We start from the raw sequence: 57,209 nt of genomic DNA, 5'->3' as shown, positions 1-57,209 counted from the left end.
CAGTCATGCCAACAGATTCTACTGGCCTGAGAGCTCCAACACATCATTTAAACCATCACTGTTCATCAGCTGTCACACAGAACCTCTGTCATATAAAGAAAAAGACGACAAACAATCACTGTTTTATGGCACAGTTGCACATTCATCATAACTTCATAACTTCATGTAGGCTTAGGCCTACACTGTCTGTCTCTCTCCATTACAACAACTGCATTAAACAAAGAGAAAGAATAAGACAAGGGTTTGCAAACTAACTGAGCTACAGGTGTATACAGTGCCTTTGGAAGGTATTCAGACCCCGCTTCACTTTTTCCACATTTTGTTGTGTTATAGACTCAATTTAAAATGGATTAAATTTAAAGAATGTGCCATCAGTCCACACACAATACCCCAGAATGACAAAACGAAAACAAGTTTTTAGAAATTTCTGTAAATTTATTAAAATTGAAATACAGAAATAACTCATGTACATAAGTATTCAGACCCTTTGCTATGACACTCTTAAAATTATTTTTATTTAATCCATTTTAAATTGAGTCTATAACACAAGAAAATGTGGAAAAAGTCAAGGGGTCTGAATACTTTCCGAAGGCACTGTACAAACATCCTGTCCCTACAGATCAACAGGTGAACAGGCACACTATCCCTCACTTACACTACAGAATCCTCAAGACTCATTTATAGTTGACGGAAGTACGCAAACATACTGTGGCAGCTACGCAACATGGATTACTGTGTCACTGCATCACATAACAATTTGCAGGCACTTGTGTTTACCAAAAACTAGGCTTTATAGCCCCACACATGCACCACCTGTGCATTCACACCTGTACACCTACAGACAGCACTCTGGTCTACCTGTATGTCTGGGGAGGGTGTGTCCCTCTTCCTCTTGAAGGAGAATAAATTCCAAAGCCGTCGCCATAGGAAAGAGGCTACCAGACACACGCTTCCTACAATCCAAATATCCTTATCCTTCAAGAGGTTCTCCATGACAACGGATGATTCTCAACCGTCTCTAATGCCTGCTCTTCCTCCTGCTCCTGATCCTCGTCTGATGACTGTCTTATTTCAATATCTCTTGTGGCTCGTGGTGATCGAGACTTGGGGGGCGACGGGTTGTTGACATCAGTACGACAGTGAGGACTGATTACTAAACAGCGAGGCCTCTCTGACCGACCGCTCTGTCACTCCACTCCCCTCACCCGGGACGGGACGGGACGGGTCTACTCTGTCACCCCCGCGTCCCCCCCCGACCCCCCACCACCACCACCATCACCCCCCCCCCCCAGAGCTCCTGCCCCAATGCCACCACCCCCCAGCCAAGGGACCTAAAAGGAGAGAACATGCTGTCTCTGAGACGAGAAGGGGACAGGTGTTGGGTTCAGGGTGTTGCCTGCAGATGCCTGCTATGGCTGGTGTGTTAGCAGAGAGCCCGGTATCCTTTAACTTAGTACACGGCACTTCATGCATACATACTCCTGTGTCTACAGGGTGCTAAGTTATATTATAGGGTGCTATATCTGTTGTGGAGCCACTATGTCTTTCCCTTTTTCTATAAATCTCTCCCTAAGAAATGTCACACACACGCACGCACGTACACACGCACGCACATACACACACACACACACACACACACACACACACACACCTATGTATGCAAGGTGCTAAGTATATCTTTTGTATTGCCACACAGCAGTGCGGTCAGAAGCAGGGTCAGCTAATTCCTGTAGGGCTCCAGTAGCTGAAGCAGCTACCGTGAGTGGACTCTGCATACTTAAGCACCAAGGTGTGTGCAGTATGTGTCTGTGTAACATCTGGTGTTAGCACACACTTGTGCAATATTGGGTGGTTTAAGAGAAGCAATGCTCACACTGTCACCCTCACAGTGGGCATTCGACACCCGCAATGGCAGGTACAAATGTACTGAGGGGATTCTAACAGTAGGGCAGGTCCTGTCAGTGATATCCCTGGCCTATCTGGGCCATGGGGTCTGTGTACCTGACAGCTGTCTGTATGGAGAGACAGTGTTGATTTGCAGTCGTCTGTGGGACGCCATCTCTGCACTGAGATGAACCAGAGGTCCAAACCTGGTCTCCACATCTGACGAGCAGCAGCAGGTTGGAGGGCAGGGGAGAGAGAGCACCACCTCTCATAGGTAAGGAAACCTCTACGGTACATTGGAGAGGAACCTCGGTAAGGAGTGCATACTGTATATGGATCACTCCTGTAAATGTAGTTGGAGGAGGCTGTAGATTAAATTTGCCAAAGTACATGCTTTGTGAGAGAAAGAGGCAAGGAAAGGAGTGGGTCAGGGAAGACACTGTATGTTAGATAGAGGCAGAGGAGGCACACAGAGAGAGAGGGGGAGGGGTGTCTACAGTCTGTGGGGATAACTATTTAAATAGACTGGGATCTTGAATTACACATGCAGCCCTGCATCTCATTGGACACTACTGTGCCCTCATTGGCTGCTGCTTGGGAAGCAGTGTTACAGACAGAAAGTGAAAGCAGAATTTGATTTGCAGCTCAACCAGTAGAACATAAAACACTTGCAGCTTGTAAAGCACTCAAGAATCTCCTTCACATGGCTCAGTAGCCAGCTGGCTGTAGGACGGAGTGGCTTTGGCTTCACATACTAAATACATGTACTGGACCATTACTACAATCCTCTATACATCTGTATTTGTCTACTAAGATTAATTGGACTGATTGGAGTCAGTTATGTGGAAACTGACTGAGGATTTTTTTCTCCAAATAGCCTATATTCATTGGAGAACCACATTGATATTGCTACTATGCTCGTATTCAATAGTAGCACAGGAATATGGCTTGATCATTGTGAATTTCTACTACAAATATCTATTCGTAAAGTACAAATACTTTACTTAGTCATCAGACACCACCTTGTGGTGTGTTCATAACTTGGATTTTGTGTCGCACCACTGTCCAATCCACACACACCCCTAGACCTATGGCTCCCTCTAGTGGCCAACATCTTACACCAATCAGAGTATGTTGTGTCTGCCAACAGGTGTTGAGGCTAGAATAGATCACGCCTGGGCCTGAGCTGCTTATTTAGGTCACCTTATTCCCTTAAACAGACTATTCATGTAAATTCTAGCAAATTCTCAACACTAAATACTACAAGGCTCTTCTTAGAGTATGTTATCTTAGCTTGTATCTCTGATATCTTCTTTTAAAAAATAGTCCTCTAGCTCTATCCAAACTCCAATCCATCCATAGAGCTATTATGCATGGGCTTTCAATGGGAGACGGAAAAACTCACTTAAAAGAAGCAAGACACACTGCTATGGTTGAGGAACTCACAAAACACATCCTTTCTTATTGAAAACAATGGGGAAAAGGCACTGGCACATTGTCACACTTTGGCCCCTTTATTTATGGAATGACCCATATACAGACACACACACACACACACACACACACACAAACACACACACACACACACACACACACACACACACACACACACACACACACACAAAATGCTGTGAATAAAGCTCTGAATCAAGCTCTGTGATTGTACACAAGTCTTAGTGTTTGGCTTCAGCAGGGTGTAGTATAGGGTTAGGGGGTAAAGGGTAGGAAAGGGGGTGTCAGGCATAAGGCCTTACCTCCTGGGGATCCCCCTCCAGCTCCACATGTTTGAGTTCCCAGAAACAGCGCATAGTCTCCACCTTCTCCAGGTGGCGGAAGAACGCCAGCCGACCCAGACGAAGGTTGTTGCTACGGTTACGGATCACCTTCAGCCCCTCCATCTTGTCATCGGTGGGGGAGGTGGGGCGTGGCTGTGGCTCCCCAATCTGGTGGACTCTTCCATTCTTCCTGCCTGAGGTCGACTCACTACACCCCTCAATACACAGAGGCTTTTTGTCTGACCTGTAACCAAAGCACACAACCAGACCACAGAATATGTTTGGTATCAGACCCTTTTTCATTTGGAATGGCATTGCATATCTACAGAGGCCAATAACATTTAAAATCATTCATCCAGCTCCATTGAAGAAATCTATATCTGGAAATATGATAGCGCAGCTTTGAAATAGCTGTGAATATTTCCTTCTTAATTATCCGCCCTGCCAATGGGACAACTCCACCATCTAAATGTGTTGAGTGATGATCCACACGAGGAATCTACAGTGATGCCGAGTGTGGCGACAGCAGGCTTTCATTTTACAGTACCTGTTGAGCCTCTGGGGGAATTACTGAACTGTGACAGGCCAGGGATATTTATATCCTCAGGGTGTAAATGTAGTTCCCATGCTGTATAATTACAGAGGTCAGTGATTGGCCTGAAGTTCCAGGTTAGGCCAGAGCAGAGCCTTCCCCGGCAGGTCTGACTCCTCAGCATCCACAGGGGATTTTTCAGTGTTGGATTTCAAAACAACCTCAGTGTGAAGACCAAAACACCTGCCAGAAAAGCACCTGTTGTGTCTCCCTATTTCTGTCTTCTTCTCTTTTTTTTGCAATATTCAAGGTGACCTCTAGTTTTTGCAATATTCAAGGTAACCTCTAAAGTCACGCTTTTTAACACACACATATCTTATATGGAGGAGATACAAGACAAGATGAAGCCCAAGATTGGCTTCATATGTCACCTCATCTTGGAATGGTGGGGTTACCAGAAAGGCTCAGGGCATGCCAAAGGAGGAAATAGCTTGAATTGAGGAGTCAGAATGTGGGAGATACACATTAAACAGGACTGCCACTGATTTGATGGTCAACCCATCATTGAGAAGTGGCTTCCAGCTGGGGGATGAGATCTGTGGTTCAACAAAACAAGGAGACACAGCTGGAGAGGGAACTATGAGCATAGCATAGCACTCTATCCAAAATCATATTTAGGAAGTCACAACCAGCCTCTGGAAACTTGACTATGGACATTTAACCCTGTAAAAATCTTCAGACAACTGTTGACTGACCTGTCCACCACCCTGTCTGTGTTTAAGTTGGGTGTTTTTAATAGGATCTTTAAAGTAGCATTTGCATGCCTTTTTTTACTGTGAAAGCTGGACTGAGTGTGAACTCCAGAGCAGACCTCAGAGACCCCGGTCTTCCTCAGGGGGGCTTAGGTGACCCCAGGCCACCTGCTTTAAAGGGAGTTATTTTGGGGAATCAGAGAGGCAGAGAGGAGGGGGCAGAGTTTTTTTTTTTTTGGGGGGGGGGGGGTAGCTATCACCAGAAATGGAAAAGTCTATTGGTTATAGACTGTAATACTGAGACATTCATTTTGGCAGACAGAGGGCTAAGGGAAACAAAGTTCTAAAGAAAGAATTCCAGTTTTCTTTATCATTGGTGGTGTCAGCATTTGGTAGCAAGCAACAAGCTATAAAACTAACAATACAGGGTGTATGTGTGTGTGTGTGTGTGTGTGTGTGTGTGTGTGTGTGTGTGTGTGTGTGTGTGTGTGTGTGTGTGTGTGTGTGCGTGCTATGCTGTGGTTTGTGTATGTGTGTTTTCTTTTCCTGCTCTCAGTAATCTCTCCCACAAGACAGGAGGAGTCATATCTGTCTTCCCAAGACTAATCCTCTCTATGTAACTGATAGGAAGAGCTGCATGTGTCTCATACCTCGTAAAGTAACCATAAAGAGGGAGAGAGAAACACAGTGTGTGTGTGTGTGTGTGTGTGTGTGTGTGTGTGTGTGTGTGTGTGTGTGTGTGTGTGTGTGAAAGAGAGAAAGAGAGAAAGAGAGAAAGAGTGGGGGACACAGGGTATTGCTTATCCCCCTTAAATGCTGTGTATGCTACTGGAGTCCAGCGATGAGAGCAAGCATTGCCGTCAAAACACGCCGTGCAAGCCTAGCCCAAGGCATCATGTCTCCCATCTATTTATACTGGAAGTGTACAGGGGGTTTGAGGAATGTATAATGATACTCTTTGATACGGTTGATTATGAGAATAATCCTAGTGAAGGAATGCTAAACACAATCAGAATTATTTAAACATGGCAATAACATACAGTACAGTATATTGCCTTTATTTTTGTCAAGCAACTTTTCATTATTGTGTACCACCTGGTTTAACCACAAGAGTAGGCCTACGGGCTATCTGGTCTGAAAATAGCCAGGTTTTTAATATTGAGTCTAAATGCTCTCTTTGGGGACCATGGATGACTGAGGGAGTTGAAGACAAGGAAGAGGGAGACAGGTGTGCAGGACAGAATGGAGAATGTTTTTCCCTGTTCTTCAACATTATAGATAGGGGATAGAAATTCAAATTGGCGCAGTCACAAAGGGGGTTAAGATTCACCTTTTTGATATAGGCTAGTCTGTTGACATGCCAATTCTAAAACATTTGTTAAACCTCTTCTCATGTGTCTCCATTGTGTGACTATTGAAAACAGAACTCCTAGTCTCCTGTCTCTCTATCTGTACTCTGTACCTATCCTGTGAGGACACAGTCTCTGAGGTATTACTGTTGTTGAAAAGTACCATCTGCCTCTGCTGGCCTTGCAAACCCAGTCTTATACCCAGGAATATAGGAGCCACAGAGTGATGACTATGATGATCCCCATTTAATTAATTGAGTGCATAACATAATCTAACTAGAAAAAGAAGCTCCAGAAGAAACTTTGTGGGCTTGCACAGTCTAATTTTGGTTGTGGATAGACGATAGATAGATAGATTTGCTGGGTAGTTGAAAGAAAGTGAGATACGTACAGTAGTAGGATAAAAGATGGTCAGAGGGTAGCATGCAGGCAGATAGATGAGACAAAATTTGATGGATAGATAGAGATAGATAGTTGAAGCAAGCCCGCAAATTATTATGAGGAAGAACTAACAAAGACTAAGACTAACACTTCTTTAGTTGGACGTGCTGAAGCAAGCCCACTAATACGTATGACGGATAGCTATAGTTGACATGCTAGTTACAATGTTATATATATGTTATATATATATATATATATATATACACACACATATATATATTGGCATACTATCAAGTAAGTCTATTTGTAAAAGGCAGAGCTAGCGAGCTAGATACATTTTGCTAGCCAGCAAAATATATAGTCGCCTGCACTATATAAGCCATCTTCCAAATGGCAGTTTTTATACGTTAAAAAGCATTTGTAGGACAGTTTTATTTTGACAACATTTGCGGAATTCATCTTATAAAATTAATTAATTGTTAATCTAACATTAATTGCTAAGCAATGCAATGGCCAAGGTTCACACAGTCTCAATTACGTAATGTTAAGCAATATGGAGAGACACTGGGTCTGTGTGTGTGTGTGTGTGTGTGTGTGTGTGTGTGTGTGTGTGTGTGTGTGTGTGTGTGTGTGTGTGTGTGTGTGTGTGTGTGTGTGTGTGTGTGTGTGTGTGTGTGTGTGTGTGTGTGTGTGTGTGTGTGTGTGTGTATGTGCGTGTGGGTATAATCCCTAGGGCTCAGTCCCCCTTTGCGTTCAGTGTTTTCATAAGCATTATAGGGGAGTAGGGTAAAGCGGACAACATCAGAACCATATTTACAGCACCTATAAAACTGTCAGTCATAGAAAGGGGGTCTGGGTCCTTCCAAACCAGGAGATATGGCCTTGTCTGGATGGCCATGATCTTCACCACCCAAGAGTTCAGTCTAGGGACTGTGTTTTTTTTAGTTATGTGGCAACATCCTGTCATGCTTATTAAGCCATGGGAATGACAGGGGCTCCTATAGAGGGTGGATGCATGGTGGAGGGGTAGGGGCATTGGCTTTGACTGGCAGCCCAGAGACCAAAGTGTAGATCTCCAAATACTCCCCTGACTAATTGACGCACATTTCAAACACAAACTGGTTGGACAGAAAGATGGTAATGGAGATTCTGTGTGTCTCGCTTTCATTACAAAAGGGATGTGACGTACTCAAGGGACAGCATCCACTTAGCAAATGAATGGCAATTAAATTGAACACGTTATGGTATCCCCCAAGATCTACCACCACAAGATAAAGCAATTAGCAGGTTTATTTTCCCCATCTGCTTCAACAGTCCCCCCTCGAAGGGCTGAGTTTGTCACTCTGATCACTGTATCGTCGCAATTACTCTCTGGGCTGTTTAATGCTAAAGGGCCATACCAAGTGTTTGATTACAGCATCAAACATGTTACAAAACCCAACCCCAACTGTATGTCTCTGACAACCCACACACACACACAGACACACACACACACACACACTTCTAGGAAGACACACAGGTCTGGTACACTCTTGCAATACACACAATTATCAATCAATCTGTTCCTCTTTTATTCACATAAATACAATCATTCACAAACATACACACACATGAATGCACACACGCACACACACACTCATTCACACACACACACACACACACACACACACACACACACACACACAGGCGACTGCCTAGCAGCAACCTTGCAAAAGTGTGTAACTGAACTCCCTCCCATCCAATGTACTTTTCCTTTCCCCAAAGAACAAAGCGGAACCCTTAATTTAGTTCACAGCACATGGAATCACATTCCACATTGTCTAAAATAATCTAGATGGAAACACTCTTGCATGTATTTGCAAATATCTACAGTATGTTTACACTGTACACTGTGCTCTTGTTGATTCACTCATTTTCACATTCATTGGCAGACAAGTCATTTCATTGTTGCAGTAGAAGGGTTATTGTGCAATTTCAAGTGGACCTACATCAACAGTTAATTTTGATGTGTAATGTTGTTTTTGATAACAGACACAAGCAGTAGAAAGTCATTGGGTAATTATGCTTTCCTGTTGTTTTCCATGTCTTTCATTTTCACACTGACAAAATGGAGGAACAAACAAAACAGACAATGATACAAACAGTGATTATCTTAGTTTATGACAGCCTGACTGTAAATGTTAATGTTAGAGTATTTTGTTAGCTGACACCTTGCATGGAATGCAACCAACACCATAAGGAAAGAGGTGCTAACATTCAAAGCATGGTTATTGTGCAAGAGATTGCAGTGTACTGTTTCTATGTAGAATAACAACGAACTCCACTGTTAAGTACTGGTCATATTTTATTAAATGGCACAAATTCCATGATTCAGACAACAGCATTGTTTAACCTTAATCAAAACATGTTCATATTTGTTTCATTCCTACCACCTTTCACAGATGCAAATTTCAAAACAGTATATCTTGGCACTGAACCCATTTTAAAAGACAATGCAGCTAAAAGAGAAGTGGTCATAGTGAACTCACCCTTGGTATTTGGGCACGTTGGCAATGCCTAAAATCTTCTTCTCCTTCCCTCCCATATCTCTCATTGATGCAGTCCCTCTTTCACTCTTTCACTCCTTCCCTCCGTTTATTACTCCCTCTCTCCAGCAGCGGGTGCGGGACGTTAGGTAGCTGAAGGTAGGAGGCTGATGTCCCTGCTCAGGTTGGCGCTGGGGGGTGAAACAAGAGAGGCAGGTCTATCCAGTCTGAGACAGCTCAGTGGACTGGTCTGGTGCTGGTGGCACTCTGCAGTGGGGGCCAAAGCACTGGAGGGGTAAGAGTCAATAGCATGGGGGGCAGGAGGGGGGGCACAAAAGGGAGGAGGAGGAGGGGACCAGAGGGGCATATGTGTACTGTTAGGGGAGGGAGGGTCTGCTATCAAAGCAGGGATAGATCGGAGGAAGTGTTCCAGGGAATGTGGCTTGTTATAACGGAACGTGTGGAATGCCAGGGTGCCATGTGTCTCTCAGTGGGGAGGGTGGATGGGAGACAGGGAGGGAAGGGAGAGAGATTTGGGAGTTTTGGGTGCTCAAATGAAGGGATTTGGACTGGGACAGACAGCAGGGGTTTGAGTTTGGTAGGGGCTTGTGGGTGAAGGACAAGAGGGGCTGCCTGCAATAAAGGGTTGTCTGTTAGGAATGCCAAGGACCCATCCACCTGCACACAGTATATTTAGGGATTTTATGAGCCAGTTGGAACACTCCTAAGGGTCACTGACTGTGTTTCTTGTTGGACTAAATACAGCACAACCCTAATTAGTGCTTGTGACACAGAATCATGTGTATCATATACTGGGATTTTGACTTTTACATGCTAGATTTAAATCTTCACTTGGAAATTAATGTTTAATTTGTCAGCCATTTATGAAATAATTTCTACCTAGGGGGGGTCCTAATTTTTAAACAAATGTAATAGAACGAATACTTGTTTTCTATTCTTCAAACTGACCTGTCTCTATTGGATGCGCTGACCAGCTGTCAGATGTCTTCACAGACATATTCAATTTATCCCTGTCCCAATCTGTGATCCCCACCTGCGACCACCATCATCCCAGTCCTCAAGGGAACAAGGTATCCTACCTCAGTAACTACCGCCATGTTGTACTCACCTCAATCATCATGAAGTGCTTCGAAAAGCTGGTTAAGTCACAAATCAACTCATCATTACCTGCCACTCTGGACCCTCTTCAGTTTGCACATCATCCCAATAGATCCACAGCTGAAGCCATTGCCTACACCCTGCATACTGCCCTATCCCACCTGGACAAGAGGGACACCTACGTGAGAATGCTGTTAACTGACTACAGCTCAGCATTCTACACCATTGTCCTCTCCAAACTCGTCACTAAGCTCAGATTTGATTTGATTTGATTTGATTTGGATCTTGAGCTAGAAAACAAGGTCACATAAAATGACTTTATTCAGGCTTTGACTATTTCAGCAGGGCTAGATGGGATTGGTGCAATGGCAGACATTATATCACTGCCGTGATAGGCCGTGGGTTATCCAAAGGTTCCATGATGATAAGAACCAGCGGACAATGCAACATGGGTGATGTGACTTAACAACACTGTATTGTAATAAGCCATCGGGTGAGCTGAAGAAGAACAAACACACAGTTCTGAAGTGTTGACAGATGACAGACTGTTTATATGACACAGTTTACTAGGGGGGTAGGACTTAATCTTACCTGGAATCTCAATCAGGACGACAGATTCTTCTCTGATCCCTCAGAAGGTCACAGCTGTGTGGGCACTCTGGGCAGCGCATGCCAGCTGATCATCATCAGGAAACTTGTGCATGGATGGGTGAGGGCAGGTCCTTCAAATGCCGAAATTGAGGACACCATTACTATCTTGACCTGACTGCATTCACATGCAATTGTAGCAATTGAGATAAGGAGAAGAGGCATGTACTGTATATTATGTGTCAATTTAGATATCTGCAGCCCACTTTAGAGTTAAACCCCTTAGGATAATTACACCTATGATTGACTTCTATGTTTCGTTGACTGACATGAAACTTACTACCGTCTGTGATTAGGTCGAGTGTTGAGTGTTGCCCACACCGCTACTTCATGCTAATAGTAAAAGAGAACACATGTTAGATACTCAGCAGCACTGAGCGCATGCAATACAGTCTGAATTGTGTATTTCCCTTTGTGATTCTATGGTATAAGAGTACCATTGACATCGGACTAAACGCTTTGACGCATGGATGCAGAAGTCTGACCGACACCCTGGAGACAGAAATACACCGGTGGTCAACCACAGATGTACCGAGCAGCTCCAGCGACGATATCAAACATGTGGCACCTGATTCAGTTACATCTTTAGAGGACACCAGCTTCTACAGGCAATTAAGAGGAGATCATGATCCAAACATTCAACTAAGAGTAGTATCCAATGAACCATCATAAACGACTTGCTCACAGTAACACGCAAACACACACACACACACACACACACACACACAGTTGCTCAAATAAAACAGTTCAAAAGGTGAATAGGTGGCCTGAGGTCAAGACAAATATAATCAAAGGGTAATGTTTCATACAAGTAAGCTGTCATAGAGCTAGGCTTTATGTTGATTCTCTTATGGTTATTTTGGAACAAACTGCTCTTTGTGTATTTGTTTGTCCTCTTTGATAGCAATGTTTTGTTGGTTGTTAAAAGTGACAGGCATTTTTTCCACTACCACCTGATTTAGGTGACTATTCTCTTGCTGTGTCTCGTATGTCACAGCACTGTGTCAAAGTAGCTGTAGCATGGTCGCCAGGCTTTAGGGGATACAGGCATCCGTAGGCCTTTATTTGTTTAGTAATTTGTGATGGGGAGAAACAGAGCGTATAAGCCCAGGTCCCTCTGAATGTATAACCGTTAGCTCTCTGTGTGGCACAGACAGGGCATCATGGTGTCCTCAATGTGGCAGTTAGAGGTCACTGCAAATCAGTCAAACCATGTACAATCTCCTCTGCTGCCCAGGGTAAGCTGATCTCCTGAAATGCTTTTATCGCAGAGTCATAAATAAGTCAGGATAACCTGTTATAATATTATAAAAGATTAAAGAGTCTTTGATAAAGGATCTGGGACAGCACCCGGGCCTGACAAGTTTTTACCAGTCTCTCCCCAGTACCATGTACCTATCAGAAGCAGACTGACAATATCCCCCATCATAGATATGACCAAAGCTGTCATAAAGCAAAAAATGAAGCCACAGAGAGGAAACTGAGGAAAGAAACTGGATTTAATATATATATATATATGTCTACAGCAATGAGTGGAGGTTTAGTGTAAAGTTGATCTCTCAGACAAGCAGTTATTCAACCTCCATGTGGCCAGCCTTAAATTCATCAAGTGCAAAATAACAACACAGCCCTCTCTCCCCTCCTTACCCATCTCTCCAAGCACAATGTGGCATCCTTTTTGCACTGGAGGGTCTGATATCCTGATCAAATAAACCGGTTGCCTTCCCTTTCCACACACCAATACACAACAGTCACCCCATCTCAAACACACGTGATGATGGGCTATGATGCCAGGATGTGTTGATGATGCCGCTCTGCTTTAGACAGAGGGAGGTGTTAATGGAGCTGTCCATGCGAAATCTAAGAGCAATACACCTTGGCGGAGGGTGGGGAGCATGTACAGTATCTGACTATTCACCTTTGGAAGGCCTCATGAAAGGACAAGCCAACCTAACTCTCCTGGACCTTGGCTCTCTAACAAATATGTTGGTCACTCCGATGACCGGCACTCCCCTGTCCCCACTGATTACAGCCTTGCTCATCCCCCTCCCTGTACAACAACCATAGCAGGGGAGGGCGCAGCAGGGCAGGGCTCACACACTGTAAAACCATAGCAGGGCAGGGCGCACACACTGCAGCATGACAATATGACTACTTCAGGCAGAGAGAAGGATCTGCTCATATTGGTCTGGCATTTGTGGCTGAGGAAAGAGACATGTCCATCAAAGTGTACATTCACCCTCTGTCTCCCACTAGTGGAACATAGAGGCACTCCATGAATTGAATACATTAACTTTTAAATTAACTGATAATCAGGTTTATAATGGCAGAGGTAGCGTGGCGATTTAAACACTAAATTGACATTGTGATTATTGAAATGAAATGGAGCCTAACTAGAATATCATCATACCGCTCTCTGTTAGTCATCGCCAGTCCAATTCATGTGAGTCACCATGTGAGTCACCATACACAATGAGTTATTCTGTTTAGATAGCCAGTGACACTATTTACCAAGCGTGTCCTAGATAGATGGCTTAGATGTTTAGTTTAGAAATAACACAGGCAGGTTTTAACATCTTCATTCCTGTTTCAATGTTCAAACCACAACTGACATGTTTACGGTTTATGATTTATGCATTTGGCCTCTTCTCCTTCCTCTAGTATAGTCTACTGGGTTTCGGTGGCGACTAAAGGATAGGGTTGTGGCCAAATTCCTGAAGAGGGCTCACAGTCAAACACGGTTGGATCAATTTTCCACCAGGAGTAAAGTGAGTACTGAACGACAAACAGGGGATTACTGAGAGATTCTCACTGTCCCTGTCTATGGTACAGTGAGGTCCGTCGTGACCTCAACCAACTGAGAGAGAGAGAGGGGGGGGGGGGGGGGGGGGTAGGAAGGGGTGAGAGGAAAGGGAGATAATTTAGAGGGGGCACAGATACTGTAGGTGGATGGGTTGGTAAGTGCAATGTCAGCGATGGCATCTGAAAATAAATCAATGACTCAATTTGGTGATAAGTAGTCTATGTCTACTTATATATATATATATATATAGTATCTGTCTCAGGAGCAGAAGTACAGTATGGGAAGTCATGAGTCAGCCATGTTTGTCCTGCCTTGGTTACCACGGTTTTAGTGATTTTAAGGGGAATGGGTGGAGACATCATTGAGAAACACCACATCATTAACACATACCAGTCCTGTGTGGGTGTTACAGAAGACAAGAATGTAGGAATGAGGGAACCATAGTTTCTGTGCTCAATCATGTTGCTGGGTTCTTTTAAGCCTTAAGATTCAAAGTACATTGTGTCTGGTAATGGTGTCCACTATGAACAATCAGGCATGTATTAATCAACCTGAGCTACCGTATATGATTTTCCTGGGTCAGACTTAGAAAGAAACACCTGCTTGCTTGTATAGTCCACATATCTGTCATTCCAAAGAGACCAAAGTCCAGGTGGTCTTAGAATGAGGTAGGTGAGGCACACCCTGTCAAGGGCTAGACCTTCCATTGACTCGTTTGTTAGGCAAACTGGCTTGTGAATGTAGTCATGCAAGACAAGAGCTAGACCGTCCTCACCCCACCCTCTTGTACAATATTGCAGAAGTAGAGTACTGCGTTCCCTATTAAAACCAAATGATTTGAGGTGTCTATCTTGACGTATTATGAGCTTTTGTTCTCTCTTGAGAAAGACATTATCTGGTTGCTCTCTTTACTTCTGTTAGTTTTTGTTTCAACGCAAACGACTGCGCGAGGTGCAGGATCGCTCACATCAGGAAACACATCGGGTGAGTAGTAATGTGAAGCCTATCTTTTAACGTACCAATATGTGTTTGGACTTCAGGCATACATTTTTATTTATGTTTTGCCGACTTGCTTAATGCGATTTTTTACGGCGATTACTGCCTTTGCAAGCTACTCTACCCCGCCATTCGCTAGAATACCTATAACCCTCTAGAAGCACTTCATGATGATCGTAGCTCCCAGTTTGTGAAGTCATAACTCCGACATGAATGCATCGAGTGCTTTTTAAAGTGGGAACTTCAACCAATGAGATTTTGTTTACAATCAAGACTTAACGTTAACAAACATACATCAGACACACGTCTGATTGTTAACAATGAAATATGTTAATTATACAGAAAATGAATATGCCATTTACTGTCAAAATCAGGGTCTGTTTTCTGAGAAGGTGAAAGGTTATAGTGGATACGTCACAACACGGAAACTCGGATATCATCATACTGGAGTATCCCACTTGGAGGGTCGTTCTAGTGGCATGATTTGGATTTTTTAATTTAGGATTTATTTATTTTTAGGACTTTTGCAACACGCTCTCTTCTCTAGTGTGTTGCATCTCCGATTTTGTCTACCTTTAAGCTACTTGTGGAACAGTGTTAAGTGAATATGATGTAGGTTCATCAATTTGCATTTAGTAATGCACAGGTGTGCTGATTTTGTTTTATCATCATCAGCTAAAGATGCCTCACAATTCCACCATGTTGTCACACTATAATCAGTGCAGCTCGGATGACAGGAAACCATGAATGTCAATGTCACAGTACATCAGCAGCCTTAGTTAATCTGTTTGTTCTCCAGGAAGACCAGTCAGAAGCCATGGCCACCCTCAGCAGCTCAAACACAGCATTTGCGTTGGACCTTTTCCGAACCCTGATTCAAACCAACCCCTCTGGGAATGTATTTTTCTCCCCCCTGAGCATCAGCTCAGCTTTGGCCATGGTCTATCTTGGAGCCAAAGGAGACACTGCTGCCCAGATGTCAAAGGTAGGCACACACACAGACACACACACACACACACACACACACACACACACACACACACACACACACACACACACACACCTTTACTGGCATATATGTACTATTTTCTCTCCCAAGACCTGATAACATTGCTGTAATGTGACAGGGTATGTGTACATGACTCTTACTGCAGCTCGGTTTGTACTTCAGACTGTATGGGAGCAGTATCTGCCTAAGGGAACACACACCCCATATTGTTACCATGGAGAGGGTCATAAACTTGCCGGTTAGCTTACTGAGGCAGTATCAATAGTTTAAATACACAGAATGACATGAACATCTGAAGGTTACATGGACCCTTTACAATTCATTGACTCAATTCAAGCTTAGCCCCCTTTAATTGACATCTTCATCATCATCATCATTAGCATCGCTTCAATATTTGTAGCAGCATCATAATCAACTGAATCTTCCCCCAGGCCCTGTCGTTCAGCTTGAGCAAAGACGTTCACACAGATTTCCAGACACTCAATGCTGATATCAACACACCGTCTGCTTCTTACCTCCTGAAACTCGCCAATCGTCTGTATGGAGAAAAGACCTTCAACTTCCTTCCTGTGAGTTTGCCTAAACTTCATGTTTAATGTACAGTAAAACACTGAGACGTACTGTACTGAGTACTCCATTCACTGTGCAGACAGCATTGCACGACCCTCCAAATAAGTAGTTTGTAATCGTAATCTCTTGCCTTAGTATATCCGTGATACCATTGAGGCTGATAGAGACTGACTTATGGTGTTATGCTTTTTTTTAGGAGTTCTTAGAATCCAGCCAGAAGTTCTACCATGCAGACCTGCAGGCTGTGGACTTCGTTGGAGCTGCAGAGGAGTCCAGGGGGAAGATCAACAGCTGGGTGGAGCAGCAGACAGAGAGTAAGATCATCAATCATTGAGATCATTCTTAAAGGACAATCTGTATCTTTATCCTGTCATGTCTCACAAATGCATTGTTTACGTACACCTCAAAAAACAGATCTATATATAAATAAAAATCTGTATATACATATACTGTAGAAGCTGATGATACTCATTTGAGAGCTGCCCTCAGTTTAGTTTGTTCTCTGTGTGTGTCTACTGTGTTTCTTTATAGATAAAATCAAAGACCTGCTGAAGAAGGGGAAAGTCAGTAGCATGACAAGACTGGCTCTGGTCAATGCCATCTACTTCAAAGGAAACTGGCTCCACCGATTCACTGAGAAAAACACCAAAGAGATGCCCTTTAAACTTAACCAGGTAGATAAAAGATGGAGAAATATGTCTAGATTGAATAATATCAATGCACTTTGAAATCCAATAGACAGACCTGCATGTTATATACTGAGATTTCAAAAATAAGTTGTGTTCAGATCTATTCACTCTCCCTTTCGGTGGATTTCTGTGTTTCAGAATGTCAGTAAACCAGTTCAGATGATGTACCAGATGGAGAAGTTTCCCTTCAACTACATCCCTGACTATAACCTTCAGATTGTTGAGCTTCCTTATGTTGGGCAGGAGCTGAGCATGTTTGTCCTGCTGCCTGAGGAGTCCAACGACGGTTCTGACCCACTACTGAAGGTATAGTTACACCTAGTACTGACATTACTGAGGGTACACAACAGTCAAACAATACTGAACCAGTAATAACATACAAAACCTCCTGGGTTAATTGCAACCAACATTCTGAATGGGAATTGTTAAATAAGACACAGGTGTGAAAGAGATGCAATTGCAATCCTAATTCCCTCTGATTCTAGAGCAATAAGGCTTGTCAATTAGTATACATCTGGGGCTCATCTCTTTATTAGATAATCAAGTTGCCACCAAACATTTGCAAGAAACATGCCCCCTCCAGTGGACACTCTAACAGACCTAAACTTAATTCTGCTTTTTGACCAGACTATGGGTGCCTTTCTTTGAATACAAATTACAATTTAAAAATACATTGAATTACGAAATGCACGTTTCTACCTGAAAACATGTTACAAAAATGTGTAGCCATTTGATCAACCCCCTTCTGTTTGAGGTTGAACAACAATGGACCTATGTTAGGCTTATATTCATTCATCTTATTTGAAATTATTTCTTAAGTTAGAAATTATTACAAAATGGATACTACTAGAGGCGATAGTATGAACTTCATCAAAGACTGTATGCTTCCCTCTTTGAATTCATTAAACTTTAGTTGGATGACCTCAATTGTGATTTCTGATTGGTTGACAATTCAGATGGGCAGGGGTAGAGAGCCTCAGACACGGGTTTCCCGCCATCTGCTATGAAAGTAAACCTTCAGGTGTTCCTCAGTTAAATTTGGGCAGCTTTTTGGTTGCAAGTGAATACAATTTCGCACACAGCTGAAGATAATCTCTAGCTATTCTCCCCGCGATCCCCTGCCTCCCTGGGTTAACTAACTAACTAATGTAAGCACTCAGCTAATCGGCAGGTCAGATTGTTTGGTTGCAATTGGCCCCCTATATTTAAATGCATTACTGAGTTTGTGATGAAGGTATACACCCTTCTATAGTAAATCCACTGACCCAGTGATCTCAGTTGTGGCCCAAGAGGTGGGTAGGTTTTGGGAACCCTAACCCTAACCGTGTAATAACCAATGTACTTGGTTTATTTGCCAGTAGTTAGTGTAATCTTTCTGAAAATGAACACAGAATAGGGAATGTTCACTATCAGATTATTTGATGTAGGGAATCTTGTTTATGCTTCCCCTTCGCTATACTGATTGGGTTTTAACTCTCTGTGTACCAAAGCTGGAGAGAGAGCTGACCCTGGAGAATCTGCTTGAGTGGACCAACAGAGACAACATGGACATTGGCTCAGAGGTCATACTTCACCTGCCCAAGTTTAAACTGGAGGAGGAGTGCGAGCTGAACACGCCCCTGGCTCAGCTGGGTATGACAGACGTGTTTGATGATGCCAAGGCCGACCTGTCTGGGATGAACGGGAGTGGCGGGCTCTCCCTGTCCACTGTGGCCCATAAGGCCTTTGTGGAGGTGAATGAGGAGGGGACAGAGGCTGCCGCCGCCACCGCTGCAGTGGCAAACTTCTGTATGTTGCGAGAGGAATACTTCACCGCAGACCACCCCTTCCTCTTCTTCATCAGACACAACAAGACCAAGTCCATCCTCTTCCTCGGCAGGTTCTCCTCTCCTCAGTAGAGTAACCAGCACAACGAGAATAAAACACAGGTTGTCAAATAAAAGAGAATGTCTGAGTGTCTTTGTCTACTGACAAGATTATTGTATGATCTAGTGCCCCCTTACACATTGTCTCTTGTTCTGACCTGAACTCCCAAAAGCACAACACAATATTACACGCACGCACATGCACACACACATACACCATAAGAATAATTGTGTATGTTTGAATCAAAGCACTGTTGATTGTAGTGAGTAAGGGAGCAATAAGCATTGGCTTAACGATTGCTATCTAGGCTTCTAAAATATCTCCTGTGACTCAAAAGAATAAAATGTAGCAAAGCATGTTATATCATTCTAACATTATTTTACAAAACCCTGGAAAATACTATCTCTCAGGAAGCTGCAAATATTGTATTTCTATAGATTCTGTGGATGCTTCTCTGTGGCAATCCTGGCTTGTCTTCTGACCCACATAATTGTATAGAGATGTGTCACACAATGATCATTCTATCCATTGAATCACTAGTGAATGTATTGATTATGAATTCATTTGACATATTTCTAATCAATTTGCATGTGTGGCCCTGACTTTGTTATTTTTCATCACTGATTGCACCTTTATGTTCAGAAAAATGAAGGACAGAGTACTTTCTATAGTACTTTCAATGCGATTTATTTTACCATTTAACTTCGCAATTTTCCTAGTACAATTTTCCATAAATCATCTTGTCTTCTGTCAAGCACAAATCAGCATTCAACTTTATCAAAGCACTCAAAACAAAATGGTATTTATTAAATTAAAAACAAAGGGTAATTAAGGGCCCTGTGCCAAGACATAATATTTGACTGGGGCAGGAACTGAACAGGCATTCAAGTCATTCTCTAAAGACTCTTTCCTTTTGTCAGCGCTCTGCAAGGGAGGCTGTGCTGGATAGCAACAGGATCCTCACAAAGCTGAAGGTATACCTGGAGAGGAGCAATGAGGTGAGGGAGTTGAAATAAATCTGCATATAATGTTACTCTGACTCTTTCCAGTACTGCAGACCAAAATTATACCTGTGAAGACAGGTTTCAGCAAACCAAATCAAAACTATCTCTTCTCTGAACAATTTCTGAAGAAATGTCCTTGATAGGGGTGTGTGTTACATATTAACCTCTTGGATTGCCCCTAAACTTGTGGGCTGCCTCAACCAACGTTTATACGTGTCCATTTTCATAATGTATGGCGCTACTACTTTTAATATTCCAACTATTTATGGATGTGCCGACTTTACCCAACTACAGCGCTTTTTCACACAGTGCACTTAAAGGATGCAAAGAGAGATATCATATTCAATTATTCCAATTCTAAATAAGCTGCTGTCCTGGATTTGATCGGATGATCGCTTTACGTATGTGAATAAAAATTGATCTGAAACGGTTTGCTTTGTTTAAATTTTTTTCTTCAACAAATTGAATCATTCATTCTGTAATTAGTCAATTAATTATACTTGTATGTGTGTGTGTGTGTGTGTGTGTGTGTGTGTGTGTGTGAGAGAGAGAGAGAGGGGGGGGGGAGAGAGAGAGAGAGAGAGAGAGAGAACGATAGAGCGAGCAGTTTGTTATTCCCACCAGAAGATGGCGCTCAAAGAAAAGTCTTCCATCAGTGTATATGACTCCTCCCACATTCCAATGTTTGTGAAGGGAAGCGTTTGTGTTGGGGAGGACAGGGCAGGGCAGGGCAGGCAAATCTATGTTTCGTGAGCTCCAATAACCAACATCTTCCAATAATTAACAGTAATCTAAGGCACAAGGAAGAGGTGAGGTTGTTGCGGCAGAGAAGTGTATTTAATAATGGTAGAAATCTCTGCGATGAAAATAGAGCTGCTCATTATTTATATCTGCAATACAGTGTTATTGTAATCTAGCCGAAATAACTAAAATAACTCTCTGTCTAATTATTTCGACTTAATGACTTGTATGTATGTGTGATTCTCTCCAGCAGCAATGGCTCAGGCTCCTTTCATGATGGATGATGACCAGTTTCGCTGTTCAATCTGCCTGGATGTCTTTAGGGACCCGGTCACCATCCCCTGTGGCCACAGCTACTGCATGGGCTGCCTGAAGGACTACTGGGACCAACGACAGGGGCAGGAGGCCTGCAGCTGTCCCCAATGCAGACTCACCTTCAGCCCCAGACCCACCCTGGGCAAGAACACGGTACTGGCCGACATGCTGGAGAAACTGGGCAAAGTGAGGCTGAGCGACGGCCCCTCAGCCCCCCCAGGACCCTCAGAGGACTATGGATTTCACCATGCCACATTTGATGTGTCCGCAGTCGTGCCTGAAAGGAATGATGGAGAGGTGAAGGGAATTCTGTAATACATTCTGTTGATGACTCGCTCAGTGTCAGGGCAACATGATGCTTGAACTTTAACCCTGTGTCTTCCATGTGGGGCTCTGTTGCTGTTGATGCTGCTCCTACAGAGGCTGCTGAGGGACACACAGAGACAGCTCCACCAGCGGATCCAGGAGAGGGAGACAGAGCTGTATGGGCTGAAGCAGGCTGTCAAATCCTTCACGGTGAGCAGGGACCATGGGAATGGAATGGTTATGAGTCCTTTTTAGAGAGAGGGAAAGACATGAGTGTGTTTAGGAAGTGTTCTGTGGGAGTTCATTTTGCTACATTAATATTGCAGGGCTATGTGTCTCCACACTAGCAATAGAAAGGCAAACTATGTCCCTCTCTTTCCTCAGCGTGTGACGAAGGCAGCAGTGAAAGACAGTAACAAGATCTTCTCCGAGCTGTTGGACTTTGTGGAGCAGCGTCGCTCTGAGATGAAGGAGCTGATCAGAGCTCAGGAGAAGGCGGAGATGAGTCGAGTGGAGGGCCAGCTGCAACGTCTGGTGCAGGAGATCACTGAGCTGAAGAAAAGAGACTCGATGCTGGAGATGCTCTCTCACAACCAGGACTATGTCCAGCTCACCCAGGTGAGGCCCAGTCGATGATGAAACACAACCAATCCTCTTAACTCCTCTATGATAGGTGGCCAGTCAGATAATCCCAACCAATCTGACCAGATTGATATTTATTATACAAATTCACTTTGGATTAAACTTCGCTTTTAAGTGCATTGAATCAATATCAACCTCATATTCATGTCTCTATGCAACATATACTGTATAGAAGTAGGGGTGATGCAAGTACTGTTCTGACTGACTCTCTCTCCCCCTCCCCCACGGTAGATCTGCCAGTCCTATTGTGGTCCGGCGCGGCCTGGTGTGGCAAATATTGTCACGGTGAACACACACCTCTCTTTTGGGGCAGTGAGGAAAGCCATCTCTGACCTGAAAGAGCGCCTTGAGGATCTGTACCGAGGAGAGTTCCCAAGCATCACCCACGAAGGTCAGTGGGGAGAGTTATACTTTTCTATTGCATGCCTCGTCCCCACATCTTTTCCCATTGCAATCAAATCGTATCCTGGTGAATTGGAATGTCATGTCTGGCACCACATTTCCTTGTGGTTGCAGTGAAGTGAATCCTGTCCTGTGTGTCATTCATTCACTCTTTTCACAGTAAAGAATGTGAGTTTTCTTCAAGTTGCCACGCCCAGCCCTGGTAAGTGTGTGTTCACACTTTTCCTGGATCATCTCTTTGGTACATTCTGTACATACATCATATAGTACAATTATACCCTTACCTGCCTGGTACGATAATGTGGCTTATGCTCTGCTCAGGCAGGGTCAGCAGAAGCAGCTATTGTTTCTTGTGATGTTGTTGAATAAGAGCATTTCTCATGTCTCCCTCCTTGACAGTGAAAGAAGCCCATGCTGCACATGCTGCCGTGCCAGGTGACAGAGATGAGCTCCTACAATGTGAGTGCTGCCCAATCACACACAAAGCCATTGTCACTTACAGTACTTTTCCACTAACCCATCCTGGCTTACACACACACTCTCTCTCACTCACTTTCTAACTCTCTCTGTCACCCACACATGGCTTGACAACATGACAAACAGAAAAGAAGAAAATATCCTGCCACTCTTGGAAGACAATGGAAGTGGATTGTATAGGTTATTTATTGTTCAAACCATCACATTTCAGCGTATAGCCTTTATCAGGGTTTGAGTCTGACAAACACAAATGCTCTCCCTCTAACCCTATACAGTTTTCTGTCCCCTCTCTCTGGACCCGTTCACGGTGCACCGGGAGCTATCTCTGTCTGAGAGGAACCGCACGGTCAGTCGCAGAGGGGATGTCCAGCCGTACCCTGACCACCCAGACCGCTTTGATACCTGGGGGCAGGCGCTGTGCCGCGAGGTCCTGCAGGGGTGTGTTTACTGGGAGGCTGAGTGGAAGGGGTGGCAGATGGAACTGGGAATCACCTACGAGAGCATTGCAAGGAAGGTACAGCAGATAATTTCTAAATGTTTCCCTTTTTTTGCAAAGTGCCGTATCACAATGTTGGCGATGTCTTGCAATTCAATTTACTAGTGTTCTGTACACCCATAGGGTTCTGCCAATGACTGCGGCCTTGGACGTAACTCCTTCTCCTGGAGCCTTCGTTGCTCCCCCTCCTCATATGAATTCAACCATGACAACCAGATCACCCAAGTAGTTGTTCCCTCAAGTGCACTGTCTCGCAGGATAGGGGTGTTCGTGAACCAGGGGACGGGGCTCTTGTGCTTCTACAGCATCACACCTAAGAGAGTCATCCTCCTACACAAGGTGCAGACCTCCTTCACACAGCCCCTCTACCCTGCAGTGTGGCTGGGCTCCAAATCCAGCATAACCCTGTCCTCCCTAGGGTGAGAGGGCAGAGGAGAGTGTCAGGGAGAAAAGGGAGAGGAAAGAGAAAGGGGGGGGGGGGGGTTAGTGACTGACTCGGTAGGAGTAGAAGCATCTTCAATGTATGAGTTTGAATTGTGCACCCCAAAGAGTGGCCTCTTTGTATTGAACTTGATTTGTCTTTTTGGACTTCTACCCTCAGTAGAGTTGTGTATAGATTGGTGCCCATATATGCTAGATGTTTACAGATACAGTGTAATATGTTGACAGATACAGTGTAATATGTATGTAAATCATCACCTGACTTAATAATATTAAAATACTGCTTTCATTCCACTGGTCAAATGAAACACACGTTTTACACAGATCTTATGTTAATCTAAGGTATGTATTTATTTATTTATTTATTCATTTGTTAAATTGTACATAGCCCATGCATAATCAAACATAATTGTCAGAAGCTGAAAGCTGATGCATGTACCAGATTTAGTTTACCAGCTACACAGAATTAAATATATAAGAACATCTTATTAAGAGTTGATACGTATAGCATAATACTATGCCAATGCAACAAGATCTTAATACAGTTGGCAGAGTCATCAGCAGTGTGGTAACCAGTGAAACTAATTCCCATTGGCATTGGAAACTTCCACGTTACACAGTAGTTGTCCACTCCAAAGTGTTAGGTGCACTGCAATTCCCATACTGCTATTAAACTTTAATTTTTTTTCAATCCCAAATTCAACCAGGGCATATTCATCTGTCTTTTCAATATCTCATATACAGTGATTTGCATTGGCTGCATTTATTTGACCTTAAAACATGTTTTAAAAACCACATTTTATACAAATGTCACTTAAATATCAACAAATATGAATCAATGTTAATGTTTAGACAGTTATTTTTCATAAATCATGACTAAATAGGTAGGTTTCGTTTTCTCCCCTTAAGTTTCATTTCTGCTTTTGGCTCGGCCTGCATTTCATCGCGAGTTTTATTTGTATACGTGAGATCAGTCTCATTCCAACAGAAAATACAGGACAGGACTGGTTGCGTTAAATGTGTGAAGATGTCTCAAAGAGGACAAGTAAGACATTGATCTTTCTTTTATGAATAATTCTCTCTGTTTCTTGTATGACGAGGCTTTTTGGACTGTATGGTTTAACTTCATATGCCACCTTTGATATTGATATCTTTACATCTTTGTTTACTTTATATTATTGTTTACTACATGGATAATAATTCAGTGTTTATCCATTGACGTAAACATTTATTTATAAAATGCTTATGAAGCGGTGTTGCACCTTGTTGACTACAGTCATTCATTTCATATAAAGCATTTTAATTTACGGGAGTTAGTTCTTCACATTCACCGTATCTATGCAAAACGTTGCACTCTGACACCATTTGACAGAAAGACCATTCTCTGTGGGAGATCCGCCGTCTCTCTTCTTATCTGGCTGATATCACAACGAAGCAGTTCTTACCATGTGAGTGAAACACATTTGCGCCACACACTAGATTAATACTCAGATACAGTCTCAGAACTTGATTTTGTAATTTAATTTACAAAAATAATTCAGTGTTATGTTCTCTGGTTGCAGATTACATTGTCCCTGAACTGGATCCTGCCACAGCATTTGGGAAACTCCGATTGACTGAGAAAAACAGGGTGGTGACCAGGGTGGACAAGGAGCAGACAAAGAGTTCGAATGTTTTCAGATTTAAAAACATCGCTCAAGTGATGTGTGCACCGTTAAAGAGCAATGTGAAAGATCGCTATTACTGGGAGGTAGCTTGGAAAGGGGAGGAAGGGGTTAAGATAGCAGTCGCTTACAACCAAATACAGAGGTCTGGTCTATTAAATGAGTGTCGATTCGGACGGAATGCTCTGTCCTGGTGTCTTGAATGTAGTCATGGCGGTTTCTCTTTCTGGCACAAAAACGAGAAGAAAGATATCCATGGTGATAAGTCTTCCAGAATAGGAGTCTTCCTCGACTATGAGGCAGGAACTATTTCCTTCTTCAACAGATTCTATGAGAAGCTGGTCCTCCTCCACAAAGTTGAAATTGATTTAAATGATCTTTGCCCTGGGTTCTGGCTTGGTTTGGGATCCACTGTAGGCATTTGTACAAAGGATTTGGCCACAAAAAAGAGCAGGCACACAGATTATCAAGACGATTATGATTATCAAGACGATTATGATGATCAAGACTGGTATTAATATTACCATATCTAGGTGTGAGGAATGATCATGTTCACCATAGAGACAAAGAAGTCTCCAAGTTGGAGGGGACATTACTACAGTGTCTCCTTCAACCTCCCCCTGTTGCTGTCAGCTTTCAAAATAATTAACAAATAAATACATTATTCTACACCATTGTGATTTCTCATGTATGTTTTTATGAATTAATACTTCATCCAAGCTGGGTTGGGGTCAACAGAATTTCAATGCAGTTAATTTTCAAAATACATAGAATTTACAATTCAATAATTGCAAAAAGGGCATTTATTGTCAGCGATCAATTACGTTGAAAAACTGAAGGTTTTAAGATCAAGTTTCTCCATTTTCTTATAGTAAATTCAAATAATTGATAATAACTGATATTGAATTACAGATACAGAGTTATTACCCAAAGGTGACAATAGCTCTGGATTGTATAGGACCTTCCCCCTGCACTTCTTGGGATAGATTTGACCATTATTTTCCTATTGCTGTTTTCCACATGCACCATACAGGTGTTTACTCAATACAAGAAGACAGACAACAGGAGTTAGTGTGCACCAAAAGCTCTTTATTATTAACTGCGTGATGCAAACAACAGCAAAGCAGGGATGGGGTGGGGGGTGAACTCAGATCTTGTTGAAAGCCGCTACATCAACACTTTGGACCTGCAACAGAAGAGAAGAGATATTCACAGTACTAGGCTAACCTCCAGCACACATCAGATAACCATACTCCATATCGCTGCATAGTTCAGTTTAGCACATACAGTGCCCTCCAAGTATTGGAAAGAGGTAGCATTAGCTGTACACTCCAACAGTTCGGATTTGAAATCAAACAATTACTACGGTTCACCATTTCAAAAGTAAAATATTTTTTAAACATACTATTTCAGGGCTCCAAAAGACATTTGGAAAAAAAAACTAAAAAAACATTTGATATCCAAATGAAGTTACTCATGTTTAGTATTTAGTCAACAATCCTTTGCATGCAATAACTGCCTGACCCATTAACCCCACCAGACGGTGGGTATATTTCTCTGGTGATGCTTTGCCAGGCCTGTACTGCAGCCATTTTCAGTTGTTTGTTTTTAGGTCTTTTTGCCTAAAGTGTTATCATCAGGAAATGAAATGTATGTTAAATTGGATTTAAATGTGAAGATTGACTTGGCTAGTCAAGAACTTTCCGCTTTTTGGGACCTGAAAAATCCCCCAGTTGCTATGGCAGTATGTTTGGGGGTCATTGTCTTACTTGTATGATGAAGCACCATTCAATGAATTGGAGGCATTTGATTGTACTCAAGCAGACAAGATGTTTCTGTACATTTCAGAATACATTCTGCTGCTGCTGTCAGCAGTAACATAATCAATTAAGACAAGTTATCCAGTTCTTGTGGCAGCTATACATGCCCAAACCATATCACCCCCTCCACCACATTTCACAGATGAGGTGGCATGCTGTAAATCTTGGGCAGATCCTTTTTTCTCAAAACTTTCCTCTTGCAATCATTCTGGTACATGACAACAATTGTCTTATCTGTCTTACCGGTTCAGACCTCTGCAGGTTTTTTAGGTACATTTTAGCAAACTGTAACCTGACCATCCTTTTTGAGGATAACTAGGAGGTTTGCACCTTGCAATGAAGCCTCTGCCTCTGAAGCCAGTGCTTTCTCTCTTTTTTAATGATGTTACAAACTGTGGATTTTGGTAAGTCTAAGGTTTTGGCTATGTTTCTGATAGATTTTTCTGATATTTCAGTGCATTGACATCTCTTTGGTCCTCACGTTGACAGACACCAATAGCAGACCCCAAAGGCAAATGTAAAGCCTAGAATAAATATTGACAGCTTTCTTATGCCTGCACAAATGATGTGACGGTACACACCTGACTAACTAGAAACACCTGTCAAGCTCTACTTTAACCTCATAGTAATTGATTTCAAATCCAAACTGTTGGAGTATAGAGCTAAAAGAAGACAAAATGCATCCTCTTTCCAATACTTATGGAGGGCACTGTACATTAACAATTGGCATTTGTCAGGAGTCAACAGTACAAGGAGTGAGTGTGTGAAGACTAGGGTCTTTACACATGTACAGACATACAATATTTGTGACCTTAATTTAATTGAGGACCAATAACAGAGACATATGTATGTGTATCATTTCTGTACTCACGTAGTCCTCAAACTTGGTGATCTCCTCCTCCAGCAGGTCTGTTCCCACTTTGTCGTCCTCCACCACACACTGGATCTGCAGCTTCTTGATGCCGTAGCCCACGGGCACCAGCTTAGAGGAGCCCCACAGCAGACCGTCAGCCTGCACTGTACGCACACACTCCTCCAGCTTAGCCATGTCTGTCTCATCATCCCACTGGGAAAGAGAGAGCCAGGTGGGGGGAGTGATATATGAATTACATTAACATATGTGTCTGACATAACAAGTAATGTCAGACACACACTGGGGGTGACAAATACCATTAAATACAGTATAGTGAAAGAGAGAAATACAGGTGGTGGTGGGGGGGGGGACTTACAGGCTTAACATCTAATAGGATTGACGACTTGGCGATGAGGGTGGGTTTCTTGGCCTTCCTCTCAGCATACTCTTTCACCCTCTGCTCCTTGAGTCGCTCTGCCTCTACATCTTCCTCTTCATCGCTGCCGAACAGGTCAATATCATCATCCTCCTCCTCCTCCTCCTCCTCCGGGGCGCTGGTCTTCTGCTGCTGGATGGCGGTTCCCTGGAGTGAAGAGAGGGAAGTGGATCAGGAACCTGACATTTCATCATTATCCCCAACAATGTGCCACTAAAAAGCTTCAGCAGAATAATGTCTATGAATTTTGGAAAGAAGTTAAGCTTATCAATAACAGTAAGATGCCCTTGCCATCTAGTATTGATGGGGTTACTGGGACTAAAAAAACTGATGAATTGTGGAGAAAACATTATAGGGATATTTTTAACTGTGTTAGGAGTGATGAATTTAATGTTGGTGATGTTTGTAACAATGATGGTGTGGTTATTAGACCTGATGAAGTGTGCTATGCCATTGAGAAATTGGCAGTGAACAAAGCATGTGGCCTTGATCAAATAACAGCAGAACATCTGAAATAAGCTAGCCATAGAGTGTTACTTGCTATGTGTTTTTCTGGATTGTTAATGCATGGTATACTACCTGACTCTATTTTGTCTGTGTTATTAGTGCCAGTTGTCAAAGACAAAACCGGTAAAATATCCAGTATAGAAAATTACAGACCAAGTGCCCTGGCTAGCATATGTTCCAAAGTATTAGAAAAAAATCTCTTGGATAGGCTTCAAGAATACATAATAACCATGACAATCAATTCGGTTTTAAAAATAAACACAGCACAGATGTGTGTATTTATGCACTGAAGTTGTTAATAAGTATAGAAGACAACACTACAATATTTATGTGTTTTCTTGATGCATCCAAAGCATTTGACTGAATTAAATCATGGTAAATTGTTTGTTAAACTACAAGAGTGAGGGGTCCCCCCATATTTGACAAGGATCTCGCATTTTTGGTATTCACATCAAACCATGCAAGCTAGATGGTTAAGAGCATATCTGCACCCTTCCTAGTGACCAATGGGGTCAGACAAGGTGCAATACTGTCACCTGTTCTCTTCAATTTGTATATGGATGATCTTTCTAAAAAGTTAAGAGTGTAAGACTGGATGTACAGTATAGTAGGGAATAGTCTTATTAACCATCTTAGCTGATGATTTGGTCGTCCTGTCTCCTTATAGTGCTGGCTTACAACTGCTTAGAGTCTGCTCAAGTGCAGTATGATATCAAATTTAACTCTAAAGAGAGTCTATCATGATTGCTAAAACCAAGGAGGACCAGAAGCAACATTTTCCCTCATTCTTTATGGCAGACCAAGCACTAAATGTGGTGAACAAAGTAAGATATTTGTGTCATATCATCAGGAATGATTTATGTGATGATGACGATGTGCAGTGCCAGTGTTGCAAACTGTATGCATAAGCCAATATGCTGGAACGCAAATTTCATATGTATACAGATTATGTTAAAACAGCTTTTTTTAAAGCCTACTGTACTCCACGCGATACAGCCCACCTGTGGTGCAGTTATAGTAAAGCAAAAATGAAAAAGCTTCAGGTGGCATTTAATGATGCATTCAAAATCTTGCGGAAGCTCCCAAGATGGACAAGTACAAGTCATGTTTGTGACTAGTAATGTTCCCACCTTTCATGCTGTGTTGAGGAATTTCATATATAAATGTATGTGTTGGCTAATTGATTAAAATGTTTTAATTATAATGGCTAACTGAGCCTACACAAAGTGACACGGTATTCCTCTAGTCTTTTAAACATTGGATCAAATGTATGTGTTTTGATCACTGTGGATTTGTGAAATGCCATGATCTCATACATATTTCTGTACTGTTGTCCTCGTATTGTATTTTTATTATTTTTCTGATATGGACCTGTGTGTCTGAAATAAAGTTAAATTGAATTGAATTAATTGCGATCTCTTTCCAAACCAGCCAAATCCAGTCCTGCATTGTTCATTCAACACAATTAGTATTTAGAAAGTGTAAAGCCTGCATCAATACAAGCTGAAAAATGTGTTGAAATGGGTCACTATCATTGACCAATGAGGAAGAAAAGGAGAAACTCACATTTGTACAGGGAGCGGGGGCTCCTGCTGTCACCGGCGACTTCTCCAGATCTGCTACCCTACATTCCAACCGGGAGAGTGCCGACCGCAAGTCCTCAACCACTGACAAACACAAAGCAAGTAAGAGTCAATTAGCTTAAAGAGCACTTATAACACCTGAGTGAGTAAAAGCACACACACACACGCACGCACACACACCTTGGTGCAGGCTGTTGTTCTCCAACTCCAAGCCCCTGATGCGCGTGACGAGCTCCCCCTGATCTCCAGCCCCACTACCTGTGCTCTAGACACACACACACACACACACACACACACACACACACCAGAGGAGTCAGCATGTCACCAGTGGCCTGGCTTGGGTAAGACCACAAACAGAGATCAGAGATGGTGCAGATCATAGCACATGAACATAATTGACATCAGCCTAAAGCACATAATGGCAACTACAATTCCTGCTCCTGCAAAGCGGTCCCGGTCAGATGGAAAACTATTTAACAGTCTGAGGGTTTAGTGATGATAGGAGGAGAGCATTAGGAAACCCATCTGGAGCGATTGATTACACAGTGAAGTGTCAAACCATAAGAACCCTGAAGGTGACCAGCACACTGCTTCAACACACAAACATCCATCTCACCTGTACCTAGAAAGGGAGTAAACAGAGCAGGGGCAGCCATGGAGACCAGATAGAAGCATACACACCATAAAGGGAGGTTGAGATGGAAGGGGTGAAACTGAAAGGGAGAGAGGTGTCCAGAGGTGGGATGAAGGGTGTGGGAGTGTCTCACGAGGGGAGCATACAATAATCTTCCACATTGCCATAATGCTATATACAGGACTACAACCACACACCCTGAGGAACTCAAGTCCCAACCCAAGTGACAACAGGCTTTGTCCAGACTGGGAGACAGCCAGATGCTGTAGTGTAAAATATAATTCGTTTTCAGAATCAAGCAAATAATTGTGTGTGTATTTGTCAGTTGGCCCTAGGTTAAACAGGTATAATGTATTACCAGGTGAATAAGGTATTAAAGCTTATACCGGTTTATTTCTGTCTATACAGTCTCCACCTGTATATTTTGCCATTACTAAAACCATCAACGATTGTTTAATTAACATCGTCCAAATAAGCTTGCACACAAGCATCACAAGGCATGATCAATAACTTGTCTGAGGGCAAGGGGTGGAGGAGGTCATAAATCTGACCTTTGGGCTGGTAATGATGGCCGGAGAGAGAGAAACTACTGGCAAGTTTGAGTCATGTAGAAAGTCCGCTAAAAGGTATTTCTGGAGTATTTTGGAAGGAAGGTATACGGGTTTGAGAATTCTAATACCGGCGCAAGTATATCTAGTGTTTGGTAGGGGGAGTTACTGTCACTCAGGGTGGGACACTTACGAGCTGGGGTTGGCGATTCAGGGGAGGTTGGCCATTCCCTCTGCTAGGCAACAGCGAACTCTTCAGCTGGGAGGAGCGTTAGGGATGGAACAGGGGATAGGGATACAAGGGAAAAGGTAGGAAGGGAGGGAAAGAGTAACATGAAGTTGGAGGTGCTCAGGTGCAGAGGGAATAGTAGCTAATGGGAAGAGGAAGGACAGAGAAATCAAAAGTGAGAGGAGGGGTTAATTAGTCATGCGAGAACTCATACACAACTACACACACATCATGGAAATAAGTGAAGTCTGAAAAAATTTACAACCGCATTGGAGGACACTGGCAAAAGGGCCAAAGACAAAAAAATAAATAAAAAAAAACATTCTCTCAGAGGGAAATCTCTCTGAAATCTCTCACACGCACACAGCAGGAGTGATTAGGACTAAAATGAAACACAGAAATGCCCAAACAAAGATTTTCTAGAAGAAAACCCTAACCCGAAAAAGAAAAACGACTACTAGTTCGACATTTAGGGGTTTCCTCTAATTGAACCTGAACATGAAAAGCATGTCCAAACTTGAACAGGTATGCACACTCAAACTCCTGTTTGTTCTCTAAGCAACATTGATAACCTCTCTGAAAGAGTTTATCTACATCAGCTACTACAGGTCAAGGTAACCCTTAATTTAAGTCAAACAACCGAACGTTGTTGTGACACGTAGCAAAAGCTGTATGGTAAGATATGGTGAATTCAGCCAAGCTTGCGTGCCTGTGTTCTGAACATGCAGTGTATGTGGAAATAATAACTGTTTTTAAGGTGATGGTTAATAATGCTATAGTTATGGTGAAAGAAGGCTCAGATGTTTTATACTCACTCCTGCAAGAGACTTCTGGATGTTCTCTCTGGCCCGGGCAATGTCTTGCAGGATGCTGTTAGCTCCCATCTCCTACAGGAACACAGTGGGCAAGGTCAGACATGGACACTACTCCAGGGAGGGAGGGAGGGAGGGAGAGGGTGGGAGACAGACAGACAGACACCACTTCTTGGACCAGCTCTTTGAACATGTTATTGACAATCTCTCTACGGTCTGGGAGATGTACCTGTGCTGGGCGTGACGGACCATTCATGCCCTCGTAGAAGTGTCTCTCCGCGTCATCATAGCGAGGTTTATCAAACCAGATCTTCTCCTGGGCCAGGCAATCCACTGCACTCATGGTGCTGCAGAGAGTGAGAGAGGAAGAGAGAGATGGAGAGTGAGGAAGGAGCATAGGGTGAGATTTAATCCCTAAGCACATTGTTTATTTTAGGCAACATGCAGCCCATATGAAAGATTTCATGTGTCATACTGTATTTCACTTTTGATGTTTCTTTAGTCAGATTACTTCACCCACCCACTCCTGACCCACCTCTATGCAAACACACACAAATTAAAAACCTTTGGGATTGTCCTAAAAAAGAAGCACATTTTAAGGACCACCAACATCAAGAAATATAATCAAGCAATGACAAAAGGAAAAACAATATTAAAAAGTTAAAGTAAGTCAAATTAAATGAAACATCAAAAAGACAAATTAGCAAAAAAAGTGGAACAAAAACATATATAAAAACCAATAAACTATACTAAACACTGAATGGAGAAATAGCAAATGAAAGTGCACTGGGGGGAACTCCAGTCTCCTGGGATGGGTCATACTTGTCCCTCAGAGGGCCGGTGCAGGTGACCGATGATGCCTCTGTATCTTTTCCTTGAGCCCCCTCCACTGCTGCAGCTGCTTGTTCTTGACCATAGAAATGGCTCTCTGCAGCCTCATAGCGCCCCTTGGCCAGCCACACCCTCTCGCTGTCTGGGTGCAGGAAGAAACTGACTCCTTCAACTGACAATCTTTCCTCGTCTGTGACATCCGCAGGCTCCTCTTCCTCCTTAATAGGGTGCAGAGCGTGAAAGACTTCAGCCTTCGTCTGCGAGACCACCTCCTCTTCCTCTTCCTCCTCCTCCACCTCCACAAGGCTTTGTGGGTGGTCACTGCTACTTCTAGAGTTTGAAGGGGAGCTGGAGCAGCTGATACGTGAGTTGGTAGTGCCCAAGTTGTTGCCATACAGATTCTGGTAGAAGGCAGCCTCTGCCCGGTCATAGAGGGGCTTCTCCATCCACACATCCCTCAGCAGCTCCATAGGGATACGGGGCAAACCATTAACTGGCTGGCGAGGGGATGGCGGGGTGGTGACCTGTGTGGTCGGGGTGGCAGGGGTTGGGGCAAGGGAAAGGTACCCCTCATCTGGCGTGGCAGGTACGGTGGGGCGATTCGGCAGAACAAGGGAGTTTGGTGCCATCAGCTGCCGGGACTCTTCCACAAAGTGGAGCTCGGCCAGGTGATGCGACCCGTTAGGCCGGGTTGCCCCGTTGACAGAACGTGTTAGCCAGCTCTGATACAGGCTCTCAGCCTGCTCGTACACACTACGGTCAAACCACACAGAGGCACACTCAGACCGCAGGCCAAGCAGGACTGAGCTGGAGTCAAGGGGGTGGCTGTCCCCCTGGCTGAGCTTCCCTTCATCTCGGCCCTTCCTCTCAGCGGTGGCGGGACTGCTCTCAGGGTTAGCAGAGTGTTTCCGACGGCGGCGGCTCTTCCCACCGCGCTTGCCGTCTCCATTCTGGCTGCCGCTCTCTGGAGAGGAGGAGGCCGTGCCCCCATTCCTCTGACCTGGGTCGGCCTTCATCCTACCCTCCACCACAACCTCAGTGGTACAGCCCTCCTGACTGCGACTGGGAGGAAGGAGATCATGCTCTGGCTGATCCATTGAAGAGCACTGTGGGTTCGTCTGAGGCATCATCTTTGAGCCATTGCAGAGAAAGAGAGAGTGACAGGCTGGAGCATTAGTTACAAAGAGTAGTTTAGAGACAGAGGGACTGATCCATTCAACCCAGCTATCGACTTTTTAACCTCTCCCAAAGGCAGAGGAGCATGTTTTTCAATGAGTGAAACAGAGCCAAGGAAGAGAATTCTCAGGAAAATACAGCTAGGTCAATGGATCAATCCCAGGGTGCATTTCCAGGCATGCAGGAAACAAGAAAATCATCAGGCAGATCAACGAAGAATGAATGATACAAATGTGAATGACAGATTAATCGACAATGACAAGCAACTACTAAATGACATTATATCTAAACCATACCTGAGCATGCAAACAAAAAAGGTAATATAATATGATTAGCGAGGTTACTAGAGCCTAGGGCTTGGTAAATGACACTTCAGTTGGAGATTTAAAAAAAAAAAGAAGAGGCTAACAGCACACTGACATGCTCAGAAACAAATGCTGCCGGTGTGCCACTCATATTAATGTTATAGCAATAATAATAATAGCATGACCTGCAACAGCAAGAACTTCTTAAATGCATTGAGAGATGCTGCTGTAGTTTTGATCACAGCCATTCATACATCTGGCATGCATGATAGTAGAGATACAGGAAATACATTTCCGAATACACAATAACCGCTTCTTTTTTCTTTCTTTTTTTAAACAAATTGTCAAGACTGATCCATATTCAGTTAATACAACTCTTAATAGATTACAATTATTTGGCTTTTTTGTATCCATAAAGTTTTGTGATTCAGGAAACCATTTCCTACATCCTGTCTATGACTCACCTTCTTTAGTGAGTGTATAGGAGCAAAAAAAAAACTGGAGGAGTTAACTTGCTCAACACGTTCTTTATCCAGCCAGCCGCGAGCCATTAACAGACAGACACACACATTATAATACTGTGCTCTAGGCCGACCCGAAGAGAGCACATTTATTAACCGCAACAAAACAAATGTTTGGGAATACATTATGGCTACAGTACTGCCTACAGTTAAAAGTGTCTTCAAAACAATTACACGTTTTCTCCTTTCCCTTGGTGCATCAAAATCAATAAACCACGTGAGAAATCATTCGTAATCACAAACAAATTTAAAGAGCCATCGCCATCTGCACTGCACAACATACACTCACCGAACACTTTATTAGGAACACTATACTAATACTGGGTAGGGCCTCCCTTTGCTCTCAAAATAGCCTCAATTCTTCGTGACATTGATTCCACAAGATGTTGGAAACATTCCTTTGAAATTCTGGTCCATGATGACATGATTGCATCACACAATTCCTGCAGATTTTTCAGGTGCACTTTCAAGCTGTGAGTCTCCCGTTCTACCACAACCCAGAGGTGTTCTATTGGATGCAGATCCGGTGGCTGGGATGGCAACTGAAGAACACTAAACTCATTGTCATGTTCATGAAACCAGTTTGCAACAACTTTTGCTTTGCGACATGGTGCATTATCATGCTGGAAGTAGCTATAAGAAGATGGGTAAATTGTGGCCATGAAGGGATGCATATGGTCAGCAACAATACTCAAATAGGCTGTGGCATTCAAACAATGATTGATTAGTATTAACGCCCCAAGTGTGCCAAGAAAACATTCCCCACACAATTACACCACCTCCACCATGAGAAGGTGTACAGGTGTTCTAATAAAGTGCTCGGTGAGTGTATCATCAAACGTATAGTCTACCTAACCATTAGTCGTCTGTACACATTTGATTTGGTATGTTTGCCATTATAACATATGAAAAAGAAAATCTAACTGTATACTACGCTGGCATACTCACTTTCCGATTCTTGAGAGCATAGGGAGAGAGACAGGTGTTAAAGATGAATAGGTTCATAAGAGGTGGGTATGGACGAGATATTATTAGTTAATGAACGTAACAAACACACAGTTGAAGAAACAAACAAACAGGAAACACTGACATGTTTCAAGTAAAGTTTTACCTTTGCACATTGTACATTGCATTATAAATATGGTGCTCGCTACCAATATTATTTCATGTCACCTGCTCCACTACGATGAACATCGAGACTATGCTATGATTAACGTCGGATTGTTATAAATGTGCCTCTTGTCCAGAGCGCGACAATAAATGCATTGAGGGCGTTTCAGATTCATCTTTTGTCTGAATATCTCATGCGCAGTTTGTGTCGAAATTGACATTTAGCCGGCAGGTTAGCATGACTCGCACTATGGCTTTCTGGACAGTTATGCTGACATTTCACATGAATTATCCCTATGCCTAACTATATTAATAGCGACCCCCGGTTATTGGCAATAATAACGGGGTTAAAATCACAGCTGTCAGTTACTTACTATTCTGTATTTCGGAGGTTATTTAGGCCGGTCGTCCGCGCGTGCTTCTCCAGCAATGAGCTAGGAACAGAAAGGGCTGAGCGAATGGGGAAATAGAACGTGTGTGAATCAAAGGGGTGGAGGAGCGTATTCTAATCAGAAGGACGGGATATGTTGCTCAATCGCTTTGAGTTACAGACACAGAAATGTTTTTAGTCTTACTTTATGAATGTACCAAAATGCTCCAGACATTAAGCATTAACTCTTCCTTTACACTTCGGTTTTTAAGGATGGTTGGTACATTCCCATTCAACACTCACTGCGCTTGCTCTTGGCAGAATCAGGAAGCTCTTTGGATTTCTTCTGGCGGCAGAGGCTGCTGTTTGCAACATTTCAGACACATGAAGGCTCTGCTGGCTTGATTACCTCTCAATCATAATAACTCCAAAATTATTTGAACTAAAACGCAAATCAAATAACAATAAAGGCAAACAAAAGATAACACCAAGGAGGATAATTTATGTGTGAGGAATATAGACATAACACTGGCGGGACAGTGATATATATATATATATATATTATAAATATCATAATCGATCTATCGAGATATATTATGCCCTGCGTAAGTAATGGGACAGTGAAGCATTTGTTCTTCTTTTGGTTCTACACTGCAGAACTTTGGATTTTAAACATTTACTTTGAGGTTAAAGTAGAGATTGAGGTGTGTGTGTGTGTGTGTGTATCAATGGTGAACATAAAACAAATAAACAATGGGTGATTGGGGAACACAAAAAACTGTTTTAACAATTAACTTTCTGATTTCACTCAAATTAACTTTCTGATTCCACTGTCCCAGTCACTCCCATTTTTTTTGTTTGCAGTGGTTAAAGTTAGCTGAAGTCAACTCTGAACCATGGATTAGTTTCTCCTGGCCCATAGACTACTTTCCAGATGAGGAACCATCGGATTATAATTTGAAAATGAATTAACAGTGTAAAATGTTATTTTGAGATGTGGCCCATATTTATTAGGAAAAAAACAAACAGAAAACACCTAAAGCAATACAACTAACAAGGAACTTATACAATGTTCAGTTTAAATCCTTGTTTTCTGTTTATTTTTGGCTTGCAGATGATTTCTGATTATTATCTATCTACACTTTCTGATTACCATCATGTACACATGTTTTTTTCTCACATATACACATTTCCTTCCATATACAGTACTGTACACATTTGTTTTAGGGAGGGATAGATTTCTACATTGATCAGGTAACAGCTTTATCCATCACATGGAACCATAGATCCCCAAAAGGAACACATCTTACATCATCAACGCACATTACTGATGCAACTTCCTGAACTCCATTGCTCTTCCTTCATTTTGTGTTCATAAGCATCAGTGTAGAGCAGATTTACACATTTTCAAAATCACAATTCTGTGTCCCATTGCCACTTCCTGTGGTGTTAACTATCTTTGTGACTTTGTGTCATTCAAGAATTTGTCTAATGAATCAGGTTTGTAAGACTGAATCAGTTATGACTGAAGCATCTTTACTTCTTGTCCGCTGTTGCTGCAGACTTCCTGCCAAGATCCCTGGCCCTCTCTGTGGCAACCTCCACAGCACTCATGGTAGCGGCCCTCAAGCCACCCTGCTCCAGCACATGAAGCCCAAAGATGGTGGTCCCTCCTGGGGTACACACCTCTGAACGCAGCTGGGCAGGGTGTTTCCCAGAGTCCCGCAACAACCGGCCAGCACCCTGAGATAGAAAAAGCAACAGAGACCATTACGCATGAACTGAGATACAACAAAATAATAGTCAAATACATTTAAAACGAATTGTTCTGGCAACTAACATGTTCAGTTATCTTGTTCAGTGACTTAACATTTTTCATTATAGCAAAACAAGACTACAGTGTCCCAAGCTGTCCAGGTTCTTGAATACAAAATCATAACTTTCTTTGTGAAATATTTGTGAAAATGACAAACACAGGAGCATTTATTCAAGCACTATCCCAAACACCCACCCATGCACATTAACTGACCAGTATAGTCTGAGAAGCGATGCTATGGGCCAGAGCACTGGGCATGCCCATCTTCACTGCTCCCTCAGCCAGCGCCTCTGCAAACAGATACACCTGCAGAGTCAATCACATCACAGACACACAAAAACCACCAGTCAGACACGAGAAACCACTGTGGAAGAACCACAGAACAATACACAAGGTCAGTATTTAAGATATGGAGGACCCCTGCAGTGTCCTTTCCTCCATCCCTTCCCTCTAACCTCCTTTCACTCCCTTCTCATACTCACAAAGGCCACTCCGCTGCCGCTGAGCCCTGTGTGGACATCTATCCAGGCCTCAGGTCCCTCCTCCACCAGACCGCAGTGCTGCAGCAGCGAGCGGAGCAGAGCCCCATTCTCTGGCCCAGCCCGAGACCCACGTGTGAACAACAGCGCACCCTCCTGGAGTAGGCAGGGCAGGTTAGGCATCAGCCTCAGCACCACTGAGTCAGCAGGCAAGAGCTTGAATAGGTAGGAGGAGGAGGAGGAGGAGAGACAGAATACATTCTCAATCAGACTCATACTTCAAAATTGAGATGATCTTTCAGAAGGAGACCAGCTGACCAGGCTACTAAGCAATTGGCAGATCAAACAGAACAAAGACCATGACCTAACATACCCCCTCTAGCGTTGCTACGGTGATGCCTGCTGCCACGGACACAATGATGTGTTTCTGGGTGACATGTTCAGAGATTTCACTGAGAACGGTTGAGACAAGGTGTGGTTTGACCGCCACAAAGACAAGATCAGAACCGCTGACCAGCTCTGCGTTGGAGTGAGTGACTGCTACCTCCAAATCCTGACAAACAATGGAAACCAAGGTTAGCTCAAAACACTGCATACACAATGAGGACAAGGAAATTGGGAATGAGGGAGTAGAAAGGATAGGCTGAATGAGGAGAGAAAGGGCGGTGTACCTGAAAGCGGCCAAAGTTCCGAGCAGACGGGGCGCTCACTTTAACATTTGTAGGAAGGACATCTCCTACAATGGAACACCAGGAAAGTTAAGAGTAAATCATAACCCCTCACTCCTCAGGCTCAGTTGGTAGAGCATAGCGCTAACAATGCTTAGGTTGTAGGTTCGATTCCCGTTGGTACCATATATACTGAAAATGTATGTATGCACTCACTGCAATGGCGCTTTGGATAAAAGCGTCAGCTAAATGGCATATATTATTGCAAACATACACACACTTTGTGACTCACCAGACAGAAGGATTCCCTTGGCTATCCCGAAGGCCATGTTCCCTGCACCGATGAAACCGATCCTCAGGTGTGAGTCCATGTCAGGATCACTTTTGATCTGTATGGAAGACAAAGGTCACAATTGTAAGACTAATGTATGTGTTCTGCTGGCTTTACATTTTACCTCCATCTCTGAATCTCTAGGTCTACTAACGGATCATATTTGGGTGGTTGACAAATAAGCCTGAAAAAAACATTTTTTTTTTGTTTTAAACTTCAAATATTAGTATCAGTTAATATCAGTTGTGTTGTACTGACTCTTAGATTCCCAAAATATATCTTTTAGATTTTGTATTGGAATCTGAATGTATTCACCAATTTGTTGTATTAGTGCCTAAAATTGTCATATGGTGTGACATGAAAGTTATTGTACATAAAATTAAAATGGGGTATACTTCTCTTAAGTAACTCTTTATCATAATTCTTTATCATTACTATCTTGAGATCCAGTATTTCCTTGTGCAAATTCATTACATTTTGTATTATTTTTCTTAATCATCGCACAAAGTAAGACATCTGTCCCAGTCTTTCAATATATTTTAGATTAATTAAGACAAACCGTTATAAATCTAGCAAAATGCTTGTGACTCTTGCTGATACTATTTTCCATGTGTTCCATTGAGATTTTTAGGATTCATCACTAACAAAGCCTTTTTATTGTCACAATTTTGAATGTCACACCAAATTATATAGTGTCACACCATAGGATGAACCACACCACACCAAATTTGTCAATGCAAAAACATGTATTATATGCATTTAACATTCAAACAAAAAGAGTTTAATAAAAATCACACAAAAGTGTGGAACATTGTGCCACTAAACATTGTATAGCACTTGGGTACCGGACACAGGACTAGTGAAGAACCATATTTCTAACACACTAATAAAGAATAGTATCACTTGTATAGTATCTCTATCTCTGCTCTACAAGGGCTTGGTGGTGGTGATGTTGGTGGAACAGGATGTTCTGGTGTGCTACATTGCACTGGCACTGGGTCAGGCTGGATTTCCACTTCATGCTTAAATGAGTTTTCTGGAGATGAAGGGGTTAAGTTCATTACCACTTGTAGATTTATTTTCTTTGTCCTGTATTTTAACTGTGCATTTCTCCATAATTCTCTAAGCTTTTCTCTTCGTGACGGTGGAAGAGACTTCACTCTGAATGTTTTGACTTCCCCTTTGAGTTTCTTCTCGTTGTATCTGTTAACAGAGAAACAAAACAGTGTATTCAAATATTTGAAATACATCCACACTAATTAGATTAAATTAATTATAATTAATTGACATTTGCACATGTTGCACCACCGGCATATTTGCCCCAGGTCTGCCTACTCCTCTACCAATAAGCTTAACATTTCTATTTACTTTGTTTGTCTTTTTCTCAGGAATTCCTCTCTCCTTGCAGGATCTGCATTTAATCTCTCCCTGTATCTCCGTGTTCTTTCTGCACTTGTCATCTTTCTACTGTATTTGCCTCAAGCTGACAAAACAAAAAGGAAGCACGTGAGTAAGTATGACAAATGGAGTAGGTAAGTATGGATTAAGTGTGACAAATGGAGTAGATAAGTATGGATTCCCCTGTGGAGTGGAGTAGGTATACATATTTTTTTCATGTGAGACAAAAAAGTGTTAAAAAGGACAAAACATACATTAAACTTGGCTATTAGTTATAAAATACAACAAATAATTATTCTGTGTGTAGGAAAATACAGTTCATATCATATGGAACCGAGCCAAAGAATTTGACTCCCTGCACTTGTGTATGAGACGTAACAATAAATTTGAAACTTGAACTTGATGGTGTGACAAATGGATCATATGAAGTGACAAGCAAAACATGTCACACAATATGATGTAGTGTCACAGCATATGAGGTTTCATGCACTTAGCAGAACATTGGAGCTTGTATACCCATTGCAACATGCTAACATAGATTTAAATGTAATAATGACAAAAGTAATTTATCTTTGGCATTTATATGTAAAAAGCATCACACTAAAAGACACTGGGAAAAGGTACTGAAGTGGGAGTGCCAAAAAGATTTGATTTATTGAAAAAATTACAAGAGACAACTCACCTTGTAACCCTTCATTGTCCTTCTGAGATGTTTTCTGTACTTCCTGGTTGAACAAGGACCCCTCCTCCCCAAGGGTCTCCAAACAATTGCCCGTTTAAATATCACAAAATAGTGTCACACCATATGATATAAATTTCTGGGACAAAATCTTTTTGATCAGAGCTGACTCAAGATATCATGCCTGGACTTAATTTTATTTACAAGTCACACCATATGAGCTTTTTCATGCTTCACTTTGTGAAAAAAATTGTCAGCTTTCACATTGTGAAAAAATGAGTGATGAATTGCATTAATGTTCAGTATGTTCACATAAAGCAGCATGTTCTGAACAATATAAAACGTTTTATAACAAATTTAATTTTTATTTATTTGTGTTTGACGGTCGGAACCACGTCATACCACCCATTTATAAAAGCTCTGCATAATATACTTTTGAAAATCATATCAAAACGTCCTGATCATGCACTCAATATTAAAGGTTTAGTGTTTTGTGGATAAGGAATCAGAAGCTGAAGATGGAAAAGAAACAGGTTCAATAATTCAAGAGTGCACTGCCTACAATAACATCCATATCATCCACTAAGGAATTCTGCAACGACGGAGTTGTTTCTCCCTCTTCATCCGATACTTCTGTCTCTCTATTCACAGCGGAGCCAGGTGAAGAGTTCCTGGCAAATTCATCCATTATTGTAGTCAATATAGTTGCATGTTGGGGAAAACGAACAAGTTTGAAGTCGCTCTGTCGCTTGTTCTTGTAGTATGCGGATTTTAGAACTTTCCATCGGTGCCTTATCTGTTCTACTGATCTGTGGTAGCCGGCCTTTTTCATTCTCTTTTCTGCCACCTTGAACAGCTTACTGTTCCTGACCTTCCGACCATCTAAGAATTTCACTATATCCAAATCCCTCAAAACTTTTAACATGTATTCTGTCTCCTCCGCATCCCAGTAGTATTTTTTCATGCCCGCCATGTCTAAGTCTCACAGCCAAGCGCCGTCACCAAATTGCCAGCTGCTTAGACAAAATGCAGATACGCGCGAGCTGTCAAAATTCGGAGAACAACAATACGATATGCTTGGTTGAGTCAACGATTTCTGTGATGAAGCATGGTGAGGTAGCCTACCACTGTAAACACCGAGACGGTTCAGCAGCTAGCGGTGGTGACTCCTGCTGCGTTTGATATCCGAAACGTTTTGCACGTGCAGATGGACAACCACCGTAACCCGGCGTTTGCTATGCCAGCAGCCTATGTAACGGTTTACCACGTTTTCAAATCGTCTTTATTTCTTTCTCACTATATTCAAATACATTTGCTCTGGATAGGATGGTTTATGACATTTATTACCTTCCATTAACTTCCGCCTCGTCTTGTGTAGTAGAGCCGGTTGGTTGTGCTTGTTCGGTTCGGACTGAAAGTACTGAGTGCGCATAATGTCTGATCTTCCAGTTATGTCAGTTTCCAAAGTACTCGGCATGACATGATCTACATGATCTAGAGATCAGTGAACCTACGGAAAACAAAACGTAAATCTTGCACCTCGCGAGATCCCAAACGGGCGCTGACCGCATTGGCTGCATCATTTGCCATTTAAACAGTTGAATGTCGCGGGGCTAAATTAAAGGGCTTTAATTCATATCAGCTGGGTTTCTTGGCTCAACACAACCTTCCAAACGGCTTTCCCCACTGCATCTCCAACGAAGCAACTGCAGTACAGTAGAAGATAGGCTACTTTCAGGTAGGCCTATAGTACAGTAATAATTTCTGCAAATTGGTAATGGAATTGCGAAGGGTCACACATTTAGTTTAGTAAAGTCGTTTAAACGACACTAAACTGCTGGTCAGCCATGTTTCGACAGATCGCATCCAAATGCTTGCAAAAATACCACTAAAATACCACTCGATCGCATGCACACAGATCACCTGTAATGTTTTGACTTTGCATCTTTTCCTTTTCTCTGAGCGCCTGGAACATGTCCGGGCAAGCTGCAGGGTAATGTGATCTGATCTGATGGGCTATGCTTAGCATATAACCAGAATGATATAAAATCCTGGTATAAGCAATCATAAAACATTTTACTAGAAATGACATTGTCCGTATGTCGTGTTGTTGATGTATGTTAAATAATCCGTATAACCATAATCCTACAAAAAAAAAATATGAATGCTAAAATGCACAAGCGTTTGGATGTCCTGTTTTTTTATCTTCCAACTAGGCCTTCCAGCCAAGCACTAACACACCTATTCCAATAAGCAATCATTATCTTATACACCATAATTGGTTTAATCTGTGTTAGTGATGGGCTGGAGCTAAATTAGACCATCAAGGGCCTGAGCTGCGATCATTTTGTACAGGAGTCAAGCCCCTACGACAGCCACAAGAGGACAGTGTCGGATCTCAGTGTATACACAACTCACTCAGTATGGTGGAGCAACTACACCATTGCATTACAGCTCTCCATGCTTCCTGTGGGCTATACTGTAGAAAGGTACTTTCTCTTGCAGTTGGATGGCTTGGCTAGTGATGTTGCTCATCTGCGTGCTGGCCACCCAGTGTAGTACAGCGACTGCATTCTTTGACTGGATGAAACGGCCAGATGCTCCACCAGCCCCTACACCAGTCACGAGGCTACCTAAGGGAGACACTCCGCCATTCGAGATGACTGTGGTGGAAGAGAAGTTCCTGGCAGAGGCCAGGCTGATGGAGCTTAGCCCACTGGACAGTTGCAATTACAGGGTAATGGATACCATTCTACCTCCCTTATGTGTTATGAAGCCCAACAGTTGGTTGGAGAGCTGTGCCCTCACTCATGTGGATTTCCTTGCAGTAAAACTAATGGAGTATCTGACATTTTGCTGTATGCTTCATATTGATAATTCCCAGTTAGTGTACTGAAATGGATATCAGCCAATAGAAAGTTTCTTCAATCCAGGTGGTTGCTCAGCTGAAGTCGACTTGCGGTAGCCTATCAGAGGAAGAACTGGCCAAACTGGGTGTGGTTCTGTTCAATTGCCAGGCAGAGGTGGAGGGACGCAGGACGTTCCCCTGCACAGAAGAAATGGTGATGTCTGAGCTATTTTACAGACAGTGTTTTCAGCTTGCTTTTTAAAATGTGAACATTAAGAATAGTTTTTTAGCCCAAGGTTGTCTACACTGAATTGCTGTCCTATGGGACACGACCCTGCTCTCTGTCTCTGAAACAGTTAGCAAAAATGGAGAATGAATTCACAATGTTTCTATAGGATGTTTGTTTATCCTGCTCTTTCTTCTGCTAGTCCATAAAGCAGTGCACAGAAGACATGGACTCAGACACGTGGAATGCTTATCACATAGTGAGCAACAGAGCTCGCTCCGTGTGCTACGCCACCCGCCAGCAGCACTTCCGCCGCAGGGCTGAGATCACTGTAAATGCCCTCATCTCCACAGCAACCAGCCAACTTGACGCCATGAAGGATCTGAAGGTCAGTTCCATCCCTCTCATTCTGAACATGCAAATTCAAGGGAGAGGGGATGGGGACAGAGTAAGGGCCGTTTCTGGACAGACCAGAGCATAATCTCTCCTTCTTAATGTGTCATGTGGACTGTGTTCAAGTGTCTTGTTCTACCACAGGAGGGGCAGCTGGAGCTGAAGGACCTGACTGCAGCCTCATTGGAGAAACTGCTGCAGGGGCACAGTGCTCTGCAGGCTCAGCAGGGGGTCCTGGTGGAAGGGCATGAGCAGCTGGAGAGCTCCCTGAGTGCCAACCTGGAGCAGCTGAGCCAGGAAAAGGCTCTCATCGCCTCCGGACAGCAACTTGTGGCCCAGCTCATTCAGGGCATCACACAGAGGATGGGTAAGAAAACTCTGCCTGCTCACTTGGCTTATGCTTGAGCCCTCTATGTCCCACTCGTATAAAGACTGTGTGTGTGTGAGAGATGAAATATATTTTTCTCTGCCTCTAGAGAATGTCAGTGAGCGAATAAAGGCTCAAGGGTCAGAGGTGCAGGATGGTCACCAGGCCATTCTGAATGACCTTGCTGAGGTCAGAGGGCGCGCACAGGACATCTACAGCAAAATAGGTGAAATGCACAAACACTTGAGACATTTATGCCAAATATAACTTGGGACCCTCCTGCATAGTTTGACATTTTTAATTCTTGATTTTACTCAGTCTATTTCTAGCCCCTTGTGTAGAAAGTAGAAACTTTTTTTTTTTTTTTTTTAACATGATTCTGAATAAATGCAACACTTAGGACCATAGACAATGAATACGTATACTTTCTTGGGACTTGTTAACTTAACCCAATTATGGAACTGGAAATTATTCAATTACCATTTCGCTTTTTGTATCTTACCACCAACTGTAATTCCATCTATTGTTTTTAACTTAACTTGTCAACCAAACTCAACAAAGTTTTGATAAAACAATTGTATTTTTTTTATACAAAAAAATATAGTATTGCATATACACAACGGGACTGTCAATTGTAGGCGACTGTGTATGCATTGCATTTATCCGACGATGTGCACTTGAGGTATGTAGATGAGTTGGAATAATAAAGCGTATGTTATGTGGGCCTACCTCGTGCCCATATTGAAACTTATTGCTTGGTATATTTTGAACACCTAGGGAGATTAGGAGCTTATCATGAATAATACAAACAAGGATTTGCACAGAATCTGAATTACACTACAGCTATCCTTTATTTTATAGCCATTGATCCCAATCGGGAGTAATGAAATATCAGAACAAAATATACTATCAATAATTACAATGTAGGCTACCCATTAAGGTTACTGCAGTTTATCTATATGTGCTCTAGCCTTGGTTAAAGTAAACTGACTTCTGTAGTGGGTATTGTTTTATCAGAATGCTGTATCTGCATTGCCCTGTTGCCAACATTGCTTGAGGGCTGAGGCGCGTTCCCGTGTGCTTCTCGTATTGGTAACCTAGTGCGCATGCTCGATCAGCAGAGGCCTGCATTAGACTTCAACGTGTCCAGTGTTTGAATATTATATTCATGTGTAAACATTATCCTGTAAAAATGGTTTGGTCATTTACATATTTAATTGTAGAGTAGGCCTACCATTTTTACTGTCATTTTTACACAGGCCTGCAGTATTTTGTTTTATTGCACAAACATAGGCTAATGCTCTACAGAAATAAGTTCTTATGACAGACTTAAATAAGTGGACCTAAACTACTCCTTGGGTACCTAAGCATGAGATCTGTCATTGCCTGCACAAATGTATGGACTGTGAGAAAGAAAAAAATAAAACAAGACACTCATTGGGTGAAGGAAATATAGGGATATGGTGAAGACTCAATTTAAAGGTCTCTGCTGTGTTGCTTTCAGCTTCCCAGACCTTGACTGTATCTCGAGGATACAGTGAGACCATTGGTTACATCTAGAATATTCTATCTAACGTCATCGATATCTCCTCCTCTTCTCTGTGGTCATGTGACCACAGAGCACAGCATGTCTGGGTTCCTGCAGCATCAGAACCAGACGGCACGGTACTACTCTGACCTCATGGGCAAGCTGGAGCGCATGAATGGAACCCTGGGAACCATGCTGAGTTACCTTGACAACATGCAGAGCTGTCTAGAGGAGAGACTTCATGTGATCCAGGGCTACCTTGGCTGGGCAGGTATAGTACACTAAAGTAGGAGTGCAACAAAGACCCACATTAAATGACTGGTGAAGTGCAAACTGATGCATAAACATGTTGAAAATAGAATAAAGTTGGACATTCTATACTTCGTATTGTACTAATAGAATCTGCATTTCTGTGTGCAGTTGTATCAAAGCCAGATGCACACCTAGACACACATTTGGAGTATTGAGGTACAGTCATGCATGTAATTGTTTTGTTCCTGTGCACCCATTCTACAGGTCTGAGCCTGGCAGCACTGTGGACTTGTGTGGTGCATACTGGGTATTTCCTTCTGTGTGCAGTGGTGTTGACATTTCTGCGCTGTCCGTGTTTCTCTCGGGCAATGCTATTGCTCACAGTACCACTCAACGCTGTGGCCGAGGTCAACCAGCAGCCTGCTTTTGACCTTGCCAGCCTCAGTCTGCTGCTGCTCACTCTCTCACTGGGTATGGACTAGATGGGACGGGAAGGGGATATCTGATGGGGGACTGATGAGCAATGTTTGTGATGATACAGCTTGCCTTTTACATGTGTGTATGTGATATGCCCTTTGCCCAGGCCACTGGTTCGTTATGCAGTTGTGGTGGGTGTGTTCTCGGATCAAAGGAAAGATGGCCAGCCTGCCCCCATGCAAAACCCTGGAATCAGAGAACCAGCATGTGCCCCACCACCACCACCACCACCACCACAGTGGACCAAACTGCTCCACCCCTGAGAGGTGAGCCTAATGAAGGATAGCTCCAGGTGGGATAGGGGAGCAGTGGCATTGACTGAAATCCAGTATTTAAAGATATAGTTTTGCCTGTTACAGTGATTTCTGTTTATCCTCTCAGAGATGATCTGGATTGCCTCATGGAGCCAGGGGACCTGCTGGAACAGGACAGCTTCATGTCAGGTGTGTAGGCTCCTGTACACATGAGAACACACACAATACAAATTGACATAATTCACACATTTGTGGAATTTGTGTCTAAAACACAGTTTTACACTGGTAATATATTTAATTTCCCTTCATGTTTATATCATTAATTGTAGGTGACCCCTGCAGGGGAGCACTGTTTCCCTCCCATGCCCACCAGATGACCGAGGCCAGGTTTGTGCCTCTAGTTATGGGCACGCCCAACCACTCCACTCCAAGGCTCAAGGGCCGGCCTAGGCTCTCTGCGGTGAGCAATGAACAGCAGTAGATTTTAATGTTGTTCTGAGAAATAAGAATCATTTGAGATGGGGAGTATTTGCATTATACTGCTATTGCAACTGGGCATTCGTTATGAACACACAGAATAAGACTTGTACCATCACTGACCATACTGTGCTCTGATTGGTAGGCTGTCCTTGATGGTCTTCCCCAAAGGAACCTGGGAGGCATGTGGGATGCAGTGAGCGAATCACGCAGCGCAAGCCCCAACCAATCCCTGACCAGCAACAGGTTAGTGTTCTACAATCCAACCCAGATGAAGCATATTCATACATCAGCTCATACTGACTGAAGTTGACTGCATTGCTTCTAAAAATGAATGAGGAATGACATCACATAAGATAGTTAGTTACATTTTGCTTGCATGTACTACAATTAAAATTAAACATTTCCGCCACACCAATAGTGGTGGGAGGTTGATTAGTCACAGAATTATTTCATTCAGGCTTAACAGCCAAGTTCTGTCAGTAAAGTTTAGTGAGTGTAATGGGATACAGGGGAGTGTATGTTCTCACTGCTGAACATAAGTGACACAAGACCACTTTCTCTCTCTCGAGATGAAATGTAGATCAGCATTTGTTTTCTCAAAGAGCACACTAGTATTTTTCTCTCCCTTCTCCCATCACCTTGTAGCTCTACATCTGGCCGTCAGCTGTGTAACGGCATCACAAAGACAGGACAGCCATGTAAGAAGAGGGCAGTACTGGGACAGGACTACTGTCGGGTCCACGAGGGAGGGTACACCTCCTATAACCGCCTCTGAATGACACCATTCCCTGCCTCAGTCCTTCCTCCATCCATCAGAAAACCCCTGTTGGGACTAGGAGTAGAATCATTGTTACCATGTTACTGTAGGGGTCTATCTGTTTTTACCGTATGTGTGTGGCCTTTGACATGAATAGGAATCTCACTTTTTTGGCTGTAAATGACAACAAAACAAGGAAGGATTTCATTGGGGGGCAGTCATTGTTTGTTTTATAGAATATCTTTTGGACCCTGTGTGGGGCGCAAGTCTCTAATTTATTTCTTGTGTCTGTCCTGTGTGTTGTGTTGATATGTGGAAAGGACTGTAACACTAAATCTGATTCGAGAGTTTGAATGTTGAACAGTAGTTGTGCTCTTCACAATGTACTGACAGAAGTTGTTAGATGACAGCCATGTTCTGAACATGGAAACACATATTTCTTTTAAATGTTTTATGAGTTTATTGTACTTTTTTAACAATGTCTGCTTGTAGGTTATATGTTTTTGTACTGTTTTATCAATTGCGTGGATTTGTAAATTCATAATAAATTATTTCAATGCAAATATACTTAATTAATTTCTTTGGACCTCTTGACAAGTTTTCGACAGACATATAAATATATCTTGGACCAATAACATATTATTCATTATAACATTAATCCACATTTTCTCACCAGGAACTGACAAATATATCTTTTGAGAAAGATGGCAAACACTGGCTTATCAATACAAATATACCATGAGATGGTTTTACATTGAATGATATGAAAATGAACTTAAAACAGCCAGTAGTCATGATTCTCACAAAGAAAGACCACTACATTTGTCTGAACCAAGACACCCAGATTTAAAAAATAAAAAAAATAAAAAAAAGTTTATTCTGTCCACTAAAATATTGCACTAATTTAATCAAATACTTCCCAAACCACCAGGTGTACAGCAACAGGTGCCATAAGTCAGAGTGTAGACATTCCATATGGTAGCACAACACTGCTTGCCAGATAATTCCATTTACACAAGAGGAAGTAACATGTTGTGGTACTTTAACTCAATAGAGTGCTGCCATGTTGGCCAGACCTATAGCTGTCCGTCCAGCTTATTCTATTTCTATTGTGTAAAAGACATGGTTATGGAAAGGGTGAGACAGAGTGGTGTCTCACTAGTCACTTAACACATGATTTGAATGTAGTTCAGCTCAGTGTTCACACACTTCAAGTGCATACCACATCAACAGACTCAACATTATGTAACATTCCTCATGTGCGAACAATCTTCATCAGTTATTTCAGCTTTCACCTCCACCATCTCCTCCTGTTCTTCTTCTTGCCGATCCTGACCATTGACTGACAGTCAATCTGTTTGGAGGACTCTTCACTTTCGAGCAGTGTCATAATTGGCCACAAACCAATCGCATGTTTCCTTCAAAGCTGTAAGAGTGTGGGTGGAGAACAAGAGGACAATCAGTGACAGAAACCAAACAGAGGATCTTTTATTTTTAGCTTACTCAAAGTCATTGATAAGATATGACACTGAGCATAACATAATATAACATGCACCCACACGCACACAGACAGAACAGAGTTAGCTATACAACTGTTAACCCCTCCACCCCCCACAACCAACTAGAAGCCCTCTGAAATCTGACCTTGCTTGAAGGGGGTGAAGGTAAAGTTTGGGAGGTAGCGCAGCAGTTTGGCGTTGCTGGCTGTCTTCTTGAACTGCCCGTCTGCTTTACTGGTGTCATACTGGAGGTCAAAGGTCAAGGAATGAAACAACACTGGGCTTCTACTGACCAGATGGTTCAGAGTTTTGAGTGTGTGCACCTGCTTGTTATAGCTTGTGTGAGGCTGTATTTAAATCCCTGGCTGTATTTAAATCCCTTCATTTTCCTATTTAAAAGGATACCACCACTTCCCCTTTGAAGGCCAGGGCATCGACGACCGCCTCGGCCGCCTCCTTAATGGACACTTCGTCCTCTTCACCCACTGGGAAACAAAGAGTGTTGTGAGAAGCATTGTCATCAGACTTAGCACTGTGCGGTTGATAATACGACAGTATGTGGTTGAACATGTGTGTGAGAGAAAGAGAGAGAGCAAGAGAGAGAGCTCACCAGACAGAATTATTGGGTCCACCTCGTTGTACTCCCTCAGCACCCACAGGAAGAGGCGGGCTAAGTCTAGAGAGTAGATGAACTGCCTTCTGGGAGTGCCAGAGCCCCACACTGCCAACGGGGTCCCCTCCTCTAACACACACAATCACACAATGGGGAAGGAGATGAAGCCTGGATTGTTTGTTGGAATATGTGTCTCTGAAATGTGTGTAGGGAAGTGTAGTGTAACTCTCTGGGTGATGGAAGTCATGTGGGTCTGTGTGTTTAAGTGCCTGTGTGTGTGTGTGTGTGTGTGTGTGTGTGTGAGTGTGTGAATCTTTACTCTGAGCAATATAGGCCTTGTGTATGAGGCCTGGCAGTACATGTCCATCTTCGATGTTGAAGTTGTCATGGGGACCAAACACGTTAGTTGGAATCACTGCCGTGTAGCAACGCCCATGCTGCTGGAAATACCCTCTGCAAGACACACACAGGTCAACTGATAATTCAAATAATAACCCCCAGAAACAGAAGCAGATAAACAGATAAACAGACAAACACACACACACACACACACACACACCTGTTGTGGACATCAATCATTCTCTTAGCGTAGGCATAGCCAAAGTTAGACTCATGAGGAGGGCCGTTATGGATCTGGAAGCAAAGAAATGAGTCAATTACCATCATTCCTATACAACACAAACACTGTGTATACACACACACACACACTCAAGTCACTCACACATGCACTGTCATCTTAACACATATACACACACATAATCATCCATCTGCTATTTATATTGCTTACTTATATGCTTACACTGTTCATATTGTTTATACTGTCCATACTGTATATTTTTTAGTACTTCTATTTTTATTTTATTTTAAAACTTATTGTACTGTTGCACTACTCTGTGGCACTGTCACTTTTGCATTTCACTGTATACTTGTATGCACGTGACAAATAAAGAATCTTGAATCTTGAACACACACACCATGGTCTCGTCGATTGGGTAGGTGGTCTTGTCTGGGAAGATGCAGGTGGATAGGCAGGAAACCACCTTGATAGTTTGCACCTCGTGTGCTGCCTGTAGTACGTTGTCATTTATGTAAACATTGTTTCTCTGGAGACGGATGGGAGAAAATGAGAAAATGTTGCCACTCCTTTTACTCTTTCAGCACATCATTAAATCATTAAAAACCTGTTTGCCGTGCTGCCACATCACAGCCCACTGACAGCTATGCCTTACCCAGAAGTCCAGGTTGACTCTCATGTTCTTGAAGAGGCCACCCACCATTGCAGCCAGGTGGATGACGTGGGTGGGCTGGTGCCTCTGGAATACTGCCCGTGTCTCCTCCATATTCCTTATATACACACACACATCAGCAGATATTTGCAAAGATACAGATACACATGAGTATTTGATACAGAGAAAGACAAGGAGCCAGGATTGTGAATAACTTGATATAGCGGCTTAGAGTAGCAGTAATCTTGCATACCAGCCGTACGAGCAGAAATGAGGTTTACTTACATGAGGTTTGCGTCCTTAGAGGAAAGGAAGATCCATTGCTCCCCCTCCCTGTCTCCCCCCTCCTCTTTGACCACATGCTCTATCGCCCTGCCCACCAGGCCAGACCCCCCTGTCACCAACACCCGCATAGGGCCTGTTTGCTCTATTGTGCTTTCCATCTGTAGAGAAAGAGAAGAGGCTCTCTAAGTTTAGTTCAGTATTTTGTTTGTTTGTTCATTCATTCAGTCATAGCTGTCAGCGGGTGTCGTTATGTTTTGTTGTAATTAATACAGATCTGTTCTTGTGATGTTGTGCGTGACAGTATGTGGAAGTTTGTGCGTCATCATCTTGGCAACTGGTTACATTTTGTGACTGCTGTTGGATTCTACGCTTTTCACTGGCACTAACCACTTTATTATCCTCCCCATAAAGTGTCACCATAATTAATTGTTTAACAGGTTTGGATGAGTTAGAACTGACAATTATACGCATGTTCGTTATTAGTAGACCTTGTGTCACCATAATTGCTTGTTTAACAGGTTTGGATGAGTTAGAACTGATATTTACACGCATGTTCGTTATCAGTAGACCTTGTGTCACCATAATTGCTTGTTTAACAGGTTTGGATGAGTTAGAACTGATATTTACACGCATGTTCGTTATCAGTAGACCTTGTGTCACCATAATTGCTTGTTTAACAGGTTTGGATGAGTTAGAACTGACAATTATACGCATGTTCGTTATTAGTAGACCTTGTGTCACCATAATTGCTTGTTTAACAGGTTTGGATGAGTTAGAACTGATATTTACACGCATGTTCGTTATCAGTAGACCTTGTGTCACAATAATTGCTTGTTTAACAGGTTTGGGTGTGTTAGCACTGACATTTACACGCATGTTCGTTATCAGTAGACCTTGTGTCACAATAATTGCTTGTTTAACAGGTTTGGGTGTGTTAGCACTGACAGGTTTTGTTTAACAGGTTCTCCGGGTAGAACATTTTAGTCAACACCACTTCGCGAAATATACTTCCTACTTGCCTGTGTATATTGCAATCGTCATCAGTCGCTGCTAATGCTTTATAAAAAACTATTTGAAATGTTATGCCGTGTGTAACGATAACTACTAAGATCGCCGAGTACTGGTCGCCAAAATAACTGACATTGGAAACAGCTATTTCAATGCATTTGTTTTTTGCAGCGCGATAATTGTCTGGATCACGAAAATATCCCAAAGCTGGTGAAAGTATTCTGCATGATCTAGTATATGAATGCGTCAGCATCATCGGATCGGATCGGATGGGAAGGGAAGGGAAGGGAAGGGTCTGTGACCGTCTTGATAGAATACACGACGGGAACAGATGGGGCCAGAGTAGCTTCAACAGCAAGACAAAAACAACCTCAAAAGCGAAAAAAGCTATGAAACGTCTATAGCTATTCATGAAGTAACTGTTAAATAGATAAAAGGTACATCTATTCATAGGGAGCCAGCTACTTTGCAGAAAGTTTACCTACCTCGGTCAGTGCTCGATCCTTCTTCTCTGACTGATGCTGAATTATGTCTTCCTCTGTCGTTGGAGGATTTGTAAAATCAATGTACTGCATTTACCGCCATCACCTGGACGGAAGGTAGAACGACTAGCTCTAGGGGAAAAAACACTTCCCATGTATCAAAGATCATCTGATCGGATTGAATTAATCATTCAACTACCAAACATATTGATACATTTGAATTCAGCAGTGAATATAGGTTATACAACAAGAGTCCCTGCATGTCGTCTGCCTCTTGTGCTTTGATCAGCCTTTACAGCTATGGCCACATGAATAGATTGGCTATTATAGAGATTTCAAACACAGTGAGGCAGCATTCCTTTTTGTCAGAGTAGATAGGGTCCTTTTGGGGTATTTGCAGGGTTGCCGCGGTTTTCACAACAAATTGGGCTACTTTGAAAACGAGGTCGCGGGGTGCGGATTTTTGGGGTACTTATAAATTGCACCGGCCGCAGGGCATTTCTCTTTTTCACTGTGACCTGCTGCTGCTGACTATGAAGCAGTGAAGCAGGCTGTTGTTGAGTGAGCGGAGCTGGAGCCGGAGCGTGTTGAGAGAGCGTGACATTGTGTAATGTAAAGTGTTAGAATGATGACTCCAAGCGACTCAATACAAATGTACTCCATGCCCCCGGCCATTATATCCGGCACCTTACTACTCTCTATACTCTTGCGTATCCACCGTATAAACACGAACGCCCTCTGCTGACTAGAGGGACCAATACACAATAGAACATTCAAGGGCTATAGGAACATTATATGTAATACCATTACAAACAAGAACAGAAAGTTCCTGAAGACACTTCGTGGGCTTGCAAAGTGTTATTTTGGTAGTGAAAAAAGGTTTAAAGAAGTTTCGATCGTTTTGCTCGTAGTTGAAAGAAAGTGAGTCTTATTATGGTTGCAGATAAAGTTAGCGATGGTTTGGTTGGTTGGTTGGTTGGATGGATAGAATGTTAGATGGATACATAGTAGATAGGATGAGTCAGAGGTAATTCAGTGGAGTGGGTAGAGAGTTGGTTGGTTGAGTATTTGAGAGTAGTAGAGTTGGTTGGTTAACTGGATGAGAGTTTTTGGAGTTACATAAAGCTTAATAGTTTTAAAGGTTTAATGGTTATCAGAAAGCTTTTATAAGGGTTGATGATGATTAGTAGTTAGTTAGATAGTTAAATGAAAGTGAGATAGATTTGTTAGGTTGGTTGACTGGATGGATGAATGGATAGATGAAAGAGAGGATGGATAGATGAGAGAGGGGAGGTATAGAAAGATCAAAACAATTAATTGGTTATTCGGCATGGGTTATAATGAGTGAAGCAGTAGTAACTGGTGAAAGGATGATGGCCAGGTAATTGAAAGGTTAGATGGATATAAAGTTGGAATGATAGATAATATGTTAGAAAGTCATAGATAGAATGTTAGATAGATTGATCGATAGATAGATATAGATAGATAGATAGATAGATAGATAGATAGATAGATAGATAGATAGATAGGTAGGATGAGCCTGGGGTAGCTCAGTGGAGTAGTTAATTGGTTAACCGAATGAGTTTTTGGAGTTACAAAAAGCTTAATAGTTAAAAGTTGAATATGTATCAGAAAGCTTTTATCATAGTTAATTAAGATTATATGAGTACTTGAAAGACATTTGAGTTTTTGGCACATTTTACAGCTGAAATGGTGTTAATAGCTTAAAAGGTGTAAGATCAGCAGTGGTTCAAAAATTTGTAACGTTTAAAAAGTTTAATTGGTATCAAAACCAAAAGTCATAGCAACGCAAGTTAGACCTTTTACGTGGTTCTACATTTTAAAGTTGGATTGGTGTGAATAGCTTAAAAATTTTAGGAGGAGTAGCAGGTGTAACAATTGGAATAATGATAATAATAATAAGTATGTCAAAGAACAATAGTTGTACTTGCTTAAGCAAGCCCACCTAATAATGTTCTCTTAAAAAAACATACATCTGAGCCATTCACAATCAATCACTTC

General features: G+C 42.5%; 6 protein-coding genes and 1 long non-coding RNA gene across 10 annotated transcripts; 4 read left to right on the top strand and 3 right to left on the bottom strand.

Annotated features, from left to right (window-relative positions):
* Positions 1-14,544: 14,544 nt before the first annotated feature.
* On the top strand, positions 14,545-19,507 carry serpinb1 (serpin peptidase inhibitor, clade B (ovalbumin), member 1). Its single transcript, XM_083670934.1, has 7 exons — positions 14,545-14,752; positions 15,564-15,749; positions 16,205-16,342; positions 16,540-16,657; positions 16,875-17,017; positions 17,171-17,338; positions 18,523-19,507. Exons 2-7 carry the CDS (start codon positions 15,582-15,584, stop codon positions 18,928-18,930), a joined length of 1,143 nt encoding a protein of 380 aa, XP_083527060.1. The 5' UTR covers positions 14,545-14,752; positions 15,564-15,581; the 3' UTR covers positions 18,931-19,507.
* A 1,091-nt stretch (positions 19,508-20,598) lies between these two features.
* Positions 20,599-24,425, top strand: LOC310805323 (tripartite motif-containing protein 16-like protein). Of its 2 annotated transcripts, none has more exons than XM_083670932.1 (9): positions 20,599-20,711; positions 20,894-21,255; positions 21,379-21,474; positions 21,649-21,882; positions 22,138-22,297; positions 22,469-22,510; positions 22,708-22,767; positions 23,061-23,299; positions 23,405-24,425. In XM_083670932.1, the coding sequence occupies exons 2-9, from the start codon at positions 20,899-20,901 to the stop codon at positions 23,702-23,704; spliced, it is 1,488 nt and encodes a 495-aa protein (XP_083527058.1). In that variant the 5' UTR covers positions 20,599-20,711; positions 20,894-20,898; the 3' UTR covers positions 23,705-24,425. The 2 variants fall into 2 exon arrangements, with proteins under 2 accessions (XP_083527058.1, XP_083527059.1); XM_083670933.1 differs by having other exon boundaries at positions 20,613-20,711; positions 20,897-21,255.
* A 222-nt stretch (positions 24,426-24,647) lies between these two features.
* On the top strand, positions 24,648-26,050 carry LOC310805330. The gene is made up of 3 exons (XR_014554236.1): positions 24,648-24,767; positions 25,095-25,170; positions 25,285-26,050. It is a non-coding gene; the product is annotated as an uncharacterized lncRNA (long non-coding RNA).
* A 404-nt stretch (positions 26,051-26,454) lies between these two features.
* eef1db (eukaryotic translation elongation factor 1 delta b (guanine nucleotide exchange protein)) lies at positions 26,455-37,191 on the bottom strand. The gene is made up of 8 exons (XM_083670940.1): positions 37,126-37,191; positions 33,038-33,155; positions 32,812-32,883; positions 30,766-30,850; positions 30,569-30,669; positions 28,436-28,642; positions 28,078-28,272; positions 26,455-26,572 (listed from the first exon to the last, which is right to left on the bottom strand). The coding sequence occupies exons 2-8, from the start codon at positions 33,149-33,151 to the stop codon at positions 26,534-26,536; spliced, it is 813 nt and encodes a 270-aa protein (XP_083527066.1). The 5' UTR covers positions 33,152-33,155; positions 37,126-37,191; the 3' UTR covers positions 26,455-26,533.
* A 920-nt stretch (positions 37,192-38,111) lies between these two features.
* pycr3 (pyrroline-5-carboxylate reductase 3) lies at positions 38,112-43,909 on the bottom strand. Of its 3 annotated transcripts, XM_083670936.1 has the most exons (10): positions 43,840-43,893; positions 42,496-42,571; positions 41,784-41,898; positions 41,480-41,618; positions 40,377-40,473; positions 40,088-40,152; positions 39,790-39,969; positions 39,420-39,632; positions 39,151-39,243; positions 38,112-38,864 (listed from the first exon to the last, which is right to left on the bottom strand). In XM_083670936.1, exons 3-10 carry the CDS (start codon positions 41,873-41,875, stop codon positions 38,658-38,660), a joined length of 1,086 nt encoding a protein of 361 aa, XP_083527062.1. In that variant the 5' UTR covers positions 41,876-41,898; positions 42,496-42,571; positions 43,840-43,893; the 3' UTR covers positions 38,112-38,657. The 3 variants fall into 3 exon arrangements, with proteins under 3 accessions (XP_083527062.1, XP_083527061.1, XP_083527063.1); XM_083670935.1 differs by lacking the exon at positions 43,840-43,893 and having other exon boundaries at positions 42,496-43,026; XM_083670937.1 differs by lacking the exons at positions 41,480-41,618; positions 41,784-41,898; positions 42,496-42,571 and having other exon boundaries at positions 43,840-43,909.
* A 1,107-nt stretch (positions 43,910-45,016) lies between these two features.
* On the top strand, positions 45,017-50,373 carry bmb (brambleberry; the record flags this gene model as incomplete). Its single annotated transcript, XM_083670941.1, has 12 exons — positions 45,017-45,229; positions 45,426-45,554; positions 45,769-45,954; positions 46,104-46,326; positions 46,436-46,552; positions 47,946-48,125; positions 48,371-48,577; positions 48,690-48,849; positions 48,965-49,026; positions 49,167-49,297; positions 49,460-49,560; positions 49,963-50,373. The coding sequence occupies 12 exons, from the start codon at positions 45,017-45,019 to the stop codon at positions 50,090-50,092; spliced, it is 1,839 nt and encodes a 612-aa protein (XP_083527067.1). The 3' UTR covers positions 50,093-50,373.
* Positions 50,374-50,510: 137 nt separating this feature from the next.
* LOC310805327 (GDP-L-fucose synthase-like) lies at positions 50,511-55,239 on the bottom strand. The gene is made up of 10 exons (XM_083670939.1): positions 55,191-55,239; positions 53,698-53,855; positions 53,416-53,530; positions 53,161-53,289; positions 52,746-52,819; positions 52,506-52,639; positions 52,184-52,315; positions 51,979-52,058; positions 51,719-51,818; positions 50,511-51,500 (listed from the first exon to the last, which is right to left on the bottom strand). Exons 2-10 carry the CDS (start codon positions 53,853-53,855, stop codon positions 51,445-51,447), a joined length of 978 nt encoding a protein of 325 aa, XP_083527065.1. The 5' UTR covers positions 55,191-55,239; the 3' UTR covers positions 50,511-51,444.
* Positions 55,240-57,209: the final 1,970 nt, after the last annotated feature.

The sequence above is a fragment of the Argentina silus genome (genome assembly GCF_951799395.1).
Source record: "Argentina silus genome assembly, chromosome: 6".
Lineage (NCBI taxonomy): Eukaryota > Metazoa > Chordata > Actinopteri > Argentiniformes > Argentinidae > Argentina > Argentina silus.
Note: the sequence above shows the minus strand (reverse complement) of the source record. Positions and strands in the feature narration are given on the sequence as shown.

Bases quoted from the DNA above. Each gene is read 5' to 3' on its own strand.
- serpinb1 (XM_083670934.1), top strand. From the start codon at position 15,582: ATGGCCACCCTCAGCAGCTCAAACACAGCATTTGCGTTGGACCTTTTC. The intron at 16,343-16,539 runs GTGAGTTTGCCT...GCTTTTTTTTAG, and splicing joins AGACCTTCAACTTCCTTCCT to GAGTTCTTAGAATCCAGCCA. The intron at 17,018-17,170 runs GTAGATAAAAGA...TCTGTGTTTCAG, and splicing joins TGCCCTTTAAACTTAACCAG to AATGTCAGTAAACCAGTTCA.
- LOC310805323 (XM_083670932.1), top strand. From the start codon at position 20,899: ATGGCTCAGGCTCCTTTCATGATGGATGATGACCAGTTTCGCTGTTCA. The intron at 21,883-22,137 runs GTGAGGCCCAGT...CCCCCACGGTAG, and splicing joins ACTATGTCCAGCTCACCCAG to ATCTGCCAGTCCTATTGTGG. The intron at 22,768-23,060 runs GTGAGTGCTGCC...AACCCTATACAG, and splicing joins CAGAGATGAGCTCCTACAAT to TTTTCTGTCCCCTCTCTCTG.
- eef1db (XM_083670940.1), bottom strand. From the start codon at position 33,151: ATGAGTGCAGTGGATTGCCTGGCCCAGGAGAAGATCTGGTTTGATAAA. The intron at 32,884-33,037 runs GTACATCTCCCA...GTGTTCCTGTAG, and splicing joins GTCCGTCACGCCCAGCACAG to GAGATGGGAGCTAACAGCAT. The intron at 30,851-32,811 runs GTGAGTATAAAA...GTGTGTGTCTAG, and splicing joins TCCAGAAGTCTCTTGCAGGA to AGCACAGGTAGTGGGGCTGG.
- pycr3 (XM_083670936.1), bottom strand. From the start codon at position 41,875: ATGACAAGTGCAGAAAGAACACGGAGATACAGGGAGAGATTAAATGCA. The intron at 41,619-41,783 runs GTAAATAGAAAT...CTCTGTTAACAG, and splicing joins CTGAGAAAAAGACAAACAAA to ATACAACGAGAAGAAACTCA. The intron at 40,153-40,376 runs GTGAGTCACAAA...GTTCCATTGTAG, and splicing joins CAAGGGAATCCTTCTGTCTG to GAGATGTCCTTCCTACAAAT.
- LOC310805327 (XM_083670939.1), bottom strand. From the start codon at position 53,855: ATGGAAAGCACAATAGAGCAAACAGGCCCTATGCGGGTGTTGGTGACA. The intron at 53,531-53,697 runs GTAAGTAAACCT...TGTGTATATAAG, and splicing joins TCTAAGGACGCAAACCTCAT to GAATATGGAGGAGACACGGG. The intron at 52,640-52,745 runs GTGTGTGTGTGT...TGTGTCTTGCAG, and splicing joins ATGATTGATGTCCACAACAG to AGGGTATTTCCAGCAGCATG.